At 45.8% G+C, this 71280-nt stretch overlaps 4 protein-coding genes across 15 annotated transcripts; 3 read left to right on the top strand and 1 right to left on the bottom strand.

Moving 5' to 3' along the window:
* Nucleotides 1-12747: 12747 nt before the first annotated feature.
* On the top strand, nt 12748-18598 carry Or2h1b (olfactory receptor family 2 subfamily H member 1B). 2 transcript variants are annotated; one of them, XM_087597925.1, is made up of 2 exons: nt 12748-13353; nt 17381-18598. In XM_087597925.1, exon 2 carries the CDS (start codon nt 17612-17614, stop codon nt 18548-18550), a length of 939 nt encoding a protein of 312 aa, XP_087454051.1. In that variant the 5' UTR covers nt 12748-13353; nt 17381-17611; the 3' UTR covers nt 18551-18598.
* Nucleotides 18599-21532: 2934 nt separating this feature from the next.
* On the top strand, nt 21533-24528 carry Or2h1 (olfactory receptor family 2 subfamily H member 1). 2 transcript variants are annotated; one of them, XM_087596989.1, is made up of 2 exons: nt 21533-21550; nt 23602-24528. In XM_087596989.1, exons 1-2 carry the CDS (start codon nt 21533-21535, stop codon nt 24526-24528), a joined length of 945 nt encoding a protein of 314 aa, XP_087453115.1.
* A 6605-nt stretch (nt 24529-31133) lies between these two features.
* Or2h2 (olfactory receptor family 2 subfamily H member 2) lies at nt 31134-32066 on the top strand. Its single transcript, NM_212493.1, is given in 1 exon segment — nt 31134-32066. A coding segment is annotated over 1 exon segment (933 nt).
* Nucleotides 32067-41647: 9581 nt separating this feature from the next.
* On the bottom strand, nt 41648-71201 carry Gabbr1 (gamma-aminobutyric acid type B receptor subunit 1). Of its 10 annotated transcripts, none has more exons than XM_087598386.1 (24): nt 70928-71201; nt 70427-70508; nt 69578-69781; nt 68643-68828; nt 67445-67465; nt 66080-66240; nt 62997-63131; nt 62419-62589; nt 61426-61527; nt 61065-61130; nt 60342-60533; nt 54433-54675; nt 53780-53843; nt 52395-52472; nt 49570-49720; nt 49007-49139; nt 46935-47051; nt 46741-46848; nt 46102-46195; nt 45873-45965; nt 45406-45533; nt 43930-44058; nt 43681-43824; nt 41663-43112 (listed from the first exon to the last, which is right to left on the bottom strand). In XM_087598386.1, exons 2-24 carry the CDS (start codon nt 70506-70508, stop codon nt 42939-42941), a joined length of 2976 nt encoding a protein of 991 aa, XP_087454512.1. In that variant the 5' UTR covers nt 70928-71201; the 3' UTR covers nt 41663-42938.
* Between the last annotated feature and the right edge of the window lie 79 nt (nt 71202-71280).

Genomic DNA, 71280 nt, shown 5'->3' on the forward strand with positions numbered 1-71280 from the left:
CAGGCTATAATCTACATACACATTTCTCTATGGACTTATTGAAAAAAAACATAATTGGTTTGCTATATTAAAAAAGTTTCAAAAACTAAGATAAGTTTCTTGTTTGAAAACAGGGTCTGCAATACACCGTGAAATAAATATGGAGCTTAAGCAATAACTTATTGTTTCAGAGTAATTCCTAATCTTGGAAAGCAACTCAGTTCCCAGAACTCATGTTCCATATACATCAGAGCCTATAAATCCAGTTCCGGAATCCAAGCATCATGCTCTGGCTTCTGAGGACACTTTCATTTATAAACACATACACACACACACACACACACACACACACACACACACACACAGAGAGAGAGAGAGAGAGAGAGAGAGAGAGAGAGAGAGGAACCAAAAATGAAATAAATGACAATTCTATTTGTTAACTAGTGAAACGCAAAGTGCTTGAGGGAAACCTGTAGAGATTACAGCTATTAGTAAGATGCAAGGAAATCCCAGACAAAATTCATAGTCTCCACGCCATAGGAATGATTCACTAAGTGTAGTGCTTAGAATAGGATCTGAATTCAGAATCCCAGGACCAGTGGAGAAGTCCGGGTGTGCCAGCACTCTTAGGTTCTGCGGAGAGAGAAATAGAAAGATCCTAAAAATAGGTTTGTTGTCCAGATAATTAACCTGTGCTACATTGGTGTGCATCAGGCTCAAGGATAGACTCTGTCTTTAAAGTGAGGAAGAATGGGGGTTGAGGATTTAGCTCAGCGGTAGAGCACTTGTCTAGTGAGCGCAAGGCCCTGGGTTCGGTCCCCAGCTCCGAAAAAAAGAAAAAAAAATGAGGAAGAATGTGGTTGAGAAAAACAGATAGTATCTGTAGCTGCCACCACTTCCATGCACACATATGTGTGCCCTTATCCACACAAACATATATACATGGCCACATATCCATACAAATAAAAAATGTATTGCCTTTCAGTGGAATATATAAAAATGAGAGGGCTTTGTCATTTCTCTGAAAACACTAAGGCAAATATATACGCTAGGTATCTTTACATACTGTACCCAGAACATAAGCACAGATAAAACCCTAAATTATGATAGAACTATTAAATACAATGAATTCCAGAGACTTCATGGTGGTGAGTTTCAATGTAGAAAGAACAAGCTATAAGGCGATCAAACTAACACAAGGCCAAGGATGAATTCAAAAGCACATGACATGAGTCACACGCACTACGGACCAATTAGGAGTAACCTGTTTGGCAGACAAGCAGGACACAAAACAAACGAGAGGGTCAGCAGCACAGGGACCATTTGGGAAAATGGGGAGTTAAGTATTTCTGAACAGTTTGGATACAGCGAAAGAAATTTCAAGCGTTTCCCAGATTAAGTATATTCTATGCAAATACCCCTTGTTCTGTGCCTCTTCTTCTTTGTTTGATGCATCCATGCGTCTCCTGAGATCCCTTAACAAGTCACAGGTATCGGGGACTTGTGATGCTGTACTTGCAATGCTCCCACGAACGTTTCAAAAATTGACGGTTTGAGCGATTTCAGAGCTTTATTATCTCTGAGGAAATAATCAAAAGAGAACAATCATGAGGGCCATCCAGAGTCACTCAAGCTGTGGGTGCTTCAGGAACTAGAGAAAAACTGGCTTATTAAAGGGAGACCAATACTTCCGAAAAGATTAAATCATTAAATTTACTCAATTTAAACAGTTCTCAAAATAAAATTTTAGAGAAAAATGAACATTGACTAGTATGCTAATTAATGTACCAATGTAGTGAGTTCAGCTGGCATAAACTGATGGGCCGCTGTTTCATATAACAAAGAATGATGGATACCCAAAAGACATTATTGTACACAACAGAAAAATTTCTCAAAAGATAATGCTTTGAACAGCATAGTGCCTTGAAAAGCAATAAATAAAGGAGATAGGAGAAGGTAAAATCCAGAATGTATGTGTGAGCTGAAGATACCAAAGAAATAATTTAAGAAAGGTGAAAGGACTCTGTGAGTGAAGCCATAATTTAAGAAAAAATTATGGAAACAAATATATTAAAAATGCCATTTACAGAAACTGAATATTTTCCTACGTGACATTGTAGTACAATGGTTTTCAATAAAGGGAACTGTGAGCACTGCAATCTGTTCAGTTTCACTGATGCTACTTGGAAGGCCTAAGGACTGAATATCGAATGCTTACCTATTTGATACTTGTTAAAAGGAACCGAAGCACCGAGGAAATCATAAGGGGAAATGACACATACACATCAAATCCTACATTAAACCTACCAGAACACCAAGGATCAATGAGTGCTAATCAACTACAATTACCACAGATGAAATGGAATCCTTCACCCCAAAGGCTTCTCTTCAGTTACAGAATGCCAAATGTTTGGAAGTCAGTCTTGTTCAGTCATCACCTCTCCTTCACCATTGTGGAAACATCTCAAGATTTGGAGAAGCACTGAGCACTGTCCTTAATTCACTAGGGAAACACAAGGAATGTCTGCTTCATTCCAAATAATGTGTCAATGGGCCTGAATGGGGGATACAGTGGAGAATATGGCAGCCGTGGCTTTACAAAATAAATGTGATTATCAGGGTTTCATTAAGAATAATGGGACTGGAGAGATGGCTCAGCGGTTAAGAGCACTGACAGCTCTTCCAGAGGTCCTGAGTTCAATTCCCAGCAACCGCATGGTGGCTCACAACCATCTGTGGTGGGATCTTGGCACCCTCTTCTGGCATACAGGCATACATGCAGGCAGAACACTGTACATAATAAATGAATAAATCTTTTTTAAAAAAATAGAAACTGGAATCTGACACCTATAGCCTCTCACCTTTCAAAGGCACATTAGAGACAATATTTGAATCTTAAAACTATGTTTTATTTACAGATTTCAAATTTTGTAGAGGCAGGAAAATAATATTCTAGTCAGCTGTTTTATGAATTATCTTTAGCTAACAAAATAGAGAATTGGAAACAAAGGGTCACACACACACACACACACACACACACATGTACACACATATATACCACTCAGACAAACATACACCACAGAAATCATGCTGAAAAAGAAGCTCATGTTCTCTCTGTTATTTTGAGAGTTTGAATAGCTAAGTCTCTAATTAACTTACCTGCCAGAGCATTGATTTGCATTTATACAAACATTTTCCTGATAAGTTATAATACAGAATAAATTTTTAAAAATCATATAATATGAAATGACTTTTGACACATTGACCACTGTTGTCGAGGCAAAGGCTCCGATGTCCTAAATGAAAGCATGAGCTGTGCTTATCTACCATATAGAAACAGCAAGGATTACAGATAATTAACTTTTTAAGTTCTGAATTAGTCAGGGTTCTCTAGAGTACCAGGACTTACAGAATAAATCTTTCTTTATATGCACATAGTGGAGATTTACTGAAATGACCCAAAATCTGCAAACTAGATAATTCAACAATGGCAGGCTCTAAACAGAATGTTCAAAAATCCAGTATCAAGGGCTGGAGAGATGACTCAGTGGTTAAGAGCACTGACTGCTCTTCCAGAGGTCCTGAGTTCAATTCCCAGCAAGCACATGGTGGCTCACAACCATCTGTAATGGGCATCCGATGCCATCTTCTAGTGTATCTGAAGACAGCTACAGTGTATCCACATACATGAAATAAATAAATAAATAAATAAATCTTTTTTTTTAAAATCCAGTATCAATTTTGTCACTATTTTATTTATTATATATCACATTATATTATTTTATGATCATTTATATTATAATTATACTATTTATGATGTTGTTTATTATTTATCTAGAATGTGATCTTGTAAAAATCTTAATATAAGTATAAATCTAAACTTTTATATGAAAAACAATATTCACTTCTACTTTCAATACTTAGGGTACACATCTATTCCTCCAAATATTATTTATTAAGGCTTATCAGGACGCTAAGGGGCACAAGAAGTGGATACAAGAAATTAATTCCCACCTTGATCACCATCCCAGCTTTAGCAAGAAAGTTATGTCAGCTAGTAGCAGTCAGACTGCCATTGTTCTTAATCCCTGACCTTAAAAGCATACCTTGCTCGATAATGAACAGTGCACTTTTCTGAACTCTAAATTGTTCCCTCAGATTTCCTATGTCAGAGCCCAAAATTTTTCTACAGGTGGTGGTAATTTTTATCAACCTACACCCCCTTAGTTCTTTCCAAGGGTGTTGGTTGAGTCATTAATCTGCTTCAGCAACAATGCTTGAAAACATTCAACCACTAATATGTCATCACTGTGCCGGCGACATTGCACAGTAAAGGGGTAGAAATCCCCTTAAAGTTTTCCTAAAACTCCTAGATTTTGAAGGATGTGATGTCAGGGCAGCAAGCAGAGTAAGATTCCACAAAGCATGAACAGAACAGGACATATAGTCCTCATGGTTCTGTCTCTCCAAGTCACACCCATCGTTATTGTAACCAGTGGGCTGCTTTCCGTGAGTCCTAACGTTGTTTTTCTTTCTCTCTCGCCACCCCCCACAATCCTTTGCTTTCTCAGTTCGTAAGGTTACATCTTACAGCTGGTCTTCCGTAACACATGTGCTAGCAAGACAAGGGCAAGCCGCTAAAGAACAATAGCTTCCTTCTTCTATGTCCTTGGCATGAGAACAAAAAACAAATCCCAAGCCAGTCACAGACAACATTTGCCCACGTCCATAAAGAAATCTCTCAGCTAAAAGCCTCTGCTGTCAGTTCCAAGAGGGAAAACAACCATCATTCCACACACAAAACAAAAACCCCGCTTCCACTTCAACCCAGCCTGGCATATGTGCCCATGCCCTCATTGCACAGCAGTTTATTGTCCATGATGACAGATAATTGCTGTCTTTTCTACACACGGGTCATGTATTCTGACCTTTATCTTGTGAAAACTTTCCGTGAACTTACATATAACACACCAACTACTGTATCAGGATTCATAATCTTGAGCCCACTGTATAAGAACAATATCTACACCCTAAAGTCCCTCTCAGCCCATGTCACCTGCTTAAATTTCTTATATAAATACACAAGTAAAAACATATTGAATCCAAACTTAATTTTACAACAAGAAACACAGGTTTAGTGGTTTTAAAAAAAATTTTCTATATGACTCAAAATATCCACATGAACATGGTGGCTGCCAGGAGACTGGTAATGGAATATGGTTATAGCAGTAGAGGGTCCTCAAGTTCAACATCAGAAATGACAAAAGAAGCAGTCGCTGCCGTATTCATTGAAGGAAAATAAGACAGAAGATCTTCAGCAACATCTTGACCAGATATAGAATGGGAGCACTATTGAGCACATTCACAACTTAGTCCTGACCCAACAGATTGAGAGAAGCACGTGCATATGTAAGAGAAAAACCTTAGAATTCTAACAATTCTAAGGGCTGTTTTTCTTCCCTGAAATAAGGATGTAATCGCCATCTCAAACATCACTTACTGACGCTAATAATGTGCTGTGTGTAATGATTGTAATAGACAAAGGAACGGACATTTTTAGGAATACTAATAGAGTCAAATGACCTGTCAAGTGTGACATTATGATGGCTCTGTAAAAAAGTTTATCCCGTAAGCCATATGGCATGAACAAGTCCTATAGATGAAGAAAGTAGACTCTTGTAAGTTGTCACCGACATCCTTGTATGTTGGCACGCATTGACTCTGACATGTATACCACAACCATAACAATTATTATTACACAAATAAAATAATTTAAATCAAGAATAGAGATGCAGTCAGGCATATTCAAGAGAACAGGGAGTTTAACATGTACAGACCTACAAATGTGTGTCTCACAGAGTAGGTATCTATTTACATTCTACAACAAAGTTTAAATACAAAAACCTTTACTTACACCAAGGAAGAAGGAATGTAGACACACTAACCAAAAGGATTTCCAGGGCTTCTTATGGATAAGTGGAAAAACAGGAAGCACACAGGATTAAACCCCAATACTAGGACAAGGAAGACTTCAGTATTTCATGTAATGACACAGCATGTGTAGAGTACACCAATCAGAAGGTGCCACAACCTGGTGAGTGAATAACAAGAGAGGTTGAGAAGATGAGCAAATGAGCATCAGCCACATTGTCAGATGACATTTAGAACGACCATGATTTCAAACACTTGACAGATTCTTGATTCTAGTGACACAGGTACCAACCAAGTCATTCTCTGATAAGTAGATTCTACCTTTCTCTTGTGTGAGATGTAGGAATGCTGTACTTAACAAACTATTTCACAAGTTGGAGGTGGCCACACAGTATTCCTGATATCTGCACTGTTCCTTTCAAGACATCAGAAATTAGAAATGTAGAGGATCCTCAGCTCCATGTCTTCTTCGTGGGAATAATCAGGTAGAGCCACTGGATCTAAGTATTATCAAGAGTCAGCAAGACTGCCTGGTCTTCAAATTATGATAGCCCCACTGTGTATTCACTAAGTGTTATTTGACTACACAAGAAGAATGAACGAAACAGTAATCCAAAACCAAATTTGCCCACACAGGATTTCAGCAATTCTTGTATAAAATTAAAAGTTTAAGAGAAAAAATGAAAAATAAAAATAATTCAACATCCCTTGATTACTTCATCCAAGTTCATTCATTATGCATTTGGGGTTTTTTTGTTGGTGGGGGTTGGTTGGTTGGTTGGTTAGTTGGTTAGTTGGTTGGTTGGTTGGGTTTAGTGTTGCCTCAGTTTGTCTGTGACACAAAACTCCCTATGTCTAAAATTAGTTTTGTACTTCAGAATCTCTTGAATCCACCTCCTGAGTGTTGATATTGCAGGAATACACCACACATGTCACCTATGTATGTTTACAGTACATAATTATATACCAGGAACTATGGAAGATGCTAGAAATTTAACAGAACGAGAACAGAAAGACCTCAAGGCATATACACCTTTAAAAAAATAACAAAAGAAATAGGAAAAGGTATAAAAGTACAATATAACACATATGGAAAAAAGTCTCTTCATAAATATGTGTAGGTCATGGAAAGAGAATAAAAACTACGTGAGTGGAAGAAGAGAAATAAATGGGTAGAGGGAGGGGAGAAAAGGTCAATGAAATACGTGAGACAAGGTTATGGAAGTGGAGACTGTTAAAGACAGGACATGAGCAGCAAATTGCAGCACTGAACATGTTGTGCTGTGAATGATTCCAGGAGCTGACCAAGCAAGAATAGCAAAAGAACAAAGAACAGACACTTGGACAGAAAGGTCAGGTAGTCTAGCTTCCCGGTGGAAAAGTCACAGCACCTGGAAGGTCAACTTGCTTATTATATGTAGTTGAACAGAAAGACAAGATTATCGCATACAGTTTAAGAAGAAGAAGTAAATATGAGTCTCCAGGCTTATGGCTTATAAGGTTTGCAAGACAGCATGTGTGAGCTTAATTATTCAGTCAATCCCTTTTTTTATTGGTTATTTTATCTATTTACATTTCAAATGTTGTCCTCATTCCCAGTTTTCCCTTCGCAAACCCTCAGTCAATCTTAGATGCAAGAAGATAAATGAGATAATATTGACCTTTTAAAACTGACAGGACATGACTTTGGTGGCATGGGAGAAATTAGAAGAGGAAGAAGGGAGAGATGGTCAACATATATTGTATGAATTTTTCAGTGAAGAAATAAAGACATTTAGAAAATAAAACAAAATGAAGTATGTAAGTGCCACTGCTGACTTCTCAAACCTGGATTTCCTAAAATGTACCAAGGGAATGTATCAGGCTATGTTGGAGGGATCTCTCAGCAAGACTAAGGCGTAGACAAATTCATTTCACCTAATCATCCTTTTTATACATGTATCAAAACAACATACAATGATAGTTCCCATGTGCAAGGTAGACAGTGTACACAAGATTATTTTCTAATACAAAGATAAGAATTTAATCATGAAAATTTTCAAGCAAATTTATCGTGCTTTGCTGACGTTTATGAAACATAGAGACACATAGGTGGCCAAACTCAAACCTCAAAGCCATGACTCATACCTGTCATGGCAGTTAACCTGGACAAATCCATTATTTCCTCCACAATTAGTTTCAAATTTACCAAAAAAAAATAGTTGTCCATATTTTTTTTTTTGGTGTTTCACCTGTTCACATTGCTATGTCTATTGGTGTCATCCTTTTGAAGGTTATTTTTAGACAACCATATTAAAAGACTCCATTAGTTCAACTCCTGATACTTCTAGGACAAAATTTTCACAGAAAACTTTCTGTTTTTCTTACTAACTGCGCTTCTGTTCTCTCTACCATACTGATTTCTGAGTCATGGGAGCAGAAATAATGAGATCAGGAGTGTCTTAGTCAGGGTTCCTATTCCTGCACAAACACCATGACCAAGAAGCAAGTTGGGGAGGGAAGGGTTTATTCAGCTTACACTTCCACATTGCTGTTCATCACTAAAGGAAGTCAGGACAGGAACTCAAGCAGGTCAGGAAGCTGGAGCTGATGCAGAGGCCATGGAGGGACGTTACTTACTGGCTTGCTTCCCCTGGCTTGCTCAGCTTGCTCCTTATAGAACCCAGGACAACCAGCCAAGGGACGGCACCACCCACAAAGGCCTGGGCCCTCCCACCTTGATCACTAGTTGAGAAAATGCCTTACAGCTGGGTCTCACGGAGGCATTCCCACAACTGGGGCTCCTTTTTCTCTGATAACTCCACCTCGTGTCAGGTTGACACACAAAACCAGCCAGTACAAGGAGAAATAAGTATTCTATAGGGAAGATCACCCCTTTGGTTATTTAATACCAAATGGCCTAACCTAAAATGTGTGCATACTAGTGACATTATACATGCTGAGCAAATTGTATTTCTGTAATAAGGAATGGGGGGTGGGTGTAAAAGCACAATTAAACCTTCCAGACGCTGTGAACTGGTAAGAATCTGATGGCATGTACGTGGCAGGGTTTTGAGGGATTAAATGGAAGAAAAAGTGAGGCAATTACATTATTATATCAGAAATTTAAAATTATTTAAAAATAAAAAATGATCAGAACATATGAGATGTAGATAGATAGAGAGAGGTGTGATGTTATTAAATGTAAGGTTTCTTTAATCTGATTTTAAAGTAAGGTAAATATGACAAATTGAGCGATATTAAAGACAAGATGATTGTTAGTTCCTGTTATGTTTGTTGTTGTTTGTTTGTTGCATTATATGTGACTCTCTCCTTTTGTTTTGTTTTGTTTTTTTTGTGAGATGATTAATTTCTTGTTTTTCCTTTGGTGTAAGTACCCTCCTCGGGTTGGAGTTTTCCTTCTAGAATCCTCTGTAGGGCTGGATTGGTAGAAGCTGAGGAAGAGAGCAACCCCATAGGAAGACCAGCAGTCTCAACTAACCCAGACCCCTGAGATCTCTCACTGAGTCACCAACCAGACAGCGCACAGGAGCTGGTCCAGGGCCCCAGACACATATACTACAGAGGTCTGCCTGATCTAGCCTCAGTGGGAGAAGATGTGCCTAAACCTTGAGAGACTTGAGGCCCCAGGGAGTAGGGAGGCCTTGCAGGAGGGTGGGGGAGACATCCTCTTGGAAACAGGGGGGAGAAAGAATGGGATGCTGAACTGTGAGAGGACAGACCAGGAGGTGGGTAACGACTGGAATGTAAAAAAAAAAAATAAATAAATAAAAGTAATTTTAAAAAACAGCAACAAAACAAATGTAGATAAAGTAAAATCTTTAAGACACACGCATATGGCTACAAATACCTTCTTCATAAAATATCGGTGACTCCATGAGTCATGCGACAGCTCATATAAAGAAACAAAGCCTAAAATTAGTAGGTGGAAGGAAATAAAGGTCACGGGCACAAACAATGAAAATTTTCAAACGGGAGGAATTGACGGCATAAAGAAGAGTTGACATTCTGGAGAGATAAACAAGATTGGCAAACCATCGGTCAGAGTAGCAAAATGAAGGAGAGACGTGGCCTAATTAAGAAAATGAGAGGCAAAAATGGGGACAATACAACATACAAATACAGAACGCAGAATATTGTCACTACAGACCTTAAATCTTATCTGGGGGGAACTGGAAATAGAAGCAAGATATTTGAATGGCTGACACATCCATGCTGCCAAAATCAAATGAAGAAGGTAAAAACTTCTTAAAAGTTTCTATAGGAAGCAATGAGATGGGAAAAAAATTAATAAACTGGGTAATAAAAACAAATGCCCAACTATAAATTTTTCAGGTCTAGATGAATGCCAAATATGTTAAAATATTTTTGATTATTGTTTAAATTTTTATTTATTCCATACACATGTATTTGTGTGGATAATGTGTGTGGATATGTGGTCCAGATTGTTTCAAAGGTCTTAGATCCCCTGGAGCTGAAATTAAAGGTAGTTCTGAGGGGTCCGAAACGAGTACTTTGATCCTCTGGAATCACACCAATTCCTAAGAACCTCTAAACTGTCGTGCCCACCTCGACCGGCAAGGAAGACACGACACCGTTGGATCCTTCTCTAACAGCCTTTATTGCAGGAACACCTTATTGATGATACGGGGACCCCGAGAAACAAAGGCACTTGCCTTATATACAAAACAGACTGTGGCTGTAAATTTGTCCACTGGGGATTGGTGGAGTATGAAATACCTATTTAGCATGAATATCACCCTGGCCTTGTAGGTGCTGGGGGTATGCCAACACATGCGCTGTAGGTGTTTACCACAAACAACCACCGGATGTCGGCGCCATCTTTAGCTGCTCCCTACACTAAACCATCTCTCTAGATGCCTATTTTTACTATTTTGATTATATTCATGTGTGTGGGTATCTGTGTGTGTGGGTATCTGCACATTTGTGCTCCAAATGTTTTATCTCGATTAGTAACTGTCTTCTATACTGTGCTGTCTCTCCAGTCCACTTAGCTGACATTTAAGGTCATCGATGGTTCTCAAAGTATTTTATAAAAGAAAAAGGGAAGAAATGCTTTGAAATTTTTATGAACCTAGTATTATTCTAATATCAGAACCAAATAACTCCATAGTAATTAATAAACCAAGTTTTAGGTCCCTGTCAATGAGTAACATATATCCAACATTTCTCAATAAAATGCATAGCAAAGCCATCCAAATACCCATCTGAAGATCAATGAACAAAAAGAAGTAATTCTGTGGGGTGTTTTTTTAATTCATAAAATACATTTTATTGAGCCGTGAGGAGACCCAGAGAAGGATGATGAAGACGGTGAATGATTTGTGAGCAACAACGAGGAGGAGAAGGCAGAGGAAGATCAATACTAGGTAGACTTTCTAACATGTATAGCTACTCTTGCGGCAGTCTGACACTAAGTCCTTTAAGCCTCGGGTAAACTCTGCAGGTAAGCATTACAAAATCATAGATCCTGCAGGTTGTGCTTGCTTCGTTAAAACCAAAACTTTGGTTGTTGTCAAAAAATAAATACAATACAACGAGAGGGGAGGGGAGTGGAGGGGAGGGGAGGGGAGAGGAGAGGAGACGAGAGGAGACGAGAGGAGAGGATAGACATGCCTAGGATTTTAAGAAGTACCATTTCTTAGGAATCTTTATTTACCAAAACATTAATTAAAAATACCAAATCATGCAAATATTGTTCAGATTCAGCCTTGAAGTTCCTGAGCTGGCAGAAGTCTGGGTGATAGCGGTGTCCTCTTTCTCTTTCTGTTAAGGCGTGTTATCAACAACATCACCATTTCCAGAGACCAAGGTATGAGCCTATTGTTTTGTTCAATTAGTTGCCACCACGTAAGTAGCTTGAACAAATAAATAACTGGAAATTTCATTCATTATTTAATTTTTTAAGTGTACAGTAGAAGAGAGAAAATGGGCTGGGCCATACTTAGGGTACCATCTGTGGGACAAGGGGAAGAAGGCAGTCTTCCTGTGCTGGGAAGATCCATGCCTTGGGAAGGAGGGCAGTTCAGATGGGCTGGTATGTAGTCCCGGTGCTTTATCAAAAAAGACTTTGATTCTGGTCCCCCTTCTAATTCCCTCAGGACAGTCTGGGAACCCTGCACAGATAGAGGGGGAAACCACATCAAGCACGATAGCAAGGAAGCAGGAAAAACAAAACTGTCTGTTAAGTTGGGCCCAACAAAGCAAGGCAAGGTAACATTCCCCAAAGGCTTATGGTCTGAGACTCATCCCTGGCTGGCAGGAGAGAACTGAGTGTAGCACACATGCAGAGGCGGTCATTCAGAGTCCACACTCACATAGCCCCTGACGTTCTCATTGCTCCGCCATAGCCTCTAGCACCTTCCTATGTTCCAGATAATGCAGCCAGCTATGGTGACTCAAGCCTTTAATCCCAGCGCTCCGATCTCCAGGTTTGGAGAGTGAAAGGAAGTAGAAGGAGAAAATTAAATATTGCTTTGTTAGAACCGTTCTAAGACTTAAAAGACAAAACAGTTTGACAGAGGGGGATAAGTGGAACAAGAGAATATAATGGAGGATGAATATAATCAAAATACATTTTGTGTGTGTGTGTGTGTGTGTGTGTGTGAACATGTATAATGGAGCTCAATGTACTAATGCATGACAATATAAACATTTTCAAAACCTAAATACTTTATTTATGTAACATGCACCTCAATTAGAACAAAGAAATCGGATGTTAAGTACAATACTTAATGTATTGAGAGGGTTGGAACAAGGCTTAAGAGAAATCAAGAGGACGCAGTAGATAAGAGAATGTCATGGTTCCCTCTAGAGACACTAAGAAGCAGAAGTGACCATATCACCATGGAATAGTATAATGGAATGTTGTCATCGATTAGCTATGAACCATCGTTACCAACAGTGCCTAATTAATCAGCAGTGGGCAGAGGAACCAGATTCCTCGGAGAACTAAAAACATGTCCCAACGGGATGAGAGTCCAGGGATCCCTCCTTTCCATCTCCAGTGCCAGAGAAAGGGAAGATAACCTCCCGACTTTGGAAGAATAATGGTGGTAAGAGGTGGTGAATGCCAGATGCTGGAAGCAATCTCTTTTGGTTCAAGGCTCAGCATTACTGCATTCTTCTGAAGAATTACTTTGCCTGAACGTGTGTGTTTCTTTACTTGAAATCAAAGAGAAAGCACAGTAGTCATATCCAGGTCATGGCACTGATGCAGACTGCTTTGGGAAGTTCAGGGTGGCATTCCCATCCACAGTATGCTGAGCCCTAACACCAGTGCTGTCACCAGGACACAAGCTATCAGTTTGCTCTCACTTTTCATGGTGTGAAGATCAAGAGGAGGCTCCGTTCAAACCAGAAACTCCTCATTATGGGGAAACCTCCCCTGCCAAGGAGTGAGAAGACTCTGACCTGATCATGGTAAGTCTAGAGATTTTTCTTCTGTAGTCCAGCAAAATCCCCCACGTCTTAAACAGTGGGGTCACGTCTGGCACACGTTGTGTTGTCCTGAACAAATTATTTTACCTGCCTCTGTTTCTCTTCATCTGCAAACAAAGGTAGAGTACAATCATTGTACCTGGGCTACATGATGGATGCAGAGTGTGTGAGTACCACATAGGAAGTCGAACAGGGCTCAGAATCCAGGTCTGGGTTTGTTGGCTGTGTAATGTTGGGGAAGACGTTTCAATTATCTGGTATTGAACCTCTGTAACAAGAAACCAATGCTGATAAATATTCCAGACATGTAGAATGGAGACAGATGGGCAGAAAGTTCTCAGCAGATGGTGACAGTCATCATATGGACACCAAAAAGAACAGATATGGAAATCCACTCCCTGCACCTCTTAGTGCATGCCTAGGTCTTTGGTGATCAGTAAAGAGAAGGAACGGCCAGGCTGTGGTGACACATGCCTTTAACCCCAGCACTCAGGGAGCAAAGGAAAGTAGATCTCTGTAAGCTTGGTCTACAGAGCATTCCACAACAGCCAGGAAAACCTGTCTTTAAAAAAAGAGACAGACAAAGAATGTATCCATGAAAATGGAAATAACTGGAAGATAGTTAAGGAATATTTGAATTTTGGTGCCTCAGAATTGAAGCAGCCAAAGGGGGAGGGGAGAGTTTTGAATCACAGCACAAAACAACAGAAAGACAGTCAAAGGATGATGGACCTTAAAGAGCTTGAAAATAATTTACTCAAAGTGGCCTGGACAGTAAGTGAGCCAGGGACACAGGAAGAAAATCGAAGAGTTCACAGCTTAGAAGTCCTTCAATTGCTTTTTAGTAACACAAGAAAAGCTATAAGACAGCATAGGAGAACTTACTATAAATAACGCAAGCAAGAGTGATCGCCTCTTGAAGGGGTAGGACGTGAGTGAGATCAGGAGAGGCATGCAAATGGCTTCTACGCCTTTTGAAGAGATTACCAACAATAAAGCACTTAAATATTAGAAGGGGGTCTTCCCTCAAAAAGAGAAAAAAATAGGAGGAAGGGGAGAAGGCAGGAGATTCAGAGTTAAGCTGGAGGAGGAAAGATGCTACACAACGTCCAAACATGCAAGAGGTGACCTCTAAGGGGACTCAGCCCACGCATCCCCTCTGCAGATGGCACAGAACCTCCAAGAACTCAAGAGGGCTCCTGTGAGGAGGCACAACCCACTCATCCCCTCTTCAGGCCCCACCCATCAACCTGCAGGGTTCCTGCCTCTCAGCTGTCAAGTGGCTGTCACTACCTGCCATCTTCATGGTGAGCTTCAGTGCCCCAGGTCCCCTCTCTTTTACAACAGTACCATCACCTCCTGCGAGATGCAACACAGTTCTCTCTACAGCTCTGTCTCTCCCACACTCAGTAACTTTACTTTATGGCTTTCAGTTCTGTGTTCTTCTGACGGTGTTTGGGTTTTTCAGAGACAGGAGACTGCACACATTTCCAGCCTATGAGCTCTTATACATAGTCTGTCAACATTGCCCAATATTTTTAAAAAATCCCTTAACTTAGTTACTTACTACGGGCTGCCATAAACAGAGCTAAGTGTGGTGTGTGAATTTTGACTTGATACTATGCAAAAAGAAACAACAATGTTAGTCTGGTAGTTGTTATTGGTGGTGGTGGTGGTGGTGGTTGTTGTTGTTGTTGGTGGTGGTGGTGTTACAATTTTTGGTTTTTGTCAATGTAACACAAGCTAGAGTTATCTAGGAAGAACCTCAATTGAAAAAAATTGTCACCATTATCTTGCCTATAGTGAAGTCTCTAAGGCATTTCTTGATTAATTAGGGAAAGGTATAGCCTACTGTGAGTGGTACCAAACCCTAGGTAGGTAGTTCTGGGTTGTGTAAGAAAGCAGGTAGAACAAGTCATGGAAAGCAAGCCAATGAAGTAGGATTCCTCCATGGTCTCTTCTTCAGTTCCTACCCTGACTTCCCTCAGTGATGAAGAATGACCTGAGAGCTCAAAGCGGAAGTAAAAACCTGTTTCTCCCGAAGTTGCTTTTGGTCATCTGTTTTATCACAGTCCTCACAAAGACACTTCTGAAAGTATCAGAACAATGGGCAACTTTGGAATCTGGGGTGTTCATGAGGCACTATATCCATTAAAAGTTCTTGGAAATTCATGTCCTGTATATTTTGTTTCAGAGACCACATTGTTGCAGGTCTCTGTAATGTAGCAATACCCTGGCCAGTAACTTGCTCCCAATGACTCAGAATAAAAATGATACATGAGGAAATATAGTCGAAATGAAAATACTTTAAATGGTGAATCTTTTACAAAGTTATACAGGCACTTTTTCAAAGAACTCTGGTAGCTCTTATGAATACATAAACTCACTTCAAAGTAAAATATTTGAAAATGTATCGGAATCATATTAACTAATAATTATGCAAAATCAAAACCCTACTTTGGATGTTTCAACATTATGGTGCTGAGACAGGGGGATCTCATGTTCAAATCCACCCATGTCTCTGTAATGTAGCAATACCCTGGCTTTGACAGAAGAAAGGTGGGAAGAAGAAGGGAGGGGAACAAGAGGAATGAAGGGAGAGAGGGAGGAAGGGAGGGAAGAAAGGGGGGACGGGACTTCAAATATCCTGCAACAAAATTTTACCTTAAATGAAAAGAAATTAAGCTACTTCAAACTTTCACTAGAAAACTGCATGGGGTTTGGTCCTTTATTTTTTTTTTAACTTTATTTAGTGAAGCAAGGCCTCTTTCTGAAGCCCAGGCTGTCTCAATCTCACAGGTCCTTCAGTCTAAGACAGTCTAATGCCTGGATTGTATCTTCTCTCTTTTTTTTATTTCCAATTTTGAAAATTATTTTTATTGCTTTTAATTATGTGTGTGTTTGTTAGTATGCACACATGTGTACAGGTGACTGAGGTACTCAATAGTGTCAGATCCCCTGGAATAAGTAGTTGGGAGCTGGCCAACACATGTGCTGGCAACTGATCTTAAATTTTCTTTGAGAATAATTTGCACTCTTAACCACTTGGTCATCCCCCCATTTCTAGGATTCTATGTTCTTAAGGAATTATGTCATTATAATATCAGGTGACAATCACTGTAAGCCTAACACTTTTTTCTTAAAATATATCCAAATACATATAATGTAAAAGGTTTTTCGGGGGCTGGAGAGATGGCTCAGTGGTTAAGAGCACCGACTGCTCTTCCTGAGGTCCTGAGTTCAAATCCCAGCAACCACATGGTGGCTCACAACCATCTGTAATGAGATCTGATGCCTTCTTCTGGTGTGTCTGAAGACAGCTACAGTGTACTCATATATAATAAATAAATAAAATATTTAAAAAAGAAAAATATTTTTCTCTTAGAGGGAAAATATTTGGTCCAATTTGATGAGCTATAAAGATTGTTTTTATTTAATTTTAATTTTGTTTTATGTGTATGGGAGGTTTGCCTCTCTCTCTCTCTCTCTCTCTCTCTCTCTCTCTCTGTGTGTGTGTGTGTGTGTGTGTGTGTGTGTGTGTGTGACTTACACACCTGAAAGATCCAAAACAGCAGTTACTGTGAGCCCCCCTTGTGGGTCCTGGGAATCAAACTCAGGTCCCCTGGAAAAATAGCCAGCCCTCTTAACCACTGAGCCCTCTGTCCAGCCCCATGAGCTTTGTTTTCAAACAAGAGTCCTAATTGAGGTCACTGGAAATTGCAGCATTCGTTGGGGGGGGGGGGTAATATCTTGTCTATAGACCTAGTTTCAATCGGTTGTCTACACTTCTGCAAATGCTATCAGAAAGTAAGAAGAAGCCGAACTGAGTTTTATCATCGGATCATCATAAGCCGCAAAATTCATTATTATTCCTACCACCTAGAAGGAACAACTTCAACAGTAGGCCAGTGTACAGATCGTAGCACATGCTTAGCAAATGTCTGTTGTGATAATAAAAATTAATGAGTGAATCCCTGTTTTTAATTAGCCTCTCTTCCCCTTTACCAAGGAATCAGAGGCTCAAGTATAGGATCCAGCTGTCCCTGGTTTCCTTGGGACCTCTAGACCTCTGACAGAAGCAGGAGGAGAAGACCAGGAGCTGGGGGAGAAAACAAGGAGCTGCTGAGAGGTGGGCTCAAGAAGAGACAGAGGCAGAAGTGTCCCGACTGCAGGACTTCAGGACTCATTGAATCGTGATGATGGGACAGCACCTCCAGCTGGATTCATAGCAGAACAGACTATGGTCAACCAGAGCTCCCCCACTGGCTTCCTCCTGCTGGGCTTCTCTGAACACCCACACCTGGAAAAGATTCTCTTCGTGGTTGTCTTGTGTTCCTACCTCCTCACCCTCCTAGGAAACACACTCATCCTCCTGCTGTCCACACTCGACCCCAGGCTCCACTCTCCAATGTACTTCTTCCTCTCTAACCTCTCCTTCTTGGACCTCTGCTTCACCACAACTTGTGTCCCCCAGATGCTGTTCAACCTCTGGGGCCCCACAAAGACCATCAGTTTCCTGGGATGCTCTGTCCAACTCTTCATCTTCATGCTCCTGGGGACGACAGAGTGCATCCTCCTGACGGTGATGGCCTTTGACCGCTATGTGGCTGTCTGCCGGCCCCTCCACTATACCACCATCATCCACCCACGCCTGTGTCAGCAGTTGGCAGGTGTGGCCTGGGGTATAGGTTTGGTCCAATCCATAGTTCAGATACCTCCCACCCTCAAACTGCCCTTCTGTCCCCACAGGCAGATAGATGACTTTCTTTGTGAAGTCCCATCTCTAATTCGACTCTCTTGTGGGGACACCACTTTTAATGAGATCCAGTTGGCAGTTGCAGGAGTCATCTTCCTGCTTGTACCTCTGAGCCTCATCCTTGTCTCTTATGGTGCCATCGTCAGGGCAGTGCTGAAAACTAACTCTCGAAAAGGGCGCAGGAAAGCTTTTGGGACCTGCTCCTCCCACCTCATCGTGGTCACCCTCTTCTACAGCTCAGTCATCGCTGTCTATCTGCAGCCCAAAAATCCCTATGCCCAAGAGAGGGGCAAGTTCTTTGGTCTCTTCTATGCAGTGGGCACCCCCACATTCAACCCTCTCGTATACACCCTGAGGAACAAGGAGGTGAAGAGAGCATTCTGGAAGCTGCTGGGGAAGGACGTGGACTCTGGGGAAAGCTGAGGGCAAAATACTTGTGTGCTTTCTGAAATAAAAAGTTTCTTCATGATATATATATTGTATTCTTATTTGTGCATATTAATTAATATAATAATAATTTAATAATTAATAATAATAAAAGAAGCTGTGAACTAGAAAGGGAGACATGTGAGGAGTTGGTGGGAGGGAACCTGGGAGGGGATGGAGGGAGAAAAAAAACGTCAGGGAAAAAGTGATACAATCCTGTTTCAATTAAAATATATTTTTGGAAAAAAATTTAAAATGTGAAGTCCCCAAGGCCACACACCTGAGTCACACGTGAGTGTGACTATGAAAGGAGAGAGAGAGACGGAGAAATAAGCATTTCCTTTATGGACTTTAAGTTCAAACATTATCTACTCTTGATATTTCCTCTGTTTTCCATTGTGTCTTCATTATCTTTGTTTCTCTACATTCTCAAACTCTTTCGTGGTGGTTTCTGGATATATATTCTCTCCCCAGTTGTTATTTCTGTTTAGGGGAGGCATATATCTGCATGTGCAGTGCAAGCAAAGGCTTGGGTTACAACAAATCTGATACTTTGAATATGCCCTTTGATTTGCTTACAATGTGAAAGTGATAATCTAGTCACTTCTTAAGTCTCTGTCATCTCAAAGACAGACAGTACCTCAGAGTGAAAGGCTGGAAAACAACTTTCCAAACAAATGGTCAGAAGAAGCAAGCTGGAGTAGCCATTCTAATATCAAATAAAATCAATTTTCAATTAAAAGTCATCAAAAAAGATAAGGAAGGACACTTCATATTCATCAAAGGAAAAATCCACCAAGATGAACTCTCAATCCTCATCTTCGGTTGGTTTATATACAAGTGTGCAATTTCTAGGCTTGAAAGTAAAATGATGCTATCTGGTGCTGGATAGAGGAGACTTATTTTTTATTATGGCAGCTTGCTATTTTTGTAACATGGTGATTTGGTTGAACACAATAAAGTACAGTAGTAACTGAAAAAAAAGTCTCTGTCATCTATCTCTATTACCTATATCATTATGATCTATCTATATCTATCTCAATCTATCTACCTATCTATACTTATGTTTATCATATATCTCACCATCATTAATCTATCTCTATCTATAATCTATAATCTATCTATCTGTCTGTCTGACTCTCTATCTTTGTCTTTCAGAGTAATGAGACATTTCTTTGTAGCCTCCTAGATCTTGCAGAGCATGAGGACTTCTGCCTCATAACATTAGATATAGCAACATAACATGAGAGCTGCCTGAACCAGGAAATGTTTCTCCACTGATGGAAGTCGTTATTTGAATGTGAAATGCCTGCCTCATCCCACATCCTCCCTATATGCTCATGTTTTTGAACACAAGGTCCACAGGTAATGGCACTCTTTTGTAATGCTGTGGAACGTTTAGGAATAGAAGCAGGGATGGAGAAAATGGGTCATTGAGGCAGGTCTTGGGGTTTTATGGCATGGCCCCACTTGCTTCCACTCCCTGCTTCTTGACTGTGAATCCAGTGTGGCTCTGCTACTAACACTCCTCCTACCATGTTTTTCTACCATAATGGACTGCATCCCTCAACCTGTAAGCCAAAATAAATCCCTCATTCCTTATGATGCTGCTGCTTCTTATTCTCATTCTTAATCTTATTCTTATCCCTCTCCCCCTCCCCTGCACCTCCTCCTCCTCCTCCTCCTCCTCCTCCCTTTTTAGTATAGACTTTATTCAGGGAATGGAGAGGGAAGCTGAGGAGTATTAGAGGCCAAGAAAGGTAGAGAGAGAGAGAGAGAGAGAGAGAGAGAGAGAGAGAGAGAGAGGGAGGGAGGAAGGAGGAGGAAGGAGAAGAAGAAGAAGAAGAAGAAGAAGAAGAAGAAGAAGAAGAAGAAGAAGAAGAAGAAGAAGAAGAAGAAGAAGAAGAAGAGGAGGAGGAGGAGGAGGAGGAGGAGGAGGAGGAGGAGGAGGAGGAGGAGGAGGAAGAAGAAGAAGAAGAAGAAGAAGAAGAAGAAGAAGAAGAAGAAGAAGAAGAAGAAGAAGAAGAAGAAGAAGTAGTAGAGGCCAGCTACGAACAGGTGAAGAGAGAGGGGTGAATGGAATGGGGAGAGAACTGGAGCACAAAGTCAAGAGCAAGAGAGAGCAAGAGCCCTTATGATGCTTCTTGTCGGGTTTTTGGCCGTAGCAACCACAAAAGTCACTGACACTGAATAGGATAGACAGACTGAGAAAATGGAGGGGCATGGAAAGGAAAGAAGTCCCCCATTCCAGGATAAACTGTAAGCCTTTGCCAGCTGAGAAACCAGAATTTGAGCACAGTTAACATTTGTTATGAAGGCTGCTTGCATAAAAGCAGAATTCTTTTATATAGAAAAGTTTCAAATAAGAATGTTAAAATAGCAATGAATCATGGCTTAAAGACTAAGCACGTACTACCCTCAGGAAGGTACTCTTTTATTTCCCAGCTATAAACCTTCAATTTTCAAGGACTCTTACTACAACCACCACTTATCATTTAAAAAAAGACAAGCTACTGAAAACCCTTGTCACTTGTGGCTTCATTTCTTCAGGTTGTAATCCCCATCCCCGGAAGCTACCCTATAATCCCATTTACCAAAAAGAGGGGGAAATCGTCTTAGCAAACTTTTAAGATGTATTTTGAAAGCTGCCAAAAATATTAGCAACTACCAAGAAACTAAAGTACAACTCTTTTGTGAAGCACGCGCACACACACACACACACACACACACACACACACACACTTTATGTGGCTTCCACCAGCTCTGAGTACCTCTCTGTCTCCAGTGCTTAAGTCTACAGAGAGGTTTTCCTACCAATATAAGGCACTGCTTAACATTGGCTCACACTGAAATTCTTTTCTTCAGAAAACTCATCCCATCTTCACTTGGGGAGAAGTCTGTGAAAAATTATCTTGGACTGCTGTAGGGAACAGCCTAGAGCTTCATCCCTGGCCCATACCCATTGCTCCTGATGATACAATGAGGTGTCTCAACACTGTTGTCATCATACAGTCATTGTGATTCCATGTCTTTGCTGTATATAAATAATAAACTGGGAGTGGGAGGTGAACATTTTGGATATAGATAAGTAAAATAATTGATAATTAAAAATAAATAATAAACTGTCTACTGTTAAAGTTCATTTACACATGATGATTGCTGAAGGGAAGAAGCACATCGTCTTCAGTGGTGTAGCCCCAGGTCAGATGCCCGTGCTCCTGTAAATAAAGGCTCACCCACAAAATTGTAAGCACACCTAATATAACTCACTGGGTCGCAAAAAGACATGAAACTAGAAGGACACAAGAGGAGAACAGAGGGGGATAAGAAAGACAAGAGAAGATCATAGATCATAAATATTATATATATATACATGTATGTATATATATACATGTATGTATATACATATACATATATATAGTGTGTGTGAGAACATATAATAATGGAGCTCAATGTACTAATGCATGACAATGAAAAGAACATTTTCAAAACCTAAATACTGGATTTATGTAACCTGCACCTCAAATTAACAAAGAGATAAGACATAAAATACAATACGTGTGTATTCAGAGGGTAGAAGCAAGGCTTAAGAGAAATCAAGAGGACGCCGTAGATAAGAGAATGTCATTGTTCCCCCTAGAGACACTAAGAAACAGAGGAGACCTTATCGCCATGGAATATTATACCGGAATGTTGTCGTCGATTAGCTATGAACCATCATTACCAACAGTGCCTAATTAATCACCAGTGGGCAGAGGAACCAGATTCCTCGGAGAACTAAAAACATGTCCCTACGGGATGAGAGTCCAGGGATCCCTCCTTTTCGTTTCCAGTGTCAGAGAAAGGGAAGATAACTTCCTCACTTTGGAAGAATAACTGTGGTAAGATGTGCTGAGGGCCAGATGCTGGAAGCAGTCTCTTTTGGGTCAAGGCTCAGCATTACTGCATTCTTCTGAAGAATTACTTTGCCTGAATCAAAGAGAAAACACAGTAGTCATATCCAGGTCATGGCACTGATGCAGACTGCTTTGGGAAGTTCAGGGTGGCATTCCCATCCACAGTATGCTGAGCCCTAACACCAGTGCTGTCACCGGGGCACAAGCTATCAGTTTGCTCTCACTTTTCATGGTGTGAAGATCAAGAGGAGGCTCCGTTCAAACCAGAAATTCCTCATTATGGGGAAACCTCCCCTGCCAAGGAGTGAGAAGACTCTGACCTGATCATGGTAAGTCTAGAGATTTTTCTTCTGTAGTCCAGCAAAATCCCCCACGTCTTAAACAGTGGGGTCACATCTGGCACACGTTGTGTTGTCCTGAACAAATCATTTTACCTGCCTCTGTTTCTCTTCATCTGCAAACAAAGGTAGAGTACAATCATTGTACCTGGGCTACATAATGGATGCAGAGTGTGTGAGTACCACATAGGAAATCGAACAGGGCTCAGAATCCAGGTCTGGGTTTGTTGGCTGTGTAATGTTGGGGAAGACGTTTCAATTATCTGGTATTGAACCTCTGTAACAAGAAACCAATGCTGATAAATATTCCAGACATGTAGAATGGAGACAGATGGGCAGAAAGTTCTCAGCAGATGGTGACAGTCATCATACGGACACCAAAAAGAACAGATATGGAAACCCACTCCCTGCACCTCTTAGTGCATGCCTAGGTCTTTGGTGATCAGTAAAGAGAAGGAACAACCAGGCTGTAGTGACACATGCCTTTAATCCCAGCACTCATGGAGCAAAGGAAAGTAGATCTCTGTAAGCTTGGTCTACAGAGCAAGTTCCAGAACAGCCAGGATGACACAGAGAAAACCTGTCTTTAAAAAGAAAGGAAAGAGAGAGAGAAAAAAAGACAGAGAATGTATCCATGAAAATGGAAATTAACTGGAAGACTGCCAGGTAATATTTGAATTTTGGTGGCTTAGAATTGAATCAGGCAAGGGAGGAGGGGAGAGTTTTGAATCACAGCACAAAACAACAGAAAGACAGTCAAAGGATGATGCACCTCCAGCTGGATTCATAGCAGAAATGGACTATGGTCAACCAGAGCTCCCCCACTGGCTTCCTCCTGCTGGGCTTCTCTGAACACCCACACCTGGAAAAGATTCTCTTCGTGGTTGTCTTGTGTTCCTACCTCCTCACCCTCCTAGGAAACACTCTCATCCTCCTGCTGTCCACACTCGACCCCAGGCTCCACTCTCCGATGTACTTCTTCCTCTCCAACCTCTCCTTCTTGGACCTCTGCTTCACCACAACCTGTGTCCCCCAGATGCTACTCAACCTCTGGGGCCCCACAAAAACCATCAGCTTCCTGGGATGCTCTGTTCAGCTCTTCATCTTCCTGTCCTTGGGAACCACCGAGTGCATCCTCCTAACAGTAATGGCCTTTGACCGCTATGTGGCTGTCTGCCAACCCCTCCACTATGCCACCATCATCCACCCATGCCTGTGCTGGAAGCTAGCAGCTGTGGCCTGGATAGTGGGGCTGATTCAATCCATAGTCCAGACACCTCCCACTCTCCGCCTGCCCTTCTGTCCTCATAGGCAGATAGATGATTTTCTTTGTGAAGTACCATCTCTAATTCAACTGTCCTGTGGAGACACCACTTTTAATGAGATTCAGTTGGCTGTGTCCAGTGTCATTCTTGTGGTTGTGCCTCTGAGCCTCATCCTTGTCTCTTACGGTGCCATTGCCAGGGCAGTGCTGAGGATAAACTCCACTGAAGCATGGAAAAAGGCTTTTGGGACCTGCTCCTCCCACCTCATCGTGGTCACCCTCTTCTACAGCTCAGTAATCGCTGTCTATCTGCAACCCAAAAATCCTTATGCCCAGGAGAGGGGCAAGTTCTTTGGTCTCTTCTATGCAGTGGGCACTCCCACACTGAACCCTCTCATTTATACCCTGAGGAACAAGGAAGTAAAGAGGGCATTCTGGAGACTTTGGGGGAAGGATGGGGAATCCAAAAATACCTAAGAGAGACATAGTTATAGCAGAAGGATTGCTGTAAGTTCAAAGCCAGGATTGGTAGACACACTGAGACTTTTGAGGAAACTGGGGAGATACTGGTAATTAGAATGTAAATGACTGGTAAATTGAAGAGAATTGTTAGAGTAACAGTGGGGACCTAGTTATGGCCTTGCTTTGACTCTAGTTCTGGTTATGTTACACCAAGTTGTATAACTAGTACACTACGGTGAAGGATGTTGTAAACGTGGCTTAATCATTCCTTTGGTTTGACAAAACCCTATTAGTGGTAAGCATTTCTAGCCTCGAAGACATTAGATACCCCACAGTTAAGAGCTTTGTCTCTAACAGGGACATTGTCTCTACAATGAAGAGAAGGCCTAGAACATTTCCTGATGGATAGTTTTCTTGCAACTGTAAGATTACCTGGTCCAAGAACTTTAGAGGCTAAGAATTTCTCCCCACCATTGATGTTTCATACTCTAGAGTCCGTTCGGTCTCATGAAAAGCATCAACGCACCGGTACAAGGGCCCTTTCCTGCTCTGTGGTCAAGTCACTCACCAGTCCTGTGAGTGCACACACAGTCCTTTCTGGGGGTACAAAAATGGATCACTGAAATTTGCTTCCCCTGTATCTAAAGCACTAGTGGTTTACTATCAGTGGTGTTAAATGTGAACATAGAATTTGTCCTTACTTTGAAGGGATGCCATTCAATGGTTCAGACTCCAGATGCCTAAAAACTGCAAACATGTGATGAGCCCTGGATCTTTATGGGATTTATTTCCCACTTTCTAGGCTATTACATTAATGCCCCCAGTACACTTACCCTCCTGGCTGACTCTGCTTAATCAATATAATCTCAATCAATACGATCTTAACCAACGCAATCTCAACGAAGCCGATGGTTGACTTTCCTGCAATTCTGTAAAACAGTTGCTAAACTCGGCCATAATTAAAGATTAAATTAGACAATTGTCAGTAGTAGCCAAACTCTTATGAAAATACTGTTTGTATAATGTTTTCAGGTATTTCACACCCTGAAGGAAATGTTCTGAAAGCTATAAATAGGCTGTTTATTAATGGGTCTTATTAAAATAGGTCTTGGGATGTTATTTCTAATTTCATTCTTAAAAATTGAAGTTGAAGTGCAATGTTTGAAGACCTTTTTTCAGTACTACTGTGTATTTTAGGTCATGTTTATTTAAAATCAAATTTAGGTAATGAATTTATGTATTTTAAATAATGTTAAATCAATGGATGGGCTGAAATGTCTAGCATAAAAGGGGCTTTTAAACTATTTTGACTAATAAACCATTGAGAACTAGTTTCTGAATTTTAAAAACTTTGTTACTAGTTTTGTGTGATCAGGTCTTGTCATATAGGTGCCTTCATGTGTGTGCATGCATTTCTGCGTGCATGCATGCATGTGTCTGCATGTGTGTAGAGAACCTTTTAAGATCATATAATTTCTGTGAGTTTGTACTTTTAACATTTTAAAATTTGTTTGGTGTTTATAAGAGAGTACTTGGATGTATATATTTGTAGAGTTCTCAGAGGTCAGGAGAAAACACTAGGTTCTGAAATTGGAGTTACAGGCAGTTGTGAGCCGTGGTGTATGGGCTAGAAACTGATTCTTGGTGCTCTACAAGATCAATAACCATGCCTAACTACTGAACAATCTCTCTAACTCCCTATATTTTTAAATATTTCATGCGAATCTTCATCAATATTTCTAAACATATTTCTAGAACTTTATTTCAAGCAATACTTAGGTTAGCAAGGGTTACCTTTTTCACATTCTGAAAAAAAAAAAAGATGTGTTCAGAGTATTCATGAGAACGTGGTCATAATCAAGTTCACAAGTTTGGCCAATCTTTCCCTTCACAGATGGTCATTACTACCATGTGCCTACAACTAATATTCTCTTCCTCATATAAATCTTGTTATGTTTAGATTATTATGATGTTCTTTTTTGTCCTCATTTCTGCTTATGCCTCATGCTGTTTAACCAGAGACCGCCACAATCATTCCTCTGTCCTAAAGGAGAAAGAGAATTGTTATCAGAGGCTGGGGAAATGGCTCAGCAGCTAAAAGTACTTCCTGCTCTTCCCGAGGATTCAAGTTCTGTTTCCAACACACACATCAGGCAGCTCACAACCTCCTCTGACTCCATCCCCAAGAGATCCTGAACCCTCTTCTGGCCTCTGTGAGCATCCCCCTTGCACAGCATGCACACAAATAAAAATCCTTTTTAATTATTTAGAAGAAGAGAATTATCATTATAAATACATTCACACGGCATTAAAAAGTTAATTTATACAAACTCATACTGAAATAAATTGTATTAAAACAAAGATAATAAATATTTAAATTCATAATTTCCCAGTTGTTTTATTTCATGTTCTATGACTATTCATATCCAGGAAATCTAGATGATAAGATATTATATCATTCACTAACAACAGTGTGTAACTGCATTTCTTTCCAACTCAAGGTTTATTTGTTTATGGTTGGTTGGTTGGTTGTTGGTTGGTTTTTTGAAACAAGGTCCCACTATATAGTATTGGCTATTCTGAGACTTTCTAAATAAACTAGTCTGACCTTGAACTCACAGAGATCCACCTGCATCTGCCTGAATGCTAGGGTTAAAGATGTGCTCCACCGTAGCCCCACCATATTGATAGCTTAAAAATGGCCACTCTACACTACAGACAAGTCTTCTGTGCATGCCTTTAATACCCACATTAGAAAGACTTGAAAGTTTCAGGTCATCCTTGGATATATAAGAAGAGTCTGTCTGTATAAACCAGGAAATGAAGGAAAGTGGAAAAGAGGGAAAAGGACAGATAGAAGGACAGATTGAGGGAAGAAGGTTAAGCTAAAGTACGGAAATCAATCCATGCTCTATTGCAGTCTTGTTTGCCTGAAGGAAAAGATACTGTCTTTGTCCTGTTGGAACACAGTCATGAAAGAGTTCTGACAGAAACTAGAAGCAAAACTATTGTGTGAACTTACGTATACACCTGTAGACCTAAACTGAGTCTGGTCCTTTCTCATAACAGCACTTGATAAGAGTCTCTTCAGTACATGCGAGACTGTACCTCAGAAAGAAGGTGTTGCAGATCCAGACTCATGAAACCTAGGTATCACCACTACAGTCGTGGCTATTCCTTCTTTTCCTTTGTGGGATTCCATCATCTCTAAGATACCTCTGGGTTTGGGGCTGGTCAGAATAATTAATTACACAGCTGAGGTAATGGGGTCAACCATCCTTTGCATCCTGCTCAGTATTTTACACTGTGATAACCTTCTGGATTATAACACTGTTCTCCCGCCTCTGTGGAGAGAGTGTAGACTTGAGTTTTACCACTGCTAGGGCTATCAATCAACACACCAAAGAACCACCATGGGATTCTGCTAACTATCAGATATACAAATTCGAGTTACACAGTCAGAGTTCAAAAATGAGGTCCAGATATGAGGCCCTGATACATCCACCATCATTTGAACTGGGCTAAAGGAACTTACATTCCCATTATGATTCATTAGATGAGAGGTAGACAAATATCCCAAGTCATCTACGAACCTAGGATTTGATCATCCCACATTATTACAATATAGAATATTTCAGAGGAATTAAGCAGAAAGGAAGGATTTGAGAGATGCTAGTGGTATAGTCCTATAGGGATATATGAAAGAACTAAGAACAGATGTGACACTGGTTATTCCCAAACACTATCCTATTGAGAGAAAGGGAGTAGGTGAACTATTGGCCTACACCAGTGGGGACTATTGCTGGCGTGTATCCTCGAGAGTCCCATGCCCCTCTACCATAGTTACAAGCTAATTAATTGTCTATGGGCTGTAGAACCCTTGGGTCTCAGCTGAACTAATGAGCTGTTTCTCCATAGGTCAGGAATTCTGGGATCCTCTCTCCACCAAACACCATGTCAGTTTTTCCACTACGAGAACCATTAACAGACGCTAACTTCTCCATGTACTGACAGGGAAGGCTGTTGGTGGAAGAGATGGCTCTGACCAACCTTGACCTCATCTGTGCCATAGAAAAGACCGTGGAGCACTGTAGTTTACACAACTGACTGCTTACAAATATGCTCCCTTAGTTTATTGATCTCAACTTTCTTTGCTTCAACTTCTCATGTTAGGGTGGTGCAGATACGTAGAGTTGAAAAGGGTAATGATAAGATGTTTAACAACCAACTTCGTTAGAGGATTCGGAGCCTGAGTTTATAGTATTTGCTGAATTTACACAATGTAAACATTCCCAACAAGGAAGATACTAGCTAACATTTACTTACTAAGAGGTGCGACACACATACATGTACTTAGGAAAGGGCCTAGTAGTGAACATTATCAATTCTTATTAATGCTAGAGAGCTAAGCACCCATTCAGAGACGAGTAATCTTATATTCAGTTTTCCTCTTGGTGTCCATGTTGGAGGCTAGGCACCTGTTGAAAGTTCTTTGCTGTCCAAAGAAGATGTTCTGTGGTTGAAGGTAAGTAGAATATTTCTCATCTGTGAAATATCAGATGTGTACTCAACAACCAAGCCTCAGGCTGGAAGGCAACCGAAACCAGACATTTTGTTTGTTTCTTTCCTATTGGAGAGGTTGCTTTAAAAAAAACAAAACAAAAACAATGAGATTTCATTTACTCTGTGTGTGTGTGTATGTTGTGTGTGAATGTGTGTGTGTGTGTGAATGTGTGTGTATGTGTGTGTATGTGTGTGTATGTGAATGTGTGTAAGTGTGTATGTGTGTATGTGAGTGTGTGTGAGTGTGTGTGTGTGAATGTGTGTGTGAGTGTATGTGTGTATGTGAGTGTGTGTGAGTGTGTGTGTGTGAATGTGTGTGTGAGTGTATGTGTGTGTATGTGTGTGTGTATGTGTGTATGTTGTTTCCCGTGTATTTCAGTGCTTACAGAGGCCAGAAAAGGACATTGGATTCCATGGATTCATAGGCTACTGTGAACTGCTTGACATGGGTGTTGGGAACTAAGTTCTGGCTCTTAGTAAGAGCACCAAGCACTTTTAACTGCTAAGCCCATTTTTGCTTCTGAAATAAGGAATCACTCTGTGGCCCATGCTGTCCTCAAACTCACCACCCACCTTCCCCTCCCTCCTGAGCACTACCATGAAAGGCAATGCCACCATGCCCGACCTAAACAGGGTGAATTTCTATCACCTATATCGAATCAGGTGGCCATGTGGTTTCATTCCTTCAAGCTCTGAACAGGAGAAGACCATGGTCAGCCACAGTTCCCCTCTTTCTGCATTTCTCTGAACACCAGGCCAGGGAAATGATCTCTGGAGTCTTGATCCTAATGTCTGGTGAATAGATGGCCTGAAACATGTTATTTACCTAAGACAGTTTGGTCATTGATGAAATTGGGAAGATCACTGCAGGGACACTGTGGAAACGAGGTGTTCAGATAGCTATCTATCTCGATTGGCCCAAGGAAAATATTTCACGGGTGTAAAATGCTAATAGAAAAATGAGAGAATGGTTATCAGATGACTTCTTCAGATGACTAACCCCTGCCCTGGTTTGTAGCACAACGTTTACATCTTAACTTAAGAAAAAGACAAATGTACAGACCAGTAAATGCCAGAAAGACAGACAGGCGGTGGCGGCACACACCTTCAATCCCAGAACTGGGGACAGAGGCAAGCAGATAGCTCTGAGTATGAGGCTAGCCTGGTCTACAGAATGAGTTCCAAGACAGCCAGGGCCTACACAAGGAAACATTGTGTGTGTGTGTGTGTGTGTGAGAGAGAGAGAGAGAGAGAGAGAGAGAGAGAGAGAGAGAGAGAGAGAGAGAAACTACCAAGGTAGTTATGTATATTTCTTAAGGGATGGATTTCTGTAGGCAAATTTATCTTATTCACGTGGGTGGTTTATATCCTTGTCAAATGGGAGTTTATTGTGTGGATGTATTGTGGATTGAGAACAAATAAATCTGAATGCTGGGTTGCAGTTTGTTGAATCTTGATTTTACCGAGTGGCTGGAACCAGAGAGTTCTCAGCTAGCAGAGAGATACTAATCAGAGATAAATTATGGTTAGTTCCTTATGGCCCCCCTGATTCTAGGGACCAGTGGGCCAAGACACCACACTGGACAGCTTGTGGCTTGCCTAGGTCTGAGAGTACTTGAGGGCAGCGTGGAGCCGCTGAGATAAAAATACCTTGCAGTGCCATGTGGCCCCATAGGTGCTGGTGCTAGAGAGGAATAAAAGGTTACCAGGTTTTTGATATTCACCGCAACAGGGTGCCACTACAGCAACATAAGAAAAACTACATCGAAAGCAAAGAATGCTGTGCTGCTACTGACATCAGCGTCCTTTGCCCAGGCAGTCTGTGTGAGCAGCCACCTATTCTCCAACACCTTCCTGGTTTCCTCTCAGCTACAGGACCCTATCGGACTGGGAGGAACAATGGAAGAGAAGTCCTTAGGTGATGGGCCTGGAGAAGGGAGCCTGAGAGACATCAGTCTACCTTGTGGGTCCTGAGGAGAAAGCAGAGTGAGTTTTCACCAGGCCCTTTGTACCACACTAATCTGACAATCCCATCCCTCCAACCAGACACAGACACCATGGTCAACCAGAGCTCCCCCACTGGCTTCCTCCTGCTGGGCTTCTCTGAACACCCACACCTGGAAAAGATTCTCTTCGTGGTTGTCTTGTGTTCCTACCTCCTCACCCTCCTGGGAAACACACTCATCCTCCTGCTGTCCACACTCGACCCCAGGCTCCACTCTCCGATGTACTTCTTCCTCTCTAACCTCTCCTTCTTGGACCTCTGCTTCACCACAACCTGTGTCCCCCAGATGCTACTCAACCTCTGGGGCCCCACAAAGACCATCAGCTTCCTGGGATGCTTTGTCCAGCTCTTCATCTTCTTAGCCCTGGGGACAACAGAGTGCATCCTGCTGGCAGTCATGGCCTTCGACCGCTATGTGGCTGTCTGCCGGCCCCTGCACTATGCCACCATCGTCCACCCCCGCCTGTGTCGGCAGCTGGCAGCTGTGGCCTGGGTGATTGGCCTGGTGGAGTCAGTGGTTCAGACACCATCCACCCTTCACCTGCCCTTCTGTCCCCACCATCAGGTTGATGACTTCGTGTGTGAGGTCCCTGCTTTGATTCGACTGTCCTGTGGGGACACCACCTACAATGAGATCCAGATGGCTGTTGCCAGTGTTTTCATCTTGGTTGTGCCTCTGAGCCTCATCCTGGTCTCTTACGGTGCCATCGCCAGGGCAGTGCTGAGGATACGCTCTGCAAAGGGGCGCAGGAAAGCTTTCGGGACCTGCTCCTCCCACCTCATCGTGGTCACCCTCTTCTACAGCTCAGTCATTGCTGTCTATCTGCAGCCCAAAAATCCCTATGCCCAAGAGAGGGGCAAGTTCTTTGGTCTCTTCTATGCTGTGGGAACTCCTTCTCTTAACCCTCTCATCTACACCCTAAGGAACAAGGAAGTAAAAAGGGCACTCAAGAGGCTGCTGTGGAAGGAAGTAGAGCCCACGTGACACGCTCTCAGTAAGCTGAATGGGAAACTTGCATGCGGTGTAGGCTTAAGTTTTCCTCCCTACCCTCTTCAGACCTATCCTGCCTCTGTAGTAGATGACAGATTATAAGACACAAAGAAGAGAGGTTCAGTAAAGGAGTATAACTGCGTGAAACCTTACCACATGAATCGAACATACTCTATCTGTATCTTCATTTTATTAATTCACCCTTGTCCTCAAACACCCTGTCGCACCCAGTGACTTTGTTTCTAATTCCCTTCCCTTGCCAGAGTGTTGCTATTCTTTTTTTTAAAGGTTACTTTTTAAAGAATTGTTTATTTTATGAGCACAATGTAGCTGTCTTCAGACACACCGGAAGAGGGCATCAGATCCCATTACAGATGGTTGTGAGCCACCATGTGGTACTGGGAATTGAACTCACGACCTCTGGAAGAGCAGTCGGTGCTCTTCACCACTGAGCCATCTCTCCAGCCCAAGGTTTGATTTTTATGATATGTCTCTGTGTGAGTGTGTGTATGATGTCTGTGGAAGCAAGAAGAGGTTCCCTGAAATTAGCAGACAGTTGAGTTATCCAACATGGGTGCCTAACTTGAACTCTGGTCCTGGAAAAAGCACAAATGCTTTTAATGCTGAGCCATCTCTCTGGCTCCTTGTCATGTCCGTGTTGCTGCTCCCACACCATAATAAAATGACCCGGTATTGTTCGCTGGATGCCAGATAAAAAGAGCCTTGGGGAGCAGCCTGAAATGCAGTCAGTGGTCTCCTTACCAGTACCAGCCAGCCAGCTCACAAACAGGAATGGCTTCTCCTCAAAGGAGGGAGAACATTTTCTGCCCTGGGATTTTGGTGCCATCTACTGGCCACATCTGGAACTGCATTGATATACCGAAAAATCACCAAAGTCCCCTCTCTAAACAGAAGCACACACCAGGGTTGCTGGGGGGTAATTAACGTTATAGTTGGTGTGATATACTCATGCTTTGCGATGTTCCAGGTACTGTCTAAAGTTACTTACACTCCTTGACCCACTTCATTCTTGTAGTATTATGAAGATTTATTCGGAAGCAAAAACGAAGAGTTCAAAACCATCTCTCAAAGTTCTCGACTAGTACTGGCACCCACCCAGCTAGTAATCCTGCTTTGACATAAATAGAGCCCTCCTAGCTCAAACGAGAAGCCTCAATTTGTCCTCAAACTTAAAAGGAGTCAATCTTAACTAGACATGTGTCCACAATGAAGCTAGCCTCCATATAGGTTTTCCAAGGGTTTCAAAGCACCCTGTGAGAGCACTAGAGACAGAAGGCAACTTTGGCAAGAAATTTGAGCCTGAAGGTTCGTCCCAGGACAGCGCTTCCTTGCATGTGCAAGGCCATGTGCTGGATTTCCAGTATCTATGATGATCTGAGAACTAGGAAGCTGGATGAAGGGAGTAGGAAGGCAGGGAGGGGGGTCACCATAAATCTGTCACCTGCCTGGGCTAAATAGGAAGGCCCCATGGGAAAAAATAAGGATAATTTGTCTCAATGTGTTCCTGCCTTGGCTCTACAATTTCAAAGCTTTTGGTCATGAGTGGAACTTGAAAGCTGGATACAAAGTGGCATGAAATTTTATCCCTGGAATTATGTGTAAGGTTCTAATCTATCTAGCTTTCCTGTTAAATGTAGCAATACCAAACTCCCTTTGGGCACAGGATACCAGTGAAGGAGGAAGAGGGAAATCCTAGTTTCATATCTACTTCAAGTGTTAGCATTTACTCTGGCATGAGCCCAGAGTGTCAGTATTAGCTCTATCTTAACCCCAATCGTCACTGCAGCCTTTCCTGAGCCATAGTATGTCTGCTCAGCTACATTTTGGGGCTGTCCTAATGCAGGACTTCTTCTAGTATGTTTAATAACCCTAATCTTAGACCTGTAAGTCATGCAACCTTCTAATTTTTTTTCTAATTTGGGATGTTTCGTTTTTTGTTTTTGTTGGGTTTTGGTTGTTGATACAGCATTACGTAGGCTTGGCTGGTCTGAAGGCTTGATACGAAGACCAGGTTGGTCTCAGACTCACAGAGAGCTCTGCCTGCTTCCGCCTCCCAAGTGCTAGAATTAAAGGCCTGTGCTACCACGCAACTTGGCCTGCATGTATATGCCCTGCCGGTGTGCCTGATGCCTGCAGTGGACCCACGTGTGACACTAGGAACCAAACCCAAGCTCTCAGAAAGAGCAACAAGTGCTCTTAACTACTGAGCACTAGTCCAGAACTTTTCAAACAGGCACTCCAAGCTGCTCTAATGCCCCTGAAAAGAAGGCTTCTTGGCTCTGGAAGCCTGCAGTCCAGGAAAGAACTGTGACTTTGGCTGGCCTAACGCCGCCTGCCCCTCCCCGCCGGCCCCATACCTCTAGCTTTTCTCAACTATTGCTAAACCCTGACAATGTCAGTTTGCTTGGAAAAGAGGCTTCTGACCATCTTCCTTGAATGCCCCATGCTCCTGCCATCCCCTAGACATCTCATCACAGATTCCAAGTCCTTGTAGATCATGATGTAGGGCAGAGGTTAGCAAACCAGTCTATGACCATGTGTAGCCACTACTTGTTTTTTTGTAAAGTTTTATTGGAATGGCAGAAAATACTGTAAAGTTACCAAAGCATAGTATAGGCTTAGAAGCTAACCCAAATAGAACTATCCGTCACCAGGATAAGAAGCTGCCCCTCAGGAATGCTGCCCTACTTAAAGATATGTTAAGATGAAAAGACTAACTACCCCACCCCACCCCCAATGAAACGCGTATGCTAGAATCCCTTTTCTCCATGTAGTAACGTAAAATCCTCATTGCTAATCCTTCCTGCTTTTCTGTTTCCTAAGCATGATGTCTCCTTTTGACCTCTATCTCCCTTTCTTGGTTATTAGCCAGTCAAAATCTTAAACCTCTTGCCCTGACAGTTTCTGTCTCTGAAGAGCCACGCCACCCCCCACCCCCCATACAAGTCCTGAAACATCCACTGTTGAACCCATGCTTGCTAGATTTCAATCCAGAGAGCTTAACTCTCCCTTTTAGCCATCTCTCCTATTGGCACAGCTAAAATTTTAGGCTTGCCTGTCTTTTCTTCCTCCACCCCCAAACTCCAAATTGTCCTCAATATTCCTCTGAGTTCCCTTTTAAATATCTTTTTTTTTTTTAATCTATGAGACCAAGAACCGTTGGAAGGAACCCAGTGTTCTCCAGGGCAGACATTTTTCTTGAAACCTGTCCCACAGCAAAGAGAACAAAATTTGAATTATCTGCTGACTTGGAGAATCGGCATTATCTGAGAAGGAACTGTGGCCTTAGATGTGTAGAGAGAATAATGCAAACTTGCCTTAGCTACAGTTAGAACTATGCAGGATGCACATCAGGATGGGAATTAGATAAATGGAGGAACCCAGTATTATTAAATAAGGATCGGGCTGGTTTGGGAAGACACAAAAGCTGCTGAGTCAGATACAACTTCTCAAAAGATCCTTCCTTTAGTTTCCAACCTTCAGTAGTTAGGGTTTCCAGAGAGTAAGCACCGAAAAGGCTAGGCTGACTCCATGTCAGGCTTCAAAGTCCAGGCAAGTCCAGGCCTCAGAAGCTGCCCCACCACTTGGCCCGAGGCAAGGACAAATGGGTCTGCAGCAGTTTCCAGACTTCCTCAGCAAGTTTCCAGTCCCCACACCCTGGTAATGGACCGTCCATAGAGATGGACCCAACAGATTAACATAGAGGTCACCTACCCCAGAATTCCATAATGTCCTTTAAGTCAGGCCTGCAAGCTCACTTGGTTGTTTCTCTATTCTGGTAATGGGAGACCCCAGCGTGCTGGATTTCCGCAGAATAAAACACTCTTTGTGTTTACCTACTATTTGAATCCGGGGTGTTATTCTTTAGGGAATCATGGACCCTTACAGCACTTAGCACAGATACCTGTGAATATCACAGGAATCAGAGACAGTGTGGAAGCTTGGGGCTACACCTGCATGTCATTTCTAGCTATCAGTTCACTTCTGAGTCCCCAACAAAGCTAGCCTCTCTGTGCACAACTGCCCTAAACCCGTAGTAGAATAATTCCTCAAAACACACAGCTTTATTTTCTATATTTGCGTTGTGAGGACAACATAAACCCCATTTGTCTCCACATAAGGACCCTGTGTGACTCCATTTAAGGACCAGGCGTTATTTCGAGAAAAGGCCAGAAGTCACCAAATCTAGACCAAAAAACACCCCTCCCAGGGAACAGCCTGGGGATAACCACAACAATGAGGAAATGTCTCAGAATAGGCACTGGGCAGTCCTATTTCATCACTCAGTTAAACATTCTTGATATAGGAATGCAGACTACTGACCCCTGTGAACCCCTTAGAACACACCAATGAAACTTCAGATTATCTAATCCTTCTAGAGAGCTCCCCTGGTTCCCTATGAAGCCTGGGTGCCTTTGTCTGGGGTTCCCATTTCAAAGAATGGTCAATCCCCACAGGCTGGTTGTTTGAGGAATAAACACTCTTTGTCTTTGCATACCGAGTCTGGGGTCTTCCTTCAGGGACTTTCAAACCCTTATAGTAATTTATTTTTGTCTTGCCAGGTAGCTCTGGCTGGCCTGAAACTCTCAGGTGAGGCTCCAGCTTCTGACTTCTGAGATAAAAGGCACAACACCACACCCTGCACAACAGGAGGCTTTAACACAGGCCTCTAGCGATTACTTGGAGGTAAAGGCTACAGGAAATCAAGGAATTCCTCCCCAAGGAATGCTGCCCAGCAGGGAACAAAATTTCCTTTTCTAAAGGAAATTCACATTTGAAAAGGTCTTATCTTAGCAAGGGAGAGGGCTCATGTTTAAATCTACATAACAAAGTTCTACTCAATGGCGGTATTTACCGATTTCCCTGATCGTGTTGCTCTCACACTTTTTCCCCTCTACGAGCTCACTCAGAGATGAAATTCATCCCCTTTGGGTAGACTAACTTTTACAGTCATCCTCCCCAGTCTCTATGTGTTCGTGTTCGTTACTAGTATTCTCAGAAGAATGTGTGTAGCTGGTCTTTGCTACCTTATGGGTTCTTCTGTCTTCCACAACTCTCCACTAACTTAACTCCCTAACACTAAACGGAAGGGAAACCAAGTGGGAGGGGACAGAGGAAAGAGACCCCTAAATCTAATTTTGTTTTTCATTCCTTCTTGTCGCAAACCCCACGAAATGACCAACAACCAACCCAGTCTGCTTCTCGAGGCACTACCATTTATACTCCCTCTGAAAAGTTCCCAGAATATGCTGTTGGGTCCGTTCTTTTTTTTTTTTTTTTTTTTTTTTTTAAGATTTATTCACTTATGAGTACACTGTAGTTGTCTTCAAACACACCAGAAGAGGGCATCCGATTTCATTACAGTTGGTTGTGAGCCACCATGTGGTTGCTGGGATTTGAACTCAGGACCTCTGGAAGAGCAGTCAGTGCTCTTTTTTTTTTTTTCTATTCTCTCTCTTTTTTTTTTTTTTTTTTTTTTTTTTTTTTTTTTTTTTTTTTTTGAGCTGGGGACCGAACCCAGGGCCTTCTGCTTGCTAGGTAAGCGCTCTACCACTGAGCCAAATCCCCAACCCGCAGTCAGTGCTCTTAACCGCTGAGCCATCTCTTGAGCGCGGGTCCGTTCTTGATAACTGACAGTCTTATTCTACCTTTTATGATTAAATCAGAAACTTTTTCTGTATAAGTCTTTGTGTGTGTGTGTGTGCGTGTGTGTGTGCTTGTGTATGTATAAGAAAATCCAATCCAAAATACTCTTCCTTTGCATGGTGAGCCCAGTAAGTTGTGTTGGGTTTCAGACCTCTGACCGGCAGATGCCTATTTAACATACCAAAGCAGTCCTGGCTCCAGGTTCTCCCAGCATCCCTCAGTCCCTACCTATTGCAGGGCAAGGCTGGCATACCCTGCCCTCATCCCTGAACTTTCCAGCCCTGGGGCTGGGTTCTTCACTATATAATCCAGACATTTTGGTTCATATTCATTCATTCACTCATTCTCTCTCCCTTCCTCCCTCCCTTACCCCCCCATACCCTTTTCCCCCCCCCCCCCCCTCTCTCTCTCCCAAACGTGTGCACAAAGCATGTGTTAATTTCACATCTGTCTCTTAGTAATCTTCTACCTGCCTGCAAGACCTCAGCGGGAAAACTTATGACAGAGGATTTTTTCCTTCTTCCACAGTACACCCACCAGAAGATGCATACCATTTTCCTGCTCCGGAGGAAGCAGGGCTGTCTGTATTCCTGTCTAACAGTACCTGCACTGGGAATCACCTTTCCCTCAGCCTCTAGACCTTCCTAATGCTGTGACCCTTTAATACAGTTCTTCTTTGAACCCCAACCGTAAAGCTATTCCATTGCTACTTCATAACTTCAACTCTGCCACTGTTGAGCCGTAGTGTAAATATCTGATATGCAGGATATCTGATACGAGACCCCTGTGAAAGGGTCATTTGGCTTCCAAAAGGGGTCATGATCCACAGGTTGAAAACGGAGGCACTGGACTCCAGTGTTACTTCTTGCTCCAGCAGGGGGCGGTAAGGGTGAATGCATTTACAATGGCCGTCAATGAGTTTTTAAAATCACATGCTTGAGGCAGAATGATGTGGAGCCCACTTTTTCGGTTGAAGGACAAAGTGAAGAATTCTCTGCTCTAAAAGGCCTTGGTGAATAAACCAAGATTCACCTGTTTGGGGCAGCCTAAGGTTATTCTGATTATTGTTAGGGGAAGCTGCAATTAGCAGTCATCTTCAAACTAGACAGGAAGAGAAGGTCTAGGGTGGCAGCTAGACCCCCTGAAACCTCCAAAAAGAAGAACCTGGTGAAACACTGAATGTCAGATGAGATAAACAAAACTGGCTTGGTTACCCGGCTCAGTACAATGGCACACACCTGAGGTTCCAACAATCCAGAGGCAGAAGCAGGTGGATTTCTGAGTTCGAGGTCACCCTGGTCTACACAGTGAGTTCTAGGCCAGTTAGGATCCTGTCTCAAAAAGAAAAAGGGGGCTGGGGGGGGTGGAGTGGGGAGAGGCACAAACCTGGGTGATCATCCAAAGAGAAGGTGCACGGTATGGTAAGGTTATGACACTGCCTTTGCAGAGGGAAGACCAGCCTCAGCAGGCCATGTTTCCAGATAAAGCTGCAATGATACACTTAACTCTGTTCTACATGTGTTTTCCCCAGAGCTACCCTTTGAACCTGGCACGGTAGAACGCGCTAGAAACCGTGCTGTGTGACTTCCAAGGACTGCTGACAAATTACCTGTCTCTCCCGCCTCCAGGGAGACTCAACTTTGGAGACCCGAGTAGGGGTTTTAGCCCACACCCTAGGCAAGCAGGCTGGTTCCAAGACAAAACTCACCTCCAGTGGTTAAAAAGGACTTAATTGCTCCCTGTCTTCAAGCCTGCATGCCGTTGTGTAGTGTGGACCCCCAACCCACCCCCTGTAGCTTATTTAACCCCTATCCCATAGAAGCAATGATGTTGCTGCTGTTAGGCTGCTGCGGTTACCAGGCTACCCAGTAGCCCATGCATAGTCTGCATGTTGGCTCCACCCTTACTGCTGACAATGTTCCTCTACCCCGGTTTGGCCCGGTAATGAGCGTGCGACCCCCTTCCATAAGACTGTCCCGAGGGGGGCTGGGGATTTAGCTCAGTGCTAGAGCGCTTACCTAGGAAGCGCAAGGCCCTGGGTTCGGTCCCCAGCTCCGAAAAAAAAAAAAGAACCAAAAAAAAAAAAAAAAAAAAAAAAAAAAGACTGTCCCGAGGGGGTCTGTTTCTCTCTCCCCTCCCCCTTACAGAGGCCATCTTGCTCACTTCTCTCTCCCAGTTCTTAGAAGCACACCCTCCCACAGTAAGTGACTTGTCTAGCCAGCACTTCCTAACTGCAATCCCCAGGGAGGCTGCGGCAGGATTCTTGTAACATTCCAGTCTGGACTACCCAGCCGGAGCCCCTTCTAGGAAATAAAATAAAATTCTGTTACCAGGCGAAGTGCTTAACACCTATAACCCAATACTTGGAAGGCCGGGGCGAGAGGACTACCATGAGTTCAAGACAAGCTTGGGTTATAGATTCAGGTAGAGCTGTATGACAAGACCCTGGATCAAAACAAAACACCCTCCCTACCTCTTAACAGGCGTGGCAGTACGCACCGGTAACAGGATACTTGAGAGGTTTCCACAAGAGGACAGATGGTTCAAGGACAGACAGTTCACTGTCAACTACATAGTGAGGGTGAGGCTAGCCTGGGCCATAGAGATGAAATCCTATCTTAAGTGAATTTCAATGCAGTATTCACGGGAAGCTCTAGTGGCCAGGGTTAGGGCAGAGCTGAGAATGATGTCACAGGTATGTGACAGAGCATGAGGACTAGCAGGCAGCCTAGAATGCAGGATACACTGCCTGAGGAAAAGCCACAGGTAGAGTCAGCCCCACAGAGCCCAGGGACGGATGCTTCCAGAGCTCCCTCAGACCTTTGAACTCTGCACTCCTTGTACCTCTCAACTCTGCTGCTTGGGGTTACTGCATTCTCTTGCTACCCTCTGCCTCACCCTTGGCTGTCGTGGGACTTCTGAGTTTCCATTAACTATTCACTTCCGACCTAAGTGCAATGTAGGTTTAGGAAGTAGGTTTAGGACGTAGCTTTAGTCTACCAGGGGCCGTTCTGTGGCTACGGATGCAGCTTCTAAAGCAGACTGTTAATGTCTACACTGGGTTTCTCTACTCCACAGACCTCTCCTTTCTCTAAGAATATTCCACTGCAGGAAGAAGGGGAACTCAAATTAAATCCATTTGGTCCAGGGTGGACAATCACTACGGGTTGTTTTCAAAGGAGGCCTAAGATCTAACTGCCATTTTGAGGACAGTGAAACGATAGGGCCCACCCAATCCTTGAAGCTTTCATGCAGCAAGAGAGAAGGAGAGTCACCCTAAACAAAAATCCCAAGTTTTCTCCTCCAGGCCTTTCAAACATTCATCCTGATCGCAAATTCTTCCCAGGATGCTCAGCGTTCCCTAGATAATGGTTTTCAAGTTCAGAGGCTTATCCAGAACCTGGCAGTCATCGTTTGCTTGTGAATCTTCCTTTCCGAGGAGGAGACTCCTCACGTCCGCTCAGCTGCCTGCTCCAGGTTCCCAGAGCATGCCCACCGCTGTCAGGGAATCAGGGAGGCAGCCATAACAGAGGCTACCCTGGACCAAGCAGATCCAACCATTGGGATGCATAATTAGTCCAGTTCTTGTATGCTGCACTCCATGGAGAAATGCATCATCACCATTACTGTTATGATCAGATCACAAAAATGAAGAATATAGATTAGGGGACATTTCTGCATTCGGTGCAGGCCTGACTCCAGAGCCCACACTTCTAACCACTAATGCCATCACTCACTAATCACTAATCGGGCTCTTCATCTTATCCAGCTCTGCCCTCGATAATCCCTGCATGGATCAATCACACAGCTCTCTGCACCTCTCTGCCTCAAAGCCTTTTCATCAAGTCCAATCCTGAGAGCCTGGGCTTCTCCCTTGGCGGAGCCCACTCAGTTCACAGGACAGAGGATGAGGTGCTGAGTCATACTGTTCACTGCTTTATTGAGATTCGGGGAGATCCTTCCCCCCCAAGAGACACCACAGTGTGAAAGGGACGCCGCCTCCCGCCCCGTCAGTCCATCTGTCCGTGCCTTCATTTGGTCAGGACGCGCACCCACTATTCCACTGGAAACAGCCTCCAACCTGTCCCCATTTCTTTTTCCCTTAAGTTCTGAAAAATAATGACGATGATAATGAAGGAAAGGAAACCACGACGCAGCAGATCTGAGAAATGACTGAAGAGAATGAAGGTGGACGCACGAGAGCAAAGAACAGAGGGAACATCTGCGGATGAACCTAAGGCCAAGGAGAGTTTTTGGATGGCTCAGAAAACATGGACTGGGGGGAGCCCGATTAACTGTGTGTGTTGGGTGTTCACGGCTCTACTGGAAGAAGACAGGACATGAGCTAGACAGACAACTGGAATCCCAATTACTCAGAAGGCTGAGACAGCCAGTCAGGGCAACAGGAACGCATGCACACGGGCGCACGCGTGGGCACACACACACACACACACAGTACACAGAGGCATACAAGTAAAACATAAGCAGACACAATGCGTGCACATGAGGGAGACAGCGTAGCGTGCTCAACGCATCATACACACCTACCGGAGCATGCCACTTCACGCACCCACAAACCACCGTGCACTCACAGACGCAGCTTATGCAGACAGCACAAGTGAACGGCCGCACAAAGCACTCAGAAACGAGCACATTTGTACAGGACGACATGCAGCTGCCTAGGAGAGGGCAGGATGCGGGGTGTGTGTGTGTGTGTGTGTGTGTGTGTGTGTAGAACGAGTCCCCTGGGAGAGGAAGCCATGGAGACATGTAGAAGGAGAAGAATAATGGAAGGAGATTCTGAGGCTGAAAAATGGAGAGAGCGAGAGCCCTGCTAGTGTAGGAAGACCCCTGCTGCTGAAATGACAGGAGTTGCTGTGGTAACTGTACAAGACAGGCTACCGGAGAAAAATGAGATGCCCCTCTGGAGCCATGAGTGAATAATAACTCCAAGCAGGGTTCAAACAAAACCTGTGAAGTGGAGATATAAAATTATAGGGGAGAAAGAAAACAGTCTGTTTCCCAGAGTACTGGAGACCCAAATAACCCCAGATGCACAGAGCGACATGTATTTATAAGAGGGGGATTGGAGCGTGTGCTCTCCAGGTTGGAGATAGGAGTCCTTACCCTCCTCCCAGGCCCCCACCCTCTTCCCAGACCCTTCCCTCCCCTACTGGCTTGATCCTTCTCCATGCCCCCTCACTTGTAAAGCAAATGTACTCGACTCCCATCACAGCTAAGCCGGTCAGGGGGCTCAGAGGGTCCCCTGGGAAGGCCCCCAGAGGGATCTGGGGGTGTTGGGGGGTGGCGCCGTGAGCGGAGTTGCTGCCGAGACTGGAGCTGATGGCGCAGTTCAGAGACGCGCTCCTCTTTCTGGAGGAAGAAACACAATCGGGAGTGTGGGAGGAGGGCGATGTGGAATGGAAGGAGGGAGGGGGGGGGGAGACGATGAAACGAGATGTACGAGTGAGAAAGGAAATTAAAATGTGAATCAGGGGAGAACAAAGGAAGCCCACAGAACGTAATGGCACCGAGAGAATAGATGGAGAAAATCAGTGATTTAAAAAAAAAAAAAAAAGGAATAAATGAAGATTGCATCAGACAAGTGGAAAGGCCATTTCCCGCCCCCACCCAGCACTGCACGGTCCCTAACTACAGCCCGGACACAGTAACACTGTGGGCAACCAATGTCTCACAATGGCCTCCCCCTAACTACTGCCAGTGACTGCTCTTTTGCCTCAGGTGGGCTGAAGTCTGCAGAACCCCCCTCCCTCTCCTCGGGCTGACGGGACTGAAACTCAACCCTTCCCCTCTCCCTCTCCGGTTCCTCTGCAGGCCGAGACCCTCTGTGAACCACCAACACTCAAACCTCTATCGAAGGCCCCACTACGGGCAACCCACCCTCAGACACGGGGGGCCCCGGTTGTTTGTCACCGCACACCTCAGCGATGATCTTTTCCAGTTCTCGGTTTTCCTTCTCCAACAGTCGGGACTTCTCTTCCTCATTGTTGTTGGTGGATGATCCTGTTTTCATGGTGTCCTGCGTTTCAGACTGCCATTCCCCTCGGGTGATCAGCCTGCGCATCTGCGGGGGCAAACAAACGTTTGGGCGTGGGGTGGCTGGGCGAGGCTGCGTGAGTGAAAAGAGTAATGAAACACTGGAAGTCCTGCCTCCATCTGGAGACCTCACCTTGGGCACAAAGAGCACAACCAGAGTGATGTAGGAAGAGAACACGATGGCCAGAGAGGCAAAGGCAAAGGCTGCGTCCTGCTGACTGGAAAGGATCATGGTCACAGGAGCAGTGATGAGACACAGGACCTGGGAAGACAGCGTTTGGGAGACTCAGGGTTACAGCTCAATGAGGTGCGGGGTTTTCTTCCCCCCTCATCAAGAGTCAGTAAATGCAGACTTGCAATGAACACTCCACAAATCCTCAACTTTAAATAGCTAAAAAGAAAAAAAAAAATCGGAGATAAACTATCAACCCCTTCCCTCAAGACTTTCAGCATCCTCTGTCGTTGCAAAGTGATATAAGGTAGCATGGTTTTTTTTAAAGCTTTCTTTTCTTATCTCTTATATCATATATGTACATGCACATGCATCAGGGTGCACGTACGCGTATACCAAGGCTAGAGGGAAACCTCAGTTTCCATTTCTCCTCCATCTTGGTTTTTTCATAAAGGGTCCCTCACTGATGGGAAGCTGCCTCGTCCCTGAGAGCGGAGGATCTACGTGTCTGCCTCTTATCAGAGCTGGGATCACAAGCACATGTCATTACACCTGGTTTTTCTGATGTGGGTTCTAAAGTTGACTTGTAAGCACCAGAACCTATCACCCCCAGTCCCCGGTGTAATGTGCTTTCTAAACCGCTGTGTAGTATATCCTCTGAGTTCAAACATTCCTTTCTCAAAGAAAGAGGGAGACGTGTTTGAAAATCAGTCAATGCGTTAAGTTATGTAAGCAGTACCCAATTCCTGGTGAGAGAGAATGCTCTCCTGCGCCTACAAGTCGGGCAGTGGACTCTGCGTGTGCCTTTACTGTGAGTTTGCTGTAGTGGGCATTTTAGACAATCATAAATGTCATTAAGACCCTCGTACTCCTGCAGTAACCGACGTACGGATTCACCAAGTGTGACGGTCAGATTTGTCGGTTTGACAGTCTAGATTCTAGACTCCGGAATCACTCAGGTGATAATCAATGAGGCCTGGTTATGTGAGCATGTTCTGGGGGGATTCCAGGTTGAGTAGGCATGAATGCTGCTATGTCTCTCCACTCCTGGATGACCAGCCTCAAGGTCCTGTGCTGGCTTCCCTCAGTGATGGACTAGAGCCTGGAATTGTGAGCTGAAATAAGCCCTTTCCCCTCAAAGTTGCTTTTTTATCCAAGTATTTTTGTACAACAGCAGAAATGGAAACAGAGCGCCAAGCCAGGCTCTGGTAGAATCGTTTCTATTGTGATTCTCTATTTAGGGTTGAGTCAACATTTGCTCACGTCTTCTTGGGAAAAGTCATAAAAAAAAAAATGACCTTATAGATCAGACATTAGTCAGTGTTTTATGACTTCTACACAAACGGCTTCAGATCTAATTTTCTGATTCTTCTGGTTCTATCACCTTAACAGCGCCACGAGTTTCCATGACCAACTCCAGGCATTGAGAGAGCTTACCGCGACATTGTAGATAGCCATGCCCACGGCCCTGTGGTCATTGATCTTTTCAGTGGACACGCTCTTGGTTTCGTAAGCAAGAAAGATTCCCAGCAGCAGCAGCAGCCCCTTGTAACCATAGAAAATGCCTAGAAGAGCAGGAAAGGGTCACGGGGGCAACAAGGACCATCATACTCCCAACCCAATCCTCTCCCTCTCTTTCCTCTCTTTGTTGCTCACTACTGTACTTTGTAGCTCCTCTGTGTAAAAAAAGCCCCCGCTTTCCATTCCAGACCCTCTGCCTGTGGCTTCCTGTGGAGCAGCTAGGAAGGATCCAATGGATGTTACCCCAGTATCTCAACCCATCCCCTCCAGGCAGCAACACACAGCTAAGAGTCTTAGTTCATTGGGTGGATTTGTAGATTGGATGAATGTTGGTCAGGCTGAAGGGAGGCTAAGCCCACAACCTCGCAACCTTGGTCACTTACTCTCAGGAGCTGGCCAGACACAGATGGGTGAGTCACCGCCTACAGTGGCCCTCCGCTGAACATCACTACTCACAGCAAAAGACCAAAGCTCTCCTATTGGAAAAGTTTAGTGTAGTCATAGGGCACTGAAGCTGTCTCCTCGGAATGTTCCTTCCCTGGTCTGTTGCTGTTACCCTTCTCTCCTGCTTATGTTTCCTCCCTCCCCTCCTCCTACCCGTGTCCCACACACCAAGCCACGTATTCATCTTCTTGGAGCTGCAGTGCTCCAACTGGGGCAGAATGGAGACATCGATGTCTTCCTTTGGTTCCTCCTTGGCAAAAGTCTAAGGGAGAAAAAGGAGCAGGATAAACGACCGTATTCTTACCCAGCTCCTGGGTCTTCCTTCTGAGACTTAGTACTGTGCCAGGTCCTACTCCAGGCCTGGGGACATCCTCCTGAACACACTAGAAGGGCTTGCTCCCCACTTTCCCTAAGGCTCGGAAACCCTACGCATCCTCCCGGATCCCCGACTTCCCTTCTTTAGATAAACCTAGACGCTTCTGATAAGGCTCCACCAGGCAAAGACAGAGGCAACCCTAATAGATAGAATATGGAAAAGTTCTCTCCCTGAGTAGCTTCCTTTTCTTTTTAAAGGTGGGGAGGTCTCCCTATGTAGCCCTGGCAGGCCTGGAATGGAACTCACCATGTAGACCTAGCTAGCCTCAAATTCACACAAATCCATCTGTCCCTGCCACCCGAGTTTTGGGATTGAAACCATACTGGGATTAAAGGATGTGCGACTTCAGGATCACACGCAACCCTGGAAATGCTAAGCTGGTGAGCCCTGCCTAGTTTCCTGACCCCAGCAACTCCTCAAGTGATAGATACCTCAATGGTTCGGTGCAAGGGGTCCACAATCTGCCAGATGGCAAGAGTCAGGACATCCATGCCCACCAGCAGGCCCACAGTGGCATAGAGTTTCCAGGGCTCTAGGGTCTGAGTAGACAGCCAGAGAGAAGACAGGTCAGGAGGAGGTCTTCTCTATGCCCGGGATCAAAGGCTGCGTCTGGGAAGTAACTCACCTTCCTCCACTCCTTCTTCTCCTCCTTCTTCGTGAAGACTGTGTGGACCCACCAGATCTTGGTGAACATAGAGCCATAGCCCAGACTAAAGCCCAAGCCCAAGAGCCAAAGGCGGGCCTAGAAGGGGAGAAAGGGAGGGAGATAGGTTAGGACTGAGGCCATGGTGGGTGGAACTGCAGGAGGCAGCGGGAATAATGACCAGATGGCCAAAAGCAAGCAGGATACAGCAAGCAGAGCACCTTGGATGGGAGGGGAGGGGAGGGAAGGGAAGGGGAAGGCGAAGGGGTCTGCACTCACCCATTCCTCTCATCTGTCTGCTCTACTGCTACAGGACCAGGCTATTCTTGCTAAACCCTTACCGACCTAATCTAGAACCTACAGTTACCACCTGCACACATCTGACTATGACACAGCATGGCCCATCACCTCCCAGGCCCTCACTGACCCTGTGCTCACCTACGCAGCTACACTGAACTGCTCAGTCTCCCTTGCCTGCTCTTTCAGATCGCATGCGTCCTTGCACAAAACCCATCTCCTTCCTGGGGCCCACTCAAGCACAAGCACGGACAGTGAGCCACTTCCCTTCTCTTCCATAGTCCTGCTGCAGCCGGTTGGCTATCCCTCCCGCAGTATGCCGATTCCACTAGGAACAGACACCTCCGAAGATGTGAACGCATGTATGTGTTGTTGTAAAAATATAAAAATAAAAAGGTATAGTTGTCTTTTACCCCACTAGGTCCACACCGCGGTGCCCCAAGATATCTGCTAGATACCATGGCGGAAACACATCCCAGCCGCACACTTTCCTACACTCAAATCCTCACATAAAAGAACACACAACACAATAATCTTTGACCCAATTGATAAGATATAATTGCCCACTTAAACATACAAAGCCCGGTACCATCCATCCCTTGAGAACATTAATAACAACCTGTAAATACACAGAGCAGAATCTTAACATCACCTGCAATCTTGTCTTGCCATGGCTTCTCTGCCCCTCTCTCCCTCCTGTCTCTCTTTTCTCTCCTGTCTCCTCCTCTTCCTTCAAACTTCTCTCCTGCCCATCCTTCCTTCTCCTCCAATAACAGGCCTCCTTCTATCCTATACCTGCCCCTCACCTGTACTTTACAAATTCAATGGCAAGGTTCTGGTGAAGTCACCTGAGTTCTGAGTATGTGACTAGGCAGCTGTCCTTGGGGCAATGGAATTAGCATCAAAATACAGATAACTTCAGGGCAAACCACAACATGTATGTGTCCACGTGTTATGCGCATAGCACACGATCAGGACAGAAACACAGTGAAAGGAGGGAGCCAGTGGGAAGAACCAGGGAAAGGGTAGATGCTTCATAGAGGAGAGAAAAACACTCAAGAAACATTCAAGAGTGGGGTTGGGGATTTGGCTCAGTGGTAGAGCGCTTCCCTAGGAAGCGCAAGGTCCTGGGTTCAGTCCCCAGCCCCCGGGGGGGGGGGGGGGGGGGGAGAGAAACATTCAAGAGAAACATCACTGAAGCCAGCCTTTCCTCATAGTCCCAGAAACTCCATGAGTCCAGTCCCAGAGGCTTCCTCCCTCTCTGATGAAATGTCTTTTGCCCAAACAGTCTGCTTGCATTCTGCCTTCAACAAACATTTCAAACTCCGACCGAGGCTCCCACGGGAAAGCCCAGTTTTGTTTCTCAGCCCACACACCACAGACAAGCCACTATTGTTCACAGGTTCCGTGCACAGACCCCTTCCTTTCTTTGTCCTCAGTATGTCACCCCTCTCCTCTCCAAGGCATGCCTAGCAACCTTGCAACCAGCCAGGGAACTGTAGAATAGAATAAGTCTGGTGCCCAGAAAGAAGAGACAGAGCCAAAGCCAGAGAGAAAGAGAGAGAGAGAGAGACACAGACAGACAGACAGACAGACAGACAGACAGACAGAGACAGAGAGAGAGACAGCAGAGAGTGACAATAGGAGGCAGGAAAGGACACATAAGTCAGGGAAAGAGGAGAGACAGGGAGGGTGCTCCTGAGAGGGCTAGGAAAGCCATATTCTGCAAGGTCTACACTGGCCCACCATATACTCACCTGGCAGACAAACGGGAACTGGCTTCTCCCTATGTGGTAACCATCCAGCCCGAGAGGGAAGACAGCAGCCAGTGCCAGTGAGCAGCCCACAGCAGTCAGATTGTTCAGGTTGGGCTGGGAGTTCTGGATATAACTAGGGCAGAGGCGGAGAAGGTGGGAGAAAGAGCAGAATTACTCCATCTCCTCCAGGGAGGCTTGGCTCTCCAAAAATGCCATCAATAGCAAGACCCTATCCTCAGGGCCGAGAAAGGAGACAGGCCGAGAACGGGCGAAAAGAACACCCAGGGTAAGAACACTGCTAGGCCAGAGGGCTGGACCTAGGGGAGCACAGGGCTTCTGCAACATAAGGCCCTCCAGGAATGTTTTTGTTTTTCTAGCTGACTACTTTGAAACAAGGGTAGGGGTCATGCCTCATTCCCTTACATTTCCAGTGAGTCATCGCACGACTCTCTACGGCTCGCACACGGCCTTGAGAGTCACTATTTCCTTACTCTTCGGAGAGTACTTCGGTCAGTATTTGCAGAGCCAGCCAGGCCAGGGGTCAAGTCAGAAGAGAAACTTACCGAACGTGGGAGTTGTAGATGTTAAAGGACAGACAGACAACAGCAAGAACAATGCCCAGGCTGGAGAGAACTGAGACGGAGATAAAGAGTTTCTGAGACAGGAAACGGAATGTCTTGATGACCAAGGTCTGGTCAGCTGGGGGAGACCCTCCTGCAGGGCACAGGGGAGAAGGGGGGGGGAGAAAAAGGAGGGAGGACACGGCATCAAGGCAGGATAGGAGAGTGGTGAAAGACAAGCTTCTGAGGGAAGAGTCAGAGTGGGCTGAAGGCATGAGGCCCTCAACACACTGAGGGGCTGTGGTAGCCAGAATGCTGGAGGACACTGGGGACCTTGAGAAACACTAGAAATAGGACAATGGGGTCTGTGCTGAAGAGGGGCCCAGCCTTTGACTCCTCGTTCCCTTGGGGGTTTTTTGTCTTGTTTTTGTTTGTTTGATTGGTTGGTTTTTGGTTCTTCAAGCCAGGGTTTGTCCATTTTCTCCATGTAGCCCTGGCTGCCGCGGAACTCTTGCCTGGACAGGCTGGCCTCAAACTCAGAGATCTAACTGTCTCTGTCTCCTGAGTGCTGGGATTAAAGCCATGAGCCACCACAGCCAGCTTTTACTTCTCGTTCTTGTTGTTTCTTTGCCTTACAGCAAAGGAAAATAAGAGACGAAAGAAGGGAAAAGAGCTGAAATAACCCTATAAGGTCACCAATCACTTCATTAAAAGGTGCAAAAGACAATTACAGAAGCAGAAAATCAGAGGAGCCTCCAAGTACCCAGTGTGGTCTTCTAGCCTCCAGCAAAGGTTAGGAGAACAGTCCTAGCAAGGATGTGTTCCCCAAAACTGTTTTCCAGTTACTATTAAGAGGAAGCTCAAATTTGTAAGGGGGTAGGGATGGGGTAGATGCAAAGTGCCTACTTAATTTCAATTTGCTCAGCTTTTAAAAGAAAAAATTAAAAAGCCAATTTAGGCCATGCGGTGTTCATAACCGTACAGAGCAGTGACCTGAATTCAGGCTACAAAACTAAATAGATAATAAAAACGAAAGTGAGGTCTAGACATGTTAGCTCACAGTAATGGAGACAACCTTTGGGAGGGCTAGGGCACGACTGACATAACTTTGAGGTCAGTTTGGCTTCAAAGTAAGAATCTGTCTCAAAATAAAACAGGGGTTGGGGGGAAGGGAGATGGCCCACCAGTTAAGAACACTCTGCTCTTCCAGAGGACCTGAGTTCAGTTCCCAGCACCCACGTGGTAGGTCACAACCACCTGTAACTCCAGGGATTCTGGTGGCTTGTTTCAGAGAGCACCGGGCACACAAATGGTGTACACACACACACACACACACACACACACACACACACACACACACACACACAAGCAAAACACTATTGGCCCATAAAAATTAGTTAAATTTGTAAAGTTAAGACAGAAAGATAGCTCAGCGGGTAAAAGCAATTGTTATGTAAACCTGGCAACATTAAGTTGGATCGGAAGAACCTGGTAAAGACCAGAAGGAGAGGACCAACTTCACAAAGCTGCCTTCTAAGAACACCACGGCTACACAGCGTGAATGTACACACATGCTAGCTAACTTTCCCAGCAGTGCTGGGAATAATGAGACTTTACACTAGACAGGGCTGCCTTCAATGGGCCTTTCTACCACTCCTCATCGGTAGGAACTTCTTTTTTGCCTACCTCCTGTCATTCTTTCCTATTTCCTGTCATTTAGCACATCAAAAATAACAGCTCTCTTTCCCTCTTGAAAAAGTATGTGGTAGGTAGGAGGCTGGAGAGATGGCTCAGGGATTAAGAGCACTGGATGCTCTTCAAGAGGCCCGGAGTTCAATTCCCAGCAACTACATAGTGGCTTGCAACCATCTATAATGGGATCTGATGCCCTCTTCTGGCCTGCACCAGATATGCACATAGAACACTCATAAGTAAATTAAGTTTTGAAAAAGTGCACGGTGGGCCAGATGTGCATACACCTTTAATCCCAGCACTTGGAAGGAAGAGGATTCCTGAGGATCTCTAGGAATTGGAGGCCAGCCTAGTCTACATTGCAAATTCTGGGGCAGGCAGTCAGACACAGGACTTTCAAAACAACAAAACAAAACAAAACCCTGCAAGATAAGCCAGGCATTGTGATTCACACCTGAACTCCCAACACTTAAGGTGCTGAGGCAGGAAGATCATCCCAACTTCAAGATGGACCTGGGCTACCACAATGAGCTCAAGCCCAGCTTGAGCTATGGGATGAAGCCCTGCTTCAAAAAAAAAAAAAAAAAAAAAAAAAAAAAAAAAAAAAAAGGGCGGGGGCGGGGACCAAAAACCAAAAACGAAAGCTGGCATAAATGACTCAGGGCATAAAAGTTCTTGCTACCAAGCCTGATGATCTGAGTTCAATTCCCAGGACCCACACGGTGGTAGGAGAGGCCACTTATGAGTTGTCCTCTGACCTCTACACGTACGCGAACGAAATGTATAAAATGTGAGGGGAAGACAAAACAAAAGAGCACAAAAGAGCCAATGGGAACAGCGTGAAACTCTGCCTCCCTTCCTCCAGTTGGGACCTGAAGCCTGGTTCTAGCATACCAAGGCTGGGTGATAGCTTCCATTTCTCTCAGCCTGTGTTGTCTTTAATTCCCACCCACTGAAGCCGAGAGCACTGTTAGAAAACAAAACAAAACGGGGTAACCCCTGGCCCGCTCCAGCTTCACCCCAACTCACCTCTCCTCCCTCCTTGGCAGCTATGTTCACTCCCAATCCCCGCCCAACCCACCTGCCATTTCAACCTAAAAGCACCCTCCCTTGTTCAGAAGCACCAAAGAACTCACCAATCCACTTGTCCGTTTTGGACCAGGAAAGATCATCCTTGGTGCTGTCGTAGTAGCCGATCTTCTTGTAGCTGCCGCCTGAGCAAAGGACAAGGGGTTGCCGTGGGTAAGGAGAGGCCATTTTTCAAGCGTCCATTACCCTCAGGGTCGCTCTCCGTGGTTGCGTATAATAACACATAATAAGCAACTCAAGGATGCCCGTAAGGACACAAGTCACCTGGTTAGGCAACCTAAATCTACAGCAATGCAAGGTGGTTCCCAAGGCAGTAAGTATACATGAATAAGCAGGAGGTATATATGAATAAATAAATATGTATGTGAGTGTATACATGAATAAGTAATAAAACCCCTAAGCACATAAGGCTCTCTACAGAGGAAGGAGACTTGGCACGTCTACCACATATTCTACTGCCTCACACCTCTCCCAGCAACACGTCTCTCGCTTCCAAAGCTTTAAACAATTTCCTGCCCGTTCTCCCTCTTATGACGGACAGAATTGCAGGATCCCCCCACCCCCCGCAACCCCCCAATGGCTTTAATTTTAGAACCCCCTCTCCCTTAGGCTCGGGTTCTAATGCCTTGGCTGGGATACATCTGCCTCTTAAAGTACCCGTCAGTAAAATGCAGTAGCCACTCCTAAGATGTCTCTTTGCAGAATGGCCACAGTTAATACAACTTTCCTTCCAAACACCAACTCACACCCACTTCGCCCCGGCTGAAGTCCAGCCCCACTTGTCCTATATACAAAGAGAGCTGAGAGGATTCAGTGGCAGAGCCGGGAGGTGGGGGTTGGGAGGTGGAGGTGGGGGTTGGGGCGGGGAGAGAAAGAAACTTTTCACAGAGGCTAAGAAATGGGTCTCTTGGCCACACCACAAGAGGCTAAGTCAGGTGGGAACTGAAGGATTAACTCACTGAAGCTCTGTAGATTCCTCAGAACTAAGTTACAACGGGGAATGCTATCTAGAAGGGGCCGGCTATTTGTATGACTGGAATGCTGTTCTCACATAGCAAGAGACTGAGTGGATTCCTTTTAAACGGAGCCAGCTTCCCAGGGCCAGCTTTCCTTGATTTTTTTAGGACACATTAACAGCTCTTCACCTTTCAACCCACCCTCAGGCAGGCAACTTCTGGGGCTAAAACTCAAGCCACTGGGAAGAAAGAACAGCTGTTTTTTTTAATAACCCGCACGCCCCTTGAAAGAACAGAATCACTGCAAAAGGCCCGTCCGTGTTCTTTTTTATCATTACTTAAAGCTTGATGCAAGGTAGGCAAAATGTACAGGGCAATCTTGTGGAGGTTCATCACTGTTCTTCCCAGTGCTCACTCAGCCCAGCCCCTGCCAGCCCCTGCCCCACCACCCCCAGCTCCCTCACACCCGGGCTCACCCTGTAGCTGCTCGATAAGTGTCCATGCCATCCGGGAGCCGCTGGCATCAAAGACCACATGGCCCTGAGGAGAAACATGTGGAGGAAGGCAGAGGGGATAAAAGCAGGAGGAAAAGAGAACATCAGGGACTCCTAAAACCTTCTGGTTTTTGATGTAATTGAGCTTCTGAATGAAGGCTATTTATGGCATCGGCTGCATGTAGGACACACCCCAGATGCACATACCCTAGATTCTGGAAACAGTATTTTTTGGAGAAGAAGCTTCACCCTTAAGATCTGAGTCAGCGAGTCCCCAGGGAGAGGGTCAGGAGCAGTCACTAAACTCTACTGGGTACTAATTTCCTGACTTTAAAAGGAATGGGGAGATGAACTCTCAAGCTGTCTCTTTTTAAAAGCGTGTATTTCTCACCTAACCTGTAAACACCTTGACCAGCTTGGAGAATCGCTAGAATACAGTGATTCTTTTCACTGCCATATTGTGTATGGCTTTCTGGTTTGGCGCGGGGTGGGGGGGGGGGGGGATCCCTCCTCTGTAGTCTAAGACTGCTTCGTTGACCCTTACAGAAAAATAACTGAGAAAATGTATGTTATCTAGGGGCTCTCCAAGCATTTCCCTTTTCATGGGGTGCACAACAGAAGCCGCTGTAACTCACAGAAACGCCCTCAAAGGAGGAGGAGTTCATGGCCCGGTAGATCTGGTCTGTAATGGTCTGGTTGTTGTAGTTAAAGTCCTCCAGGCGCACGCCGGAACGACCACCTCCTCCAGACGTCTTGTTCAAGGCCAAAGCCAAGGCCCAGATAGCATCATAGGCCAGTGGTGCCTCCTGGAAGCCTCCAGTCTCCTCGGGGTGTCTTTTCAGCCGCTTGGTTAGTTTCTCCACAAATTCCTGTGACGTCTGGAGAGAAGAACAAGAGGAGAGAGCATTGAAATGAAGCGCGTGGGCGCGGGGGGGAGAGGCCTCAGTTCTGGCTCAGACACTGTGACTCGAGCGGATGGTTTGTGTTCATGTTGTGGGGTAGACCATATGTACAGACAAAATCGTTAGCTATACCCATGTGTCTATCTTGGGTTGGAAGCTACAAGACTAAAGCGGGGATTAGCTGAGTCCAATGGTCTTAAGAGTGTACAGCTGCTAGCTCAGAACTACAAACAACAGAGAAATCTGATGAATAAACACTCTGGGAAACGAATGGCACATGAGACCCAGCCAAGGGAAGAATGGCAGCTGGCGTTCTCCCAACCCTCCGGCTCTTACAGCAGGGGTGACCCGGGAGCTAACAGCTCCTACCATTTTTTTGAGAGATCCAGAAAAGGCGACACCACAGCCTTTTGCACCCTGCCTGCCAACCAAGAAGATAGCTGTTCAGGGAACTAACTTCCCCGCGCTACCCTGGTATGACTTCTGTCGGCTGCCTTCCCTTGGACTGGCGACAGCCACAGGGAACAGCCTTCAAATCGTAGAAGGCCCAGATTCGGTCCTATTCACACCCCTCTTGGCACCCTCAACCTTCCCACCCCACCCCACCCCACCCGGCCCCACTCCTGCCCCCAAGAAATCGTAAAAGAATGGCAGTCCCTTTAACTTTCATGGATGAAGAGACCTGGCTTACGATAGCTCTGCTTGGCTTTCTTACTCATGGGCGAACGAATTCCTGAACTTCTCAGAATCCCCTTCCACACAACAGAGGGTGTCACACCTTCCCTTCCTGACCATGGTCGGAAAACGTTTAAATGCTTCTCGGCAGAATAAGCGCACGACGCAGAATTGCCACACAGATAATTTTTTGGATTTAGAAACGTTCACAGGCTCACTCTAGCAAAAGGGATGATAGACGAATGAAGAATCTTTGTTCCTGGCCAGTGAGATGATTCAGCAGTGTGAAAGCACCTACTTTACTGCCAAGCCCAAGTTGGATTTCTGGTGCACACACAGTGGAGGGAGAGAGCCAACACCCAAAGGTTAAATTCTGACCTCCACACGTGCACCTCGGTGTGGACGCTTACATAAAATATATGGATAAAATGTAATTCAAAAAAAAATGTTTTAAACCTTGCTCCCATGTCCCGAAGACGTTTTATTTTCTGTCCAGTTTTCTAGAAATAGCCTAGGTCTTGAAACACAAGGGTCCGGGCTCGACTCCCCTAGAACAGGAGCAGGGTTCATTTCTCTCCTGGGGACCGGAACCTAGCATTGCACACAGCTCGCAGTGGACATACTATGAACGCCCCTGGAACCTAGTACTTCACTGTGAAGGAAGACACATGTCACGTGTACCCACGGAATGCAAAGCCGCCAACAGCTGGGCCTAATATAAGCCATGGGCTTTGGATGACAATGGCTGGTTGATAAAGATCACCAACTTCCACAAGTACACTCTTGTGGTGGTGTGACCAGATACATGGAGAAGTCGTGCGTGGGGAATTATGGGAAGTCCGGGGCTTTCCTTTCGATTTTGCTGCGAACCTAAAACAATACCGTCTCTAAGTAAAAAGAAAGTCCACTGGATGAATGAGTAGATGAATGGATTCTAACTCTAATTAAACCATTTACCTACTAAGAAATCTCAGGTAAGTTATTAAATCTCACTAAACTGACTATTCAGCTTGAAAAGGGGAATAATACTGCCTGAAAGAGCTCCGGTAAGAATTAAGTAACACATAAAATGCTACGTATGAAGTACATTACACTCTCTCCCTGTGAGTTCCGCTGGTTGCGCCCTTGTCTTTGTTCCCAAGGCCAAGGCCTGTAATTCTGGCCCCAAACCTTACATCTTGTAGGTCCCCATTTACTCAAACACATGGTCGCTACCTATGACCACAGATCTCAAATTCGAAGAGCAGTAGCAGCATAACCAAGCCACTGATGAGACTAAAGGGGATGGGGGAGGTGAGTCTTAGTCTGTAGGTTCAAGATCAACCTGGGTGACCTCAGAGAGAAGGGTGGGGCCAGGGAGAGTCCATAGCGGTGCACAGCTATAATCTCAAACCCGGGAGGTAGACAAAAACAATAGGGTTTCCAACTCAAGACAATCCTGGTGCTACATAGCTAAGTTCAAGGCTAACCAAAGCTATACACATTAAGACTCTCATCTCAAAATGAAACAAAAGAAAAAGGCAGGTGGGCCGAAGGCGGTTCAATGGTCCAGGGTGCAGAAGCTATCGTGAAGGTCCCACGGAACCTCAGCTCTATGGGACCTGATATCTCTCTGACCTACACAGGCGCCTCCATATACACGATTAAAAAAATAATAAAATATGGGCTGGAGAGTTGACTCAGCAGTTAAGAGCACTGACTGCTCTTCCAGAGGACCTGAGTTCAAATCCTGGCAACCACATGGTGGCTCACAACCGTCTGTCATGGGGATCCAATGTCCTCTTCTGGTGTGGGTGAAGACAGTGAGAGTGTACTCACATCAAATAAATTTAAAAATAAAATAAAATGAAAATCAAGACAAAAGAACCAAAGACACAAAACTTAGCTAGTTTTTTTTCCTCACAGTCCAGCATCCAGTGAATAAGCCTCCAAGTAAATTACTTATCAAAATCAGCAAATCCTCTTAAGCTGTCCGTTCAAGTGTTTCATCAATGCCATCCCTCTCCATACAGGAGGAGGAAAAAGAGGCTGATGGCGGTGGTGGTGGTGAAGATGGTAATGGTGGGGTGGGGGGTGGCGGTAGGGGTCATGGTGACAGCTACATTTATATTGTCCTTACTTGGTTTCGTGCACACGGATCAATGTGTTCAATCCTCAAACATTTCAGTGAATGTGCCTTGTGATTATCTCTATTTTAGAGAGGAGGAAACAAAGACACAGGGTCCTGTAACTAAACTGCAGGCCGGGAGCGATGCTGGCTGGGATTCCAGCCCAGGGTGTCTGGCATTCACCATCGTGCTTACTGTGTACTTACTGCCCTGAGCTGCTTCTGTGCAAGAAGCTCTCAGACAGCAGCGAGCTAACACTTTCTGAGCAGTCCAGGCCTTCAGCTTTCAGGTCTAGCCAGTCCTCAGTTCAAAGTAAAGATTACATCAGAAAATCACCATATTGGGAAGGGATTAATCTGCTCAGCACGATATTATCCCCAGATTCTCAGCTCACTCAGGACAGGACAGCTAGCCAAGAGGAGTGCCACTGAAAAATTGTGAAGAACCACTCCTTCCCTTTGAGTCAGCAAAGATTATGGTTATCTTTCCTTCCTTCCTTTCTTTTTTTTTTTTTTTGTAGAGGTGGGGTGGGGTGTATATGATCTCAGACCCTCCATTTCCCCAGACACGGTACCTAAGATTCTTTCTCTAAACCAGGGTTTCTCAATTCCTATGCCGTCGAAATCCTTAACCTCAGAAGTCTTATCGCTGGAGGTTGAACCGTGTGCACTGTAGGAAGGGTATTTAGAGTCCTCACCCTCCAGACATTGCAACCTCTGTCGATCGAACACCACTTCCCTATAGTTCTCATGGACGACCAGATAGGCAGAATCAGAAACTTCAGGAATTTGCCAGAAATGAAACCCTCAGGCCCCACACCTCAGAGCTCCAGGGAGGCTCCAGGGAGAGGGTTCAGTAACCTACACGCTAACCTAATTTTCCAGGTGGCCCTGATGGGTGTTTGGGAACTGATCCAAGCACACCTGAGGCCACCCTTCTGTGAGGAAGGTAACTCTGCTATTTCGCTACCTCTCTACGATCCTGCCCATTCCACCCCTCAGTCCGACTCTTGCTCTAATCCACTTCTTTTGGTGCCGATTGACCCACCGCCTATAACCTTCCCTGGTCACCTGAAGAAACTGCTTCTTTCTGATGTTGGAAAAAAAAAAAATCTAGGGTTCTCCACCTGACGTTTTCAGCTGGGTCTCAAGAAGGCCTTCAGCTTTCTTGAGAAAAGAGCGCCTTATAATATATATAAAAAGATATGTTCTCTGAAAACCCAAAGCCAGAAAGACATCCTACCCCGAGGCCCAAGTATCCAGGGACATCCCCCCCCCCAACTCTAGGCTCTCATCAATTCCTTTTCTCTCTCCCCAGGTAAGACAAGAGTCCTTGATTGACAGGTTCTGGGCTTAAGACACTAATGAGCCTCTCTTTGGTAGCCAACTCCACTTCCTTGGACTCTGGAAAATGGCTCTGTTTTCTCGTCCTGTGCAGGGGAGTAGTTGTCCTGTGTTTCCTCACGGTCGTTTTTAATTGAGGTAAATTAAGCGTAACATCCTGCTAGAACATTCCAGAACACAGTTTATAACCAGAATCCACTTTTTTTTTTAACCACGACCTACTGCCAGAAGCAGGTTTTCAAATCTCATTTCTCCTTTGATTAAACACCATCATTTTGATAAAACGCACCACTATCTGAAAACAGTATTTGCACACAAAGGTGTAAGTAAAGATTTCGGGTCAGGCACTGTGCTTTGCCATAAAAAGTGATAGGACAGGACAACTTGGAGTTCAACTCCATGGGGCACAAGGAGATGCACAATCGGGGACAAGTCACTAAACCTTCCTGGTTCCAATTTTTTTCTAGCTCATAAGATGTAAACAACAAAGCCGTTTTAGAGCATTTCTGCTAAGACCCCAAAACTAAACGCCAAATATCCTGATATTCCTCATCAAAACCAGCCATTATTAAAACCACCATTTTTCACCCTTCTGAAAGCTGTTGTTTCACAGATGGAGTTATATCAGGTACACAGGTTACCCTACTGAACTATGTATGGAGATCCCTGCACCGTGGGGTGTGGTGTTGGGCAGCGAGGGTCTCTTCCCCCACATATCCACACCCCCATGTTCACTCCTCACCTCCCACACAGGGCTACCCTGGCTCTCTAAATCGAGACAGTAGCAGTATGCCCTCAAAGTGCCTATCACCAAAAAACAATCTGGGGCTCAAGGATTCCCAGTTTTATGTACATCCAAAATTCTTATTAAAAAAAAAAAAAGCAAATTACTAAAAACTACTTTCACATGAATACAAAGTGAATATTAAAGCCAGACATGCTAGCACATGCCTTGCCTTTAACTAGGGAGGTAGAGGCAGGAGGATTTCTGTCAGTTTGAGGCAAGCCTGTTCTACATGGCCAGTTCCAGAACATTCAGAGGTACAAAGAGAGACGGACTCTGTTTCCAAAATAAACCAAGAAAGGGAATATGAAGCAACCCCCTGAAGTACTACTGTAAGTCAGACACACACAGACATCATCATCGTCATCATCATCATCATAATAATAATAATAGCAATAAATAAAACCACATCTGTGCCCAAGGGGAGCTCTCTGGAAAAAAAGTGTGCTTTGCGTTCAAGACTACATTACCATTAACGCCTCTCTCCCTCACTTGACTTCTCACCAACTGCTCCTTGTTTCCATGGTAACAGCCCTTCCGCTCATCAGAAGCCTACTGCTCCTCCTCGATCCAAAATTTTTCTCTCTCGCCCAAGGAAATCAAGCACAGGTAGAACCCACAAAACGTGACGTAGACAAACAACACAAGACGGGTACCAGCCCCTTCCCATCGCCTGACTTCCCTGCTATCCTCAAACCCCCTCCTCTTCCCTCCCCATCGACGCTCCCTCACCATGTTGGAAATGCTTCGGGTGTTGGCAGGGTTCAGCATGACAATCTCCGTGGTGATGTGGCCCTCCACCGCCTCGGTCATTTCTTCCACTGTACAATTGATTGACGGGTCATAGGTCTTGAACCAGTTGTCAGCATACCACCCGATGAGGAACCAGACGTACTTCTTCCCAAAGAGCCTTTCCTTATAGACCTGCATTCAAAGTGGGGAGGGGAGCACTGGAGGTTTGCTTTTGTTCTGGAGCAAGTAGTGTCACCTCGCTAGATACTGTTTAGCCTCTCGAGGATCAAAAAATCTTCACTGAAATCCACTATTTTGTATGCTGATGTAATAATATGTATAATTATTTAAAATCTTCAAATCATAGGAAAGTCTCGACAAAATGCCTCCCTTGGGCCACTCAGAAAAGATGGGGTCAAAACACAAAGCAGTAAAATGAGAATATGTGTGTGTGGTGTGGTGTGTGTGTGGTGTGTGTGTGGTGTGTGTGTGTGCATGTGTGTGTGCGTGTGTGCGTGTGTGTGGTGTGTGGTGTGTGGTGTATGTGTGTGTCTGAATTTAGAGAAATAATGGAGTCAGGGCCTACAGACAGGTCTGGCATTCATTATCACCTCGGGTCATTTGCTATCAGTTTGAGCAGAGATTCAATGAGGAGGACCCAGGAGGAAACCACGGTAGAGAGCCCATCCAGCCACCCCTCCCTGGTCCAGATTTCATCTCCACCTCACAAAAAACTTTCCGGGCTTCCGTCTCATAGAAAAGTCCCACGATGATTCGAGCATCTTGACGCTATAAAACAGAGACAGAGGCAGAGCTCCTGAGGGATGCTAAAAGCGCCTGAGGGGTTAAGCCGGTGCTTTCTAAACGTTGATTTCCCAGCTCCAAGTGCTTAGTGCAAAGAAACGTTCAGTGAATGGGCAGTGGATAAATGTCAACCGGAAGAGGGAACTAAACCTTCCCAGGAGACCAAGCCGTCTCACAGAATGAACAACTGCCTCTTCCAGGTTCTCCTCCCTGGCTGACCACCACCAGCACTGACCCCACACTGGGCTGCCCCTGCCCCCCATCGTCCCTGCTCTCTCACCTTCAGGTTTTTAACAGGCACAGCTGGATCCGAGAAGAAACTCTGTCGGAAAGTGATCTCGATCCCAGCCTCTTTCACTCGCTCCTCCAGGTCATCCAGCGTCTTAGGCGGGGGATAAGAAACACGGAGAGTAAATCGGAGCTTGGGAGTGAGAACAGACTGAATGCTCACAGCAAAGGAGTAGAATCTGAACCTTATTCCAGGAGCCCCTGAACCCCATGAGAGGATAAAAGAAAGCACCCCAGGTCTTAAGAGGCGGTTTCTGAGATGCCTGATGAGCTCCTCCTCAGGATCTGTATCTGGGGATCCTGCCCCATCTACCCCACTCCTGACATTGAGAAGAAATCAAAGAAAACAGAAAAGAGCAGGGCAGGGTCTGGAATACACAGAATGGTGCCAACTCAAGAGGCAAGTGGGCAGACAGACAAAGGGATCACAGGAAAATGGACTGAGTCACTAAGGGAAAGTGGGAAAGGAAAATTAAAGGGCCACTGAAAATAATGAGCTCAGCAGAAGACCCAAAGAGAAGAAGAATCGGGCTATTTTCTCCAGCATGGAGCCTGGCCATTTCCTCTCTCTGCCCCTGCAAACCTCCCTGTCCCTGTCTGTAAGCATCTCTCTGGCTCAACCACCAAACCCACACGTGTCACTTGTCTCTTGTCTGTCTTTTCTTTTCCACTCCATTCCAGCAGCTCCACACTCAGCTGCCAATCACCCTCCACCCGTGAAGGCACTGGAACTCACTATCTCCCTAAAACCCTACTTCCTGCACCTTCTTGTGTCAACTGTGGTCAGACCTACTTTCACAGAACAGAGTCCTGTCTGTCTGGGGAACAAATGGAAATGGTGGAAAGGACTCCGAAAATCCAATTCATGTGTTCCCCGGGCTACAGAAAGAACAGGAATGTGTTCTCTTTTGATAAACCTTCGAGTCCTCCCCTGAGGAACAGACGGCCCTGGGGCCTCCGGTCCCACCCCCAGGTCCAGACTCACTGAGGTGAAGACCTCGGTGGTCTGTTGGATGGTAGCGATCTTCTTCCAGCCCCACTTTTCGAAGAGTTTCACCCGGGTGGGATTGTGGAGTGTGGCGGATGGATGCGTCCGGAAGAACGTGGGAAACCGCTGTCGGTTTGACAAGGCTGGTGAACTGGAGCCATATGAGAGCTGAGGCAGAAAAAGGAGAGGTGTCCATGAAAAAAAAAAAAAAAAACTGAGGGGTTTTTTACCACTGAGTCTTTAGCTCACTGACTTTTCTCCCAACTCTCCAAACTTCCCCACCTCTGTCCTGGGAAAAGTAATTTTCAAGAGCAAGCAAGCAAGCAAGCAAGCACATCCATCTCACACACACACACACACACACACACACACACACACACACACACACACACACACCTGTGGATCCCCGTAGCTCTTCAGGCAATTCTACCAGAAAGCCAAACAGCCCAGCTCAGGTTGTCAGGAGGCTGAGTCCTGGAAGTGGTCCCTCTCCCTAGTCCTCTTAAACATAACCACAATCTCTCTACTCAACGCAATCCAAAAGGAAGTGATACCCCGCCCCCTGCCTTGCATACCACAATAAGGTTCCACATCCGGGCAGCCTCAGCTACAAGTGTGGAGACAGAACTACAGCCAGGCATGAGAATGATCTTGATGGGGTCATTGTAGAGTAGTTCGTACAAGTACTTGGTGGCTTGCCCTGGGTCACACTGCGGGAGGAAGGAGGAAATGAGGTCTGGCTCCCAAGCCCTCCCACCCCACATACACATACATCTTGCACTGCCTACTGCCTTGGACAACCTAGTGTGCCCTTCCTTAACTACTCCCTTCCAACACCACATTCTTCTTCCTGAATCTCTTCCTGTCAGGTTTCTAGTTCCGCCTCTTTTCCTCAAGCTCCCTTCTTCTGTTTTCCATCTGGCACCTTGGCCCTACTCACAACTGCATGCCCTTCTTTCCATATTAACATATACTCTACTGTCACACACACCACACACACACACACACACACACACACACACACACACACACACACACACACACACCCCATCCCATGTTTATAGTGTCTGAACATCTGCCCAGGAAAGTCTGCAGGAACACACAGATACATTCTCTGCAGATCCCCCAGACAGCTTCCACAATGAAATCTCCACCTTCAGTTTCAGAGAACAAGATCAGTAGGGTGTCTGCTGGGTGCCCTAGCCTTCCCTGCTGGGCCTTGACATTTGACAAGTCCATTAGAAAAAGAGGGGAGGCGGGGAGGGCAGGAGAATCTAAAATGAAGGAGATCCAGATAAATAAATTGAGTGGAATTCTCCACAAGCCAGGTGATAGGAGGGGTGCCTGAAAGAGAAACAGGAAAGCTTAGGGAAATAAAGGTAGGAGGGGAGGTTGGGGGAGGGAGGGCCAGCCGTGGGTCCCCTACTGTCTGTTCCCCTCCTGCTGAAGCGTGACATTTCAGAAGCCGCTGGAGCCCCCCCAAAAGAATTGGAGAAGAAATGACACCCAGTGGGGAACCAGAGTGGAGTTAATAGACACAGGAGGCATAGGGGACCGGAGAGAGTGAACGTGGTGGAGGGGGTGAAAAAGAAAATAAAGAAGGTATCCGGAGTCTGCTTGCTCCCCACTGAGGCCTGACATTTGAGACACTGTGGGAAGTTGGAGACAAGAAGCCCAGGGAGCCAGGGGGAGCTGGGCAAGTCTGAGTGCACACCCCCCCCCCAAATAATGTACTCTGAATACTGATGCCTGCTCTGTTCTCCACCCTGTCTAGGGCAGGGCTCACCTGTAGGAACATACCTTCTACTTGGCATCTTCACAGTTTTGTTTTTGTTTTTGTTGTTTTTTGTTTTTTGTTTTTTGTTTTCTTTTTTACCATTATTGGTTCCTTTCCGACTTAGAACAGATACTGACCCCAGCTTCTCCTAAGTCCTAAAAGTGTCCCTCCACTGTTTGCCTGAAGAAACGATTTCACAGGGAACAATGAGGATACTCGGAAACCTACAGTTACATAAAACAGGGCCTTGTGTGGCCAATGTGTGCACCATCTTCTGTTTCTCTGTTTCATTTCTTCCCTATCTGTTCTTTCAAAAAACAAAAAACAAAAAACAAAAAAACCCAAACACAACCATGTACCCCAATCCATGAGTTCCTATCGTACCACAGGCCAAGAATCAAGACCTATGCCACACCACATCCTCTCCCTCACACCTTTCTTCCAGCGGCCCCCCCACCTCATTTGCTCCCCAACACCTCGAGGGGAATCACTCGTCATGGGGAAAGAGTCTTAACTCCAGCAAGGCCTCCCCTATCTTCCTGTAGTGCCCGTCTCTGGTCTCTTCCCACCTCCTCACCATACACAATGATCTATGTTGCTCTCTAACCTGATCAAGACACTCTCTCTTCCTGCCTCCCTACCCTCACGTCTAATTTTTTTTTCCCTGTGCTCTGCCTCTCTTCCCACAGGCGTCCTTGGAGTAAGCTGTATGTAGCCATCTCCTTGGGCAAGATGTCTGTGGATAAAAATGAAGACACTACTTGGGATTCCTTCCTGACTAAGGAGTTCGAACTAGTGTTTTAAACAAATTGTGTGTTTATTCAGTGATGTTTGAGACCCACAGAGAAGGCATAAATCCAAGGGAATTTCAGGTTTTTTTTTTCCTCCAAGCCCCTTCCCTAGCATTCTGCCAGCAGGCTCATTTCTGACCCCTTCGGGGGGCACATGTCTATTTTTAGGTGCATACCAATGTACCACACACCCCAAGAGTAAAATGGCCTAATCTTCCCACCTGTACAGTTTTCCTAACCTCAACTCTCTGGACCCACATGTCAGAAAGGACCCAAACTTCCTACCTTCTGTCCTGTCTCCCACTTAGGGAGAGACTAAGTAAAGAAATCACATTATAGACCATCCTCTAACACCAAAATCTCTTCACCATGACCAACCTTCTCCTCTTCCTCAAACTACATCCTGTTTCTCAGATCCACTAGGCCATGATAATAAAACCAGAAGCTAAAATCAGGATGCCCCCAAGTTTCACAGGAGACCTGGGATTCTGACTGTCCCCTCCCTCCTCCCCACCCCCTCCCTGATCCATTCTTTTTGATCTCCCTGTACACTGACTCTCCATCCCCAATGCTGTTGGGGGGTTCCTTATGAACTGCCTCAGCCCACCTATTAACCATTATTAGTCTTTCCCAGAGCTGTAGGCCACATTCTCAGAATCAGGCAGCCTTACCTTGCTGTTTTGTTTTGATAGGTAAAGTAGAACCCTCTTGTCTCTCTAAATCCTCCCCCTTCTCTCCATATTCCTTTCAGCCCCAACCTACGCCAAGATTTACCTTGTTACCATGGCAAATGTAAACCCCTGAGCCAGCTGCCCACCTCTGACGTTCCTTCCAGCCCCCAACCCTGGCCAAGGATAGCTTATCCCAGAGGATCAGCACCTGAGAAGACCCCCACTTCAGTGAATCTCCTACAGCCTGCAAGAGAGTCAGTCTGCCGGCCTTCGGAGCCACTGAGACATCCCAAAGCTCCTGCACCCCCTGTGCGTCTCCAACCAGTCACTCTCAGGAGGGGTCTGCTTCGAAACCCCAAAGAGGATTCACAGCCCTCGCCTCCCACCGCCCCAGCCACTCTGTCCCTCACACCGACTACCTTGCTGTCGTGGTGGATAAGCTTGAGCTCGTAGTCCGGCAGGATGTCTCTGCGGCTGTTAACGTCCTCCAGCGCCATCTCCACCGCGGGCTGGCAGGCCTGGCCCCCCGGCCAGCCCCCGCTCATGGGAAACAGCGCCCCGATGTATACTGCACGCCGTTCTGAGGAGGGGTGCGGGGGGACCCTCGGGTGAGGCCGCGGGAGATGAGGGGAGTGAGAGGCCCACACCGGAGCCACCCCAGCCGCCATCACCAGCAGAAGAGGCAGCGGCCACCCCACTGGGGTACAGGGTCCCCCCGGGCCCATGGCGAGGAGGGGCGGGGGCGGCCTCCTTGGGGTGGGGGGGCAGCTCAGGGGGGACACTTCTTCTGGGGAAGGCTTCTGGGAGGGCGTCGGGGAGGTGTCTCCATCCCCGGTCTCATTGGGGAGGAGGGGCCAGAGCCCGGGGAAGGCAGAGACGTGGGCTTCCTAGGGCCAGGAGACGTTCGCTCCCGCCACCGCGGACTCTCCTCGCCGACTGACCGACCGACAGAAGGGAGGAGGGAGAAAAGGAGCTAGGAGGGGGGCCTTGACGTCACGGGCTGGGGGCGGGGACAGGAGCCAGTGCCGAGGCCCGGAGGGGAGGGGAGCAGAGGGAAGGCGCAAGGAAGGGAGGGGTCTCCGCCAAAGGAGACTGGAGGGGAGGATGGGGGATCTGGAAGGTGAGAGGATAAGCACAGAGCAAAGAAGGGAAGCGAGGGTGGGTAGGGTAGGAGGGGCTGGTGACAGTTCTGATAGGAAAAGTGGAGCGAGGGACTAAGGGTAGGAAGAGCGAGGGCGATGGGAAAGGCTTTGCAGAAAGATAGGGGTTGAGAAAGGGAGAACTGGTTTGGAGAAGTGCGGAATAGGGGAAGTGCGGTTGAGGGAAGGCTTGAAGAAGGGTGGTGGGAGAAAGGGTCTACAGAGGATGCGAGGACCGAGGCCCGCATGGGTGGGACCGATTAACAGGGCCGCCCATAAAACCTAGGTAGGGGGTGGCAGGAATAGGTCCCCGAGGTCTGAAGGAACCCCACGAAGGAGAGATCTGGGATCCTCCGGCGCGCGGCTGCCCCCTACTGGGCTTCGCGCTCGGAAGCTGAGTCCGAGAGGAGCGCGACCCAGAGGAGCGTGGCCAAGCAGGGAAATGGGAGGTAGCGCGACCCGCGGAAAACCGCGATTTGGCGGCAAGAAACAGGTAGGAGCGGAGGGCCGGGCCGCAAACTAGAATGGGTGGGGGTAAATGAGTAACAGGACACCCACAACCTACGCAAAGAAATCCTGCTGGTGGAGGGTGAAGAGTGAGGGGATGGGGGCGGCAGTGCACGCGGGAAGGGTTTCTGATCTCACCTGAGTGTGGCGTTCGATTCACTGGCAGCAGGAAAGACGGGGATCAGAGAAGAGTTACCAGGGGCGCCCAGCTTCCCAGGCCTGATCCCCAGCCCCCTCCCACACCTGTTCATGCGGAGCGGAGACTGCGTTGAGGGTAGGGTGCCTGGGGATAAGAGCAAGGTGGGGCTGGGGGTCAGGACTTGTGTTCTCTTCTATTATTCAAGGGACAGCAGAATTTGTGCCAGCAAGTAAAGGGGTTCGGGGTGCAGCTCAGTTTTGTGGAGCTTGAATATTATAACATATATAAATCTATGACCTCTTTAAGAAAACAAATTACAAAACAATTGGTTTTAAATGAGTGCTGTTTAAACACCTTAATTTAGTAAGTTCTCCAAAAGTTGGTTAGCATATGAACACAGTTTTAAGAGCTCATAATGAGGACTTAGTCAAAATGAAGAACTCTGAAGCTTAATTCATTCCAGGAAAGAAGAGTATATATACAAGAGTTTGGGTGCCCAGAATAGGGAGGAGACATTTGCAGGAAAGACAGCAAAGAGGCAGGCAAGGGGGTGGCAAACACAAAAGCAATTATTCCCTCAAGGAATGATCAAGGTTGTAAAATGTATACACAAGACTCATAGACTTCTTCCATCTGCCCTTGAATTATCACTGTTCTGGTCATTCTGCCCCAACTTTTTTGCTTTTTCCATGTTTCCAATCCCAGATCTCACCGGCTTTTTTCTAAGTGTAATGTATGGTTTAATTCTGAATATTTACAGCAATTCCATTATAGAGTGAATAGCAAAGGATCAATTCTAGAAGAGAGATACAGAGAATGTTCTACATCTACAGAGAGGGGGTAGTTTTTTTTCCGGGGTTTGGGGAAGAGCAGGCTTTTTTTTTTTTAACTTTAAGAAGCTGAGGGGTTTGAGGATGAGATTAATGGGGGGGGGGGACAGAAAACAAAAGGTCCAAGATTTGAAGTCAGGAAGAACACATTAAAGGAAAGGAGGGTGAGGGGAAGCCCAACAAAAAGGACCGTGGAACCAAGCCTGAGGCAGGTGGTTGGTGTAAAGATGGGCTTCACCTGCGTCTTCCCAAAGTCCTCCCCGACATTCTTCATAGCAACCATCCTTTCCCTCTACCCACTCCCACCCAACTCCCATTCTAGGGCAAGCACCCTCATCAGCTGCCAGCAGGCAGCTGTTCCCCTCACCCTGGCAGTGGGGCTTGGGGGTGCTCCACTGGCCCTGACTACAGACGCTCCGGGAGCTGCCCACCAGATGGAAGTCGGGGTCACATCGGAACTCCACCCGGGCTCCATCCAGAGCTGGGAGGTCCCCACCCGTCAGGAAAACCTTCCCATTTTCCAGGGTCAAATAAGACTTGGAGCAGATTCGGACTGTGGAGAGACAGGAAAATAAGAAGAAAGGCAAGTTGCAGAGGATTCTTCCCCTAGGGAGTACAGAGAATTAGGTTTGGGTCTAGGTTCACAAGCATCCTGTTCCACAGGAAATCAGGTGTGCAATATCTATGTTTCCCTTCCTCCTCCCTTTTCTCCCCAGTCCCCCTGTATCCACATTCCTATCAGGAAAAAAAATAGCATTTCTATTGTAGGAACCCAAGATGGAGCTATAAGCACACAAAACAGATACTGCTCACAGCACAGTGAAGTGGGTAGCTATCTGCCTTTGAAATGTGCAGATGCATGTGAGTCTGGATGCACGATCAGGCTTGCTTTTCTTGTTATGGCTGGTCTGTACTACTACTGAGCCGGCTTATATGGTCATTGAGTTGGAGACAAAGGTATCAGGAAATGTAATGAAATCGTTTTATAACTTAAAGAGCAATCTCTCGCTAACGGACCTCGAAGAGTAACTCAGATGAAGAATCAAAGTTATTTCATCCAATGATCGGTATCCTAATGAAGACGATGAAGTGAATGTGCTGGCTGCTTAGCTTGCTTCCTCCCACTAGAGGCTCACAGCGACACCCCTCCTCCTACATAGTACTCATTCATTAAACGTATTTGTGAATTTGGTTCCACTGATTTAAACTGCTGACTTGCAAAACAATTGAGGTCGGTCTGCAACTGGGAAAGGGCCTGAAGGAAGAGGACAGGGGTGGTGGATGGCTTCCCAGGCTACTCACCACAGCGGCTGGGTGTGTCCATATCCGTCCAGGAGCCGTTGGCCAGGCATTTGCGCACCTTGGGCCCCACCACCTCGCGCTCCCCTCGGCACACATATTCGATCTCATAGTCCACAGGCAGGAAGTTGATGGCCTTCACCTGGTCGCGAGTCAAGCCACGGTACCTGATGCCACCTTCCCAGGGCGGATGTATAATCTGGCAACCTGAAAGGGAATGGGGAGGCACAGGGGGAACCGTGGGAGCGGGAAGGCAGCGCCGCAGTGGAAGGGGGAAGAGCAGGGCGTGGTCAATGGTGGGGCTGGGGCTGGGGGACAGAAAAAGGGGCGGGGGGCACAAGGGGCACACGACTGGAAGGTGGGAGTGGGAACAGTTAAGAACCCCAAGCTGCTGGTACGAGAGTCCACCGGTAGAGAAGTATAATGGAGAGAAATAGCTAAGAAGAAATCGTAAGGGCTATAATGTTCGGTGGTTAAAATGAGGGACCAGGGCTGTGAGGACCACACAAACCCCATTGAACGAGGACCACACGAGCCCATCAAAGCAACAAGGTGGACCACGGAAGGGGGGCGCTCTAGTAATGTGGGGCCCGGAAAGGGAGGTGGGGCTGAGAAGATAATTCGGGGTCACAGCAAAACGGTGTAGTGTAGCAACGTGAGGCAGAGGAAATGGGTGCTGGTGATGATGCGGAGTGACAGAAAGGAGGTCAGGAGTAGTGAAGTGGCTGCGGACCAGGATGCCAGGGGTGGGGGTGGGGGTGAGGTCTTGACGCGAGAGTGATGGGAAAAGGAGACGTGCAGGGAAGGGAGCTGTGGGGTGGAAGAGGTCCGGGGCGCCGGAGAAGGGTGCACCTTCCGAGGTGGCGTTGGGGGTCTGCGCCCCGCCAGCGCCCAGGGGGCGGAGGAAGAGAGGCACCAGCAGCAGCAGCAGCATCTGAGGAAAAGACAGCCGTGAGGGCACGGAGGAGCCCGCCGGCAGCGGCCTGGGCCAGCCGACGGACAGGTCTCGCTCCGCGAGCCTCACGGGCTCCGACCGCGCGGTTCGGGACGCGGAGGGCGCCCCGCGGAGGAGGCGGGGGCGGAGCCGCACGGGCTGGGGGGGAAAGGAGGAGAGAGCGCCTGTCCCCACCCTCCTCCGGCCTCCCTCGGCCCCCCACCCTCCCGGGACTCCACCTCTCTCCACCTCCTCTCAGCAGCCCCCGTGGCTAGCGCTAGCCCAGCTTACCCACGCTCTGGGGTCCCCGCTGCCCCATCACTCGCCGCTCGCACCCGAACCCCACGTACCCCCCCCCGGCCCTGCCCTGCGTCCACCGGCCTCCTCACCAAGCCCGGGTCCTGGGGCCCCGCTCTTACCTCGGCGGCCGGTCCCGCTCCGCGGCTCTCCCCGGGCCTCAAGGCCCCAGGCCCGGCCGCGGCTCCCCGTTCTCCCTCCCGGTCCTCCAGCTTCCCCTCCCCCTGTTCTTCTTCCACAGGAATCCAGGCTCCTGCCTGGCCGGGGTCTCTCCCCTTCTCGATCGCTACCCGCAAACCCCACCCCCGTCTCTCCTTCCCCGGGGCGACGGCGGCCGCGAGAGCACGGTGCCGGGAGGGAAGGAGGCGGCGCCGGGGACCGGGGAAGCTCTCGGGCGGAGGGAGGAAGGAGGGTGCAGGGGAAGACGGGGCGGGGGGAAGGGAGGGGGGAGACCGGAGAGGGCGCCTCCCACAAC

This window comes from Rattus norvegicus, chromosome 20 (genome assembly GCF_021556685.1).
Source record: "Rattus norvegicus strain SHRSP/BbbUtx chromosome 20, alternate assembly SHRSP_T2T, whole genome shotgun sequence".
NCBI lineage: Eukaryota > Metazoa > Chordata > Mammalia > Rodentia > Muridae > Rattus > Rattus norvegicus.

What these genes read in the sequence shown, in the direction of transcription:
- Or2h1b (XM_087597925.1), top strand. Translation starts at nt 17,612, where the DNA reads ATGGTCAACCAGAGCTCCCCCACTGGCTTCCTCCTGCTGGGCTTCTCT.
- Gabbr1 (XM_087598386.1), bottom strand. Translation starts at nt 70,508, where the DNA reads ATGCTGCTGCTGCTGCTGGTGCCTCTCTTCCTCCGCCCCCTGGGCGCT. An exon ending in GAAGATGAATACGTGGCTTG is followed by an intron (nt 45,966 to 46,101) that starts GTGTGTGGGACA and finishes CTTTTCCAATAG; the next exon opens with GAGAGCTTTGGTCTTTTGCT. An exon ending in TGTCTGGCCAGCTCCTGAGA is followed by an intron (nt 45,534 to 45,872) that starts GTAAGTGACCAA and finishes CTGCTCTTCTAG; the next exon opens with GCATTTTCTATGGTTACAAG.